Here is a 60,948-nt window from a genome sequence, read left to right as displayed (position 1 = left end):
CCTGAATCTTAATGAACACCCTCCCCTCCATTTCCACACACTGCACCATCAACCCTCAACAGATTCAGACAGAGGAGGGAAGAAGAAAAAAAAAGTCGCCTAGAAATGACTCTTTCCGGAGATTAATCAACGCCAGTGAGACGTGGTTGGTAGCGAACTGTACGCGCTGATGTGGACGATGCTTGGCAAAGAGTATAATTACCACTTCTGCTAATCAAGCAGATAAAACTGCACAAATCTGTTGGCTGTGAATCTCATGCTCTCATCCGTGCATTGACATGATGACACCACATGGTTGCTTATGTCATGCATGTGTACAATAAAATGATCACGGTGCTGTTTTCACCATTTAGCTAAATTGCTTTTTTTTTTTTTGGTGTGTGTGTATTATTTCAGTTGTTGCTCTATTTTTTTTGGTCTGTCTGGACAATGTATTTATTTGATACATTACATGACATCATATATGTTTTGTGTAAGTAGGCCGCTCTATATTAGGAGTGTGTAATAAAATTGAATGTATCTTGATAAATGTAAGTCAATTTAATGATTCAAAACATTTAGTTACGTATATATAAGAATACAAATACAAATTGACATTTAAACAATGAAAAACGTTGTATTTTTTGTATTTATTTTTCTATAGAAAATTCAGGCGTAGCTAATACGTTTTATTTGTATGTATTTGTATTTATTTGTAAAAAAAATTCTATTTAAGTCATGATTAGAGTGCTCAGTGCAGTGGCACCTGGTACATTTCATGTCAGACGATTCTTGTTTTGAACTAGTAGAACCGTGTTTAGAATATCAAACACTTCTAAACGTGCAAAGCAAGCAAAAACGACCCATAAATGCAGACCATTGAAGTGCAACACGTTATCTGCGCGTGCGTGTGCTGTTTAAAGAAGCGCAAATATTTGTTTACGTTTTTTTTTTTTTTTTTGCAGGGCGAATGAGGAAGAGGAGGGAGGGGTGAGGAGAGTGGACGAGTGCGTGGCCGCGAGTCCACGAAGAACTGCTGTCATTGGTTTTCTCAATGAGACATCAGCGCCCTCCCTCCCCAAGAAAAGAAGAGAAGGCGATCGAAGAGAGGCTTCGGCGGGCTAACGTCGCTCCATCCGACTGCTTAACGCCACGCTTTGCTCGGCTCATCCCAACAAGTGGAGGTGAGCCGGGGGTGGAGGCGAGGAACCGGCGGACGTTCTTTTTCCCTTCCCTGGGAGTCGACTTTTTATTTTTGGGCTGTAGGGGTGGGTGGGAAACTTGGAACCGCCGCCAGCATGAGCGACCTGGACGAGGACTTTGCCAAGATCCTTCTGCTCAAGGAGGAGAGGATCCGCGAGCTGGAGAGGCGTCTGCTGGACCGCGAGGACGAGGTGCAAGAGCTCAAGAGGAAGCTGCACAAGTGCCAGTCGGTGCTGCCCAGCGCGCAACTTCTGGGCCCGAGGACCCGGCGCGCGCAGGGCATCTCGGCCGAGCCCCAGACCCACCAGGACGTGTCCAGGCACACCTTCCGCAAATACGCCAAAACCGACTGGTAAGCATTCCTTTAACTTTTTCATGAATGGGGTGAATGGGTTGCTGAGGCGGATGACGCAGACCCTGTAAAAGCTCTCCTAATTGATCAGATCCATCACGCGCGGTCCCCTGGGGGGCGTCCGGAGGAAGTGTGATGCATTATTGGCTTTTAGTAGCCGAAGTGCATGTCTGAGGATATTTAATACTCCATTAGAAGACGACACGGTGCACCGTGCCTGGACCATAAGCTTCCTTCCTGCCGCTTGAGCATTTATTCCGTCTTCCTCATATCCATCTACTAATACAAGAACAAATGTGTCATACTAGTGATATATATATTTTTTTAACTTTTAATGCCACTTTTGACCTCTTATTATAACAGCTATATCTATATTTATGTGATATCCTTCCAATTTTAAATCCATGTACTAGTACACGCTTTGTCGTGACTAGTAAGACAGTTCAGCACACTAGTAAAGTAACTCTTACTAGTACCTTATTTCATCTCGTCGTCCCGCTTTTGCTCTTCACTAATACGACTGTGGAAAGACATTTAGGTTGATCAATATCTTTGATCCAGCTAGTATATGCTCTTTCTTCTCCGCTTCCGAGAAGAATGATTTTTTTTTCCCCCCTAATAGTACCAGTGTCACTTTTTGGCCTACTAGAAGGTCAGAGTATCAGGGTGGTTCTCACTAATAAGACAATTCTGAATTGAGTACACGGACATGAAGGATATGGCATAAGTGCTCAGACAGCATTCCATACTGGCCAGACCACCCTGCCCTCCTTTCATGTCGCCTTACGGCTTGTTTGCCCCCCCATGGGTGACTTGACTTGTCACTTATCAGCTACTAAGCATCAGAAATGGGCTTTAAATAGACCAAGGGCAGGATTTGCAGCCCATTAAATGTTTGGACAAATGTTGAGGTACATCGCCCCAATCCAATCCAGTGTGATATTGTGAATTTCAACTGCCGTTTTAGAAATTAAAATCAGTTTATTAAAAAAAAAGAAAAAAATTGATAAAAGTATGTTTTAAAAATTGCCCATTTTAGGGGGAGGGGGGGCATTGAAAGAAGTTAAAATGTAAAAATATACAAAACACCTAAATCATTTGAGGAAACTTAGTGAGGTCGTTTTAGTATAATTATGCACACAAACAAACATTAACATAAAGAGAATTGTCTAAAACCACATCAGCTCGAGAAAGTCCGCTAGCTTAATGCTAACGCAAGGTGCAAAAAGCCATAGACGGGATAACAAAATTAGCATCAATGTTGCAGTAATTCTAAACCTTTAAACAACTTCTATTTTGACTCAAGCCATTCTTTATCGTCTGCAAAGAATGACTGCGCTTAGTTGCTACGTCTTTGTTTCGTCATTAAATCTCTCTTTGTATGTCTCTACTGCCCCCCGGTGGTCAAGGCACACAAACTGGTAGGAGGAGCACAATGCCCATTGAATTAAACTAATCACGTTACAATTTTTTGGCGGGCTGCATATTAAGCCCATGTATTCAATGAATACCTCAATGAAAAATTAGCATTGTTATCTTTATCAAGGCAGGTGTCCCTAATATTGCGACTGAGCAAAAGCCCGCCTGCTAACTGGCAGACAGTGAGGCTCCAACGTGTCAGATGAATGAATTTCAATCGAGACAAAAGGACGCACGGGGCAGCTCCTCATTTGCAAACTTTAATTGACGCTTGGACTCTCTGAACTCCCTGAAGGCTTTTGCAAAAAATAAGAACATGCTGCTTCCAAACCAGGAGCAAATGTTTTTTTGCGAGGCTCAAAAACATGACATGACGTGTAATCCTATGTCCATATGCCGTGAAGCAGAAACAAGCACCGATGACGTAACATGTTTTCTCACTGCTGGCACCTGTGTTATATACATGTCTGACATTATGCGACCCACCCTCATTCAAAAGCCCCCCCACCGAGCCACGCTTCCCTGATTTCAGCCTCGGAGCGGGCCGTGGCACCAGCCGTCATCGGATTACTGCGCGGTGGAGCGACGGATCCTGTTTCTATTGATCTGCATAGGAAAAGGGCTGAGCTTGGATGGTTAGGGAGGTGAAATTGAAAGCCCAGAGGTGCTTTGAAGGACAGTGAGTGGGCTTTTTTTCATCATGGCCCGGATGTGTGTGTGTGGAGAGGGTAGTGGGGTCACAGTTTGAGTCCATGGGCACCTGCTGACTTCAACTTGGTTTAATCGTTTTCTCGCAATGTCGAGCTCCATTTCAAAGTGTTGTGGTTCATGTAGTCATCATAAGGTGTGTGTGTGGTTGTGTGCGTAATGTGTGTGTTTAAATGGTTTCTAAGGAGAGAAAGTTTCCACACTTGTGTTGCAAATGAATTCATACTCAAGGAAAATTGTACATTCCAGTTGCTCTTGTGCAAATGAGGTCTTTTTTTTTCTTCTTCTCCTTCTCATTTTCGCTCGGATCAAATCCCTCCCGCTTTTTCGCATCTTTTGTGTCTGCTCACACAACCTACTTCCCAAATTGTCCTCCTAAGCCATCACGTGGTGTTTGCATGCCATCTCCTTTTGTTGACGCTGGGCTGAGCCTCCACTTTTTTTTTATTTATTTAAATCCTTTAATCCAACGCTAGAGGGCAGCTGTGCTCTTCATTTAGCCCCGTCTTAATAGATCACCTTGTTTTCGGACACGTTTCGCCCCGCTTTTCCTTTTAGCAAGCAAAACAAAGCAACAGTTTATCCTCCTGGCTGGCATCTTGTCTCCCATTCTCGCCTGTGTAATTGCGTTGTTTTATTTTAAAGCCCTCCAAGTCTCCATCTCGTCTGATTGGCCTTGACAGTTTATTCCTTTCCTAAATTTGCACAGGAGATGACTTTGGAGATGCGCACATGAGGCTCAAGATGAGACCAGGGCATGTTTTGCCGCTGCCTCTTAGCATTGTTGTTGTTTTGAATTGAACATTAATTGGGCCTATACATTGGGACAAGTAACTTTAAAAAAAACTTTCTAGTCAAAATAAAACATTTTCGACATGTGCTTTGGGACATGTGAGACCAAAGTTGACCTTTTTTTGCTACGATTCCTTGACCAGTTAAAATAATTAAATTTCAGGCTTCTGCTTGAAAACAAAAATGGAGCTCTGACGTTGACATTGAAATCATCACTGCACTTATTCACCAAGACAAGCCAGTGCTGCACCGCCGCTCAGGTTCCTGTAGGCGCCCTTCTCTTCATGCGGCTTTCATGTGGTCTGCCTGACGTGCGCCGAGGCGGAGGAGGAGGGCGAGAAAGCAAGGGAGAGAGAGAGAGACAGAGAGAGAAAGAGACGGAGCAAACTTTGCGCGGTTGGGACCAAGCCCAGCATGTCAGCCACGGGAACCAGCGCGCCGAGCACCGCGTGAACGGACTTGGAGTGGTGTTTAAAAAAAAGACAAAAAAGGGACGAGAGGCGCAAGCTGTTGATGCCGGATAAAGTTTGCGCGCGGCGTGGCAGAGCAGAGGAGCGAGGACACCCACGCGAGTGGAAACTTGACGCAGACATGGGCACGCTGCGCGATCTGCAGTACGCGCTCCAGGAGAAGATCGAGGAGCTGCGCCAGCGCGACGCACTCATCGACGAGCTGGAGCTGGAGCTCGACCAGAAGGACGAGCTGATCCAAAGGCTGCAGAACGAACTGGATAAGTACCGCTCCGTCATTAAACCTGCCACGCAGCAGGTCCACAAGCAAAGCGAGCTGCACTCGGAGCAACAGCGCACCAAGAGGCAGGCCATCTCGGCCGAGCCCACCGCCTTCGACATCCACGATCTCAGCCACGTCACGCTGCCTTTCTACCCCAAAAGCCCACAGTAGGTGCCCCCCCACGCCCACCCTCGCCCCACCCCACCCCGCTACCTGTTGTCTGACTTTGCGCTCGAACGTGCTTGGTGCGTCGCGGTGCGTAATGCTGCGGAAGGCGCAGCAGGTGGAGCACCTGTAGGACAAGCATGGTGTTCAAAAATATTTTATTCCAAAGATTTTAATTTAGAGTAACCGTGTTACCTAGCAATTTTATTCCACCTCACTTCTTACCTCGCTATAATGAACACCCTCATATTCGTTTTAGGCTGTCAAAGTAATTAAGGCACATTTCATTGTTGGATGATTGCTTTGTTTGAATAGTTGATGGCTTGCTGAATTAGTTAATTGAGTGCGGTGGTTGTGATGGAATGTCTCCATCCATCTATATTTTTTATATTCCGCTCATACTATTCAGGTGTAAAAGGCACTTTAGGCAAAAGGTTGCCAGTCAATCCAAGGCACATTGAGAAAGACTGACAGCCACTCTCACATTATCAGTGTCACCGAGGGGGAAGTAAACACGTGATTCCTGCTCCAAAGTCAGATAAAAGTACTGAAGAAAATTAATATTTGTAACTACGGAAAAGGTTGGCAAATAAAAACGTGCTAAAAAAAAATGGGGGGGGGGGGAATCCCTCAAAAGAACCCATATATGATGTTTTTTCCTAAAAAAAGAAGAAAAATGGAAAGGTGTATTTTATAAGAAGACAAAGCGCACTTGTTGCATTTTCCCAGAAAGAAGACAAGCTTTGGTTCTTATACTTTGATAAAAAGAGGATAAACCAGAAATGTGGTCCTTTTCTGAAAAAAAGACAAACAACGGATGTTTTTCTTTTCTAAAAAGTTGACAAAAAACGTGTTGCACTTTCCTAAAAAAAAAAGAATTTCTTTCTATTTGTCAGTCTCCATCATGTGTGACGTTGGTGTAAGAACACGGTCCAGCAGGCAAGTTCAAGGGTCATCAAGACAAAATCAAAGCAGGGATCTGACGATGACAGGTCACATCATTGACCACTCTTGTATGCCCAACACGTCTCGTTTGCTAGCACCGGAAGGTTAAAGTTGAAAAAGTGGACAATATAGCGCGGGAGAATTTTCCACACGTTTTTTTTTCGGGGATGGGCTCAAGTGTGCCAAAGTGAGCGCGTTTAAACAAACTGCCAGGACGTAAACGAAGAGTCCTCGCAGCCCACGTGAGTGTTTACGTTAAGATTTGACTAGCTATCCTCCTTTAAGACTCCTTTTATGCTAACTCAAAAGATTTAAATTGTATTTGTGTTGATATATTAGTTGGTTGATTAGTTACATGCTAGCTTGCTAATAATTGCTTGTTAGCAATTGATGGTTTAGCTAGCTGTGTGTTTGAGTTGCTTGCTGGTCCAAGTGTTGATTAAAATTGTCTCAAGGCTTTCTATATAAAGAAGCGGATTAAAACAGGGAGTCTATGTGTTTATTATATATTTGTTTTCAATAGACAGCACGGGAGAGCTGACGCAACCGCTCTTAACCCAGCTAGCGCATTGATAGCACGACGGTCGCTAAGAGACACAGAATCAGAATCCTTACAGGGTTTGGAAAATATATAAATATATATTTTACAAGTGATTACAAATGTAAAATAGATCTGCCAGGCTCGCTAAAATGGAAAGGTATTATCTCTCGTCAGTCAGGTATTTTCATTCATTCATTCATTCATTCATTCATTCATTCGTTCTTTACTGCAGCTCACAGGGAAAAAAAACAAATTACAAAGCATCTGACTGACACTTCAGCACAGAGATGAGAAGAGCACATAAACACTAAGAAGATACGCCAGGCAAAAAAAAAAAAGAAAGAAAATAGCCAAGTTAGCTCTGAGAACGTCATTAAAAGTGAAGTTGCTTATTGTGTGGAGCAGCTAAAAGGTCACCACCGAGTCTGCGTCGGAACGGGTTCCCCCTTTCGTTTATCTTTATGTGCTTCATCTGGCTTTAAACTTTCATAAATAAATGCAAGAGTCTGGACGCGGGCTTAGGATGTGAGATAAGAACAACTCACTCGCATGAAAATTTCATTACAATAATCATTTGTGCACTAAACCTTTTATCGTGTGTGCCTTTACCATTAAGACTCGCTCACTGGGGCTTTTAATGGCGTCCTGATGGCATATTTATCATCATCATCAGATAAATGATTTTTCATCTCTACTTAATTCTAACTTGTTTCGAGGGGAAAATCTGCACTCTGGGCTCTTTGCAAAAGTCGACATTGAGGAGCTTCTCTTGGTAGCTAGCTCTTAAAGGCAAGGAACCATATTTGGTAACTTTAGTGGAAAATGATCGGAGAAGGCAGTAGAAGCATGAGGTTTTAAACTACTAAATAATAAATAAATAACATATATAATATATATATATTTTTAATTTAAGACCAAATATATAGTGATTAAAAATAGTAAAATTCAACTTTTTGGCATTTTCTGCTTCAATTTAATGGACATTGTGCTGCTCATTCAGATGTGCGCACCTTGGCCATAGTAAATGCACACATAGCTGCAGATGGACGGCTTGGAGGGGTTTGTTTTTTTGCATAAAATATGCTTTTAGTCCCAAAGTGGTATTCAATTTATCTCGACCCATGTTTTTTCTCTCCCGAGTGTTATTTTGATAAAAACCACAGCCATTGTTGACGTCCTTTGATAATTCCTGTTGCATTTGGCTAAGTGTTCCTGTTTTCCTTTCATTTGGTTCACACCCACTCCATCTTTGTTACAAGAGAGATCTCCAAAATGCAAACGTCCTCCCCCTTAGAGTAGTGCTTTCTTCTTCGGAGCCACCCCCACTTTTAATAAAATAGCATAGTTTGCCCTTTTAAGGAAAGCCCCACTTGCTCGGCCCTAAACATTGCCATGCAGTCTGATATATCGCCCTCACGAAAAAGAGGGAAGGCTTTTTTTTTTTTTTTATTGCCGTCTGCTCAGTGTCGCCCCAAGAGGCAAAATATATAAACATGAAGAGGCGACAAACTTCTTGAGTCTAACAAGGTTAATGAGGCCCATTTGCAAAAAATAATAGATTTCCAATGTTTTGCCACTTGGTCTTTCCCATTTCGCCTGACATGTTCCCTTTAATAAGCTCGTCAGCGTCAAATCCTTTTCAACGAGTCCCCGTGCCGCGCTGAGAGAAAAAAAAAAGGACACTGTAAAACAAAAATAGAAGCGACACCCGCATCTGCGCAAATCTCTGAGCTTCGGTATCCCTCTCAGGAGTCTTAAACGCCTACCGCAAAGGTATTAGTGGGCATTTAGTGAGTGGGTGGGTGAAGGTGCCGAAAGCTTTGCAGGTGACAATGTGCCAAACATAATAGATTGATACATCTCGCCTCGCAAACATGATGCGGCGAGAACGCACTTGAGATAAGCTCAAGTGAAATGAAATGAGATTACATGAGATGGAACAGAGTTAGAGCCAGTGAGACAGAGAATGAGACAAGATCATCTAACAAAGGGTGACATGAAATCAGATAAGATACGGGCAGAAGATATTGAACCAGGTGAGTTGCGGAAAGACTAAAAAGGTCAGATGAACTCAAAGATAACTTTTGTAACACTGGAAGATCCGAGCCCTGAAAGTTTCGTCAATAACACGAACTATGTCGGAGTTGCTGAGCTTCAATTGGGTCACAAGTAGTGCTTTGCTGCCATCTTGTGGCATTTTGGTGCCAAGAAATGATATTGGAGTGAGTTGAGGAGCTCTATTTAGACAAAAGTAGTGCTTTGGGCTCATTCTAATTAAGGATTTTTGATACCACCTTTTCCCAGACCAATACCAGTATGAGTACACGACTCTTTAATAGTCGACGATACCGATACCAAGTACCGATACCACTAGATAGATAAGTAAAATTTCCCCGCAGAAAAAACAACAATGACAGATAATTTATGATTGAGCATATTCATTTGGCAGATTGATACCAAGAAATGATATTGAACAACTTCTTTTAAACTAACAATTTTATTCCACATTCATCTGCTAAAGTTTAAATCAAGGCAACTTGTCTACAAGTTCTAATTCTTTCTCAGGGCTTTTTGAAATTGGTATTGTGAGAAGGTTTATGACAGAGCGCTGCAGCCATTTTATTTATTTTCTTTTTTTCAGGCCAAGAAAAACACATATCCATTCCTGCTGTTGTATTTAGGCACCTCGGGTGATCCGCAATGCTCAGAGAAATTTGCAAAGGCCAATGAGCACAAAGCAAGTCGGAGGCAGGTCATGAATAAATGTATAAAACGGGTGCTTCTTCTCAGAGGCGGACTACTATTTTTTTTTTTTGTCGTCGTCGAATGAACCTCGATGCATATCATTAACCCGGTGGGTCCTGCAAAGCCGACACGCTCTGTGGAATGAGCGCCTGTGATGACTATTCAGGATGTGGTCAAACTTTTTCTCTTGTTGTTTGGAAAAGATCAAGAGGCTCACGCGTCGCGCTCAAATGAGTCGACGGCATCGAGCGATCGCATTGTGCGCCCAGCTGTATCTTGACAAAGCCGCATTCGACTTAAGCAGAATTAATTGTGACGCGCTTGCAGCATGCTCTCGTTTCTTAGATGCGTCAAGGCCAATTTGGCCTTCAGACTTGCTCCCTTGAATGGAAGCAATTAGCTCTGGTTCAATATGATGCCGTTGAGTGATTTTTAAAATAAAAACATTAAAAACATTTTTTCCTGTATGCTGCATTCAGGAGCCATGCAAGCGAATCGCCTGGAGGATGCTGTTTAGCTTAATGCTAACAAACAATGTCTAACAAATAGCATCGGTAGCACGGTGTTACAAGGCAACAGGTATCTGAACACAAACGGTGGAGCAACATTTATAGACTGACAATGTCAGAAAACACACAGGCGTATTTTATCTTTTATTTTTTTCATTCCATGACTTATTAGCGTCGGCCGCTATTTGAGGAACTACAACATGTTTCTGTTGGAAGAATTCTTTTGCTGGTGGACACCCACCGTCGACATTTGCACCGGCCGACTCTTGCACTTAGTTTGATCCCTTCATGTACCGCCCATGGCATTTCTAAGTCCGATCAAGTGACGTCACCTTCGGCTTCCTCCCCTTTTGTCTCCAAGGTCTAAGGATCTGATCAAAGAGGCCATCCTGGACAACGACTTCATGAAGAACCTGGAGCTGTCGCAGATCCAAGAGATTGTAGACTGCATGTACCCAGTGGAGTATGGAAAGGACAGTTGCATCATCAAGGAGGGCGACGTGGGCTCGCTGGTGTACGTCATGGAAGGTACGACAAGTGCATGGAAATTCAAGTTTTTATTTTATTTTATTTAAATAATAACGTGAGTGACTGTTGCGCTGTCTTGTTTGGATCTATGAAAAGTAATTTCTGCCACAGTCAAATATGATCAAGTGCCCGAATTTATTGGGGCACTTGATCATATTTATCATATTGCTCACAAGTTTGAAGAATGTGTGCGGGAAGCCATCAGAGGTCAATGACGTACTTTGGAGAATGCCGATATTGATCTTTTCATCCCTCCCGCATTTCCTGGAGGTTCGATTTGTCCTGGTGTTGTTTTGAGCAGATCTATTGGAATTTTATTTATTTATTTATTTTTAAATATAAAACTACGTTCCTTGCTTTATTTTCCACATGCCTGTCAGGCAGGTACATTGAATGAGCAGACAACGAGTTTTACGACAACAGCAGGAATGTTAAATGCTGTTTTTGTGAGTCATTGGGGTGAGTTCCGAAACATGACTTGAAAACAGGATTACATTTGAGATATGAATCAGTCCCATCGGATAAAATTAGAACATTTCTTTTTGCCTCACTGAGAACTTCTCTTTTAGCCTTCAGGTGATAGCAGAGCAGCTCAATACGGTTACATGTTTAATTTGCTAACGTTTTATTTGTCAATGCGGTGCAGCATTTGGCCTCCAACTTCGACTTTTTGTTTTTCTGCTCCGTTTTCGCTCTGACTGAGTGATTCCGTTGAGGACACCAAGGACGTTTCTCGCTGATTTTGACCCATTCCAAAAATTAATGTTCCTCACAAATGGAGATGCAATTTAAAAGTAATAAACAAACATTCCAACGGTGTGACGTTCCGCCAAGAAGCGTTGTGACAAATAGCCTGCCCAACACAAATTGCCCTCCTTTTTGTCCTTCATTTGTAAAAAAAAAAAAAAAGTTCCTTTACACGCGATATTTCGATTTTTATCCTGCCGCAGATAGATTTGGAAAGTCACTGATTGACTTCATGGATCCCTTGTGTGTACTTTGTCATCACAACACAAGGATGACATCATTGGCTTATCAGCAACACGCAGACGAGGATGGCAGCCATCGAACGTGTCATCACGCAGATAAAATGCAAAAAAGCACTCACCGCTGATGAGGCGCTCCAAGCAAATCAGGGATTATATCTCGGACTAAATTAACAAACGCATTTGCTTATGGCGAGCTTTGTAATGGCTGAAACAATACGCTTGGAGAGGTTGAGCTGGAAACAAAATCTGGTGTCTATTGAGTTCTTTTTTTTTTTTTTTTCCCTGTAATGAGTGTTGATTGCGGCGACCAGAAGATAAACGTCCTGGAGGTTGTTTTTGTCATTTTTGGGGTCTCCGCTGGGCCAAAGGTGTCACACGAGATGTGATGAATAGCAACACCCACACAATGATGACAAAAAAAAAAAAGACACATCTGCACAAGACTTAATTGTGGAGGGACTTTGTGAATTCAAGCGTATTGGAAATATGTCAACATGGCTGCCATATTGCTTTTTTTTGTTGGATCCTTTGGGTGAGTTTATGTAAATTTACAGTTTTCAATTGCTTATCTTTTAAGTTTATTCACTTTTATTTTATTTATTATTTCTTTTATATTTTTGTTTATATATATATGTATAAAACCTACATAAATGACTTTTTTTTTTTTTACACCTGTACACCTGTCCCAGGCTTCTGCTTCATTTGCATAAAAACCGCCAAACCACAGGCTAGACGCGCTTTTGTTAAAAGGTCCATTTTGTAGCTGCGTGACTTTTCGTTCCACAGCGACTGCTCGGTCGTCCGTCGCACAATGTCAAACGCGGTCAGCTCGGCGTCGTACATCATTGTCGAAACAAATGAAGTGTCGCTCGCTCGCCTCGATGATCGTTAGTGTTTTGCTATGGGGCGGTGAGAGGATGTCTGTCAAACGTGGTGTCGCGAGGCAACCGTGGACAAATTGTGTTTGTCAAGTGGGTAGTATCGTTTCATGAGGCTATACGGGGATTTCATATGAAAAGAAAATCTACCTGCGGTCCGGCCAGAATTTTTTGTTGTTGGTCTATTTATTTACAGTGTAGTCATTTTTGCCTAGCCATTTTTTTGCCAGAGAAAGATGAGTGTTTTATTTTTATCAATAAATATATTTCAGTTGGGAAATTAAATGTTTAGAAGTTGGCCGTGTGCCTGGAGTGTTCTCGCTCTATTTCAAGACATTTTTGGAGGCGCATCCTGATGAAAAATAGAAGTCTCGTTATACCCGTAGCGGCTAACCTTTTGTTGAATTTCCAACTAAATTTTCCAGAGAAAAGGTTGCGCCTTCTCCGTCACAGGCTCCCCCGTTTGCCCCCGGTAGCTAACATGAATCATCGTTGTGAGACATCAGACGAGCCAGAGGGGACGGCGGCGCACCGCTTTGATGAGGCGCGCCATAATGAACTTTTGTTGTATTATTATTCTTTTTTGGATCCTGTATGAAAGAACAACGTGTTTCTATGGAGACGAGGGCCATAAACAGGTGGCTAATGACGATAAGTAATAGAGTACTGTATTGACAACAAAACAGCTTCTCATTAAACGCCATCAAATGCAAGTACGTATCTAAATGGACCCAAAAGCTAAATTACACCGATACTTGCGTACTTTGTTGCGGCTGACTGAGCGAACAGTGAATCGGACGACTTTAATCCAGAGTACTGGGAGAGGAGATTGAGGGATTTGTTTGGATGGCAGAAAAACAGTGCCAAACTGGGCTCGAGCTAAACATTTGCAAAATGAACACGATGGGTTCAATTGCAGCAGCTGGGGGATTTATTTATTTTTTTGCGCAAATGACTCGGAGAGAAGAAAAAAAGGCTCGCGTCGCAAGTTGAAAGTGAGTAAAGGCACAAATTGTAAACACAGACACGTTTGGATAAACCGCTATTAGAACGAGTTACTGTTTATTTAAATGAAGTTTAAATTGTCTCTGTCAAAAAAGTGAAATGATTTTCTTTTTCTTGTAAAAGTTCAGATATTGTTTCAGTTTACGGACACCATAGTTTTGATGCTATTTGAACTCAGTTGCGAACCAAAACAGCAGCACCAAAGTAGGTATTTCGGATGAGCTATGACTATTGTGAACGATCTTAAAATTCCAAATGATGTCATCCCTCCACAATGAACTTCCCGTGTGAAATTTGCAAGTTCCAAAAACTCCAGAATACTTCACTTTGGACAAGCGCTGTAGAAAGCAGATAAACGAAAGAACCGTCACAATTCGAGGTGATTAACATCTTTTCGACCAAGCTAATCCTTTTGTCCCCAGCACAAAGAACTGATATACAACTTGTTTCACTCTTTGCAACTTGCCCTTAAAAAAGTTTCCAAGCCAAAGAGAGAAGTATTTGGATTTATGGAGCAAAAACATTCAATGGACAAAGGTGTCTGCACTCATGCTGTCAATACTGAATGATGCATGTCTGGCTCGCCCTGGTGCACATTTTAGCTATAGAGAGGGGAGTACATTGACAGTTTCTATGCCGGGCTTCCATATTTAAATGATGCTCTGGGATTTTTTTTCTTCGGCTCCTCATCTGTGTTTACCTGCTCAGCACTTGTAGGAAGAGCCGAATTTAACGGCTCTTGATACGGCGACACTCAAGCAGCTGGCCCGCCTTTATGATACGCATCTTTCATTATGTTCAAACAACATCTGGGAACTGGAAAAAACTCCGCCGATACATCTCATCCGTTATAGTTTGTCGCTGGATCATTTCTTTTGGCTTCCTCACCGCATCTTATTGCATCTGTCACCTTGCACTGGAGAGCAGACGTGGGAATTGATCCGGGATGCCTTTAATGACTCCCAATCGTAATGTAAAGCGGTGACGGTTTTGATCCTGTTGTCATTTTGCTAACTCTTGAGATCATTTTGATTGGTCAAGTCTTAAATCATCTTGAAACGGTCACCGGTGGACTTGAGGTGGGGAGCTCCGTAATCTGCTCCAAAACTTCTCGACGCAATCAGGAGACTCGCTAGAGTGTAACTGATTGTCACGCGTGCGAAAAAGACACCATTTGTGAAGCTAATTAGGAGGAGCACCTTTGGTGAGCACGACTACCGCCACTCCGGCGTTATTATCGCTCCGTCCACGTGCCGATGATAAGGATCCCCCTTCCGAATCGTCATCTCTTGGCGTGCTGATAAGCGGTATGAAAATAGCAAATGCTTGTGATTGCAGAAAGACTCAAGTTGCATCACTGTCAGGGTTGCCTGGCAATTTAAGCGAAGAAGACCTTAAAAGTGTTGTCAGTGTTGCCACATTTCTTCTCAAAGCCAAGTAAGACTGACACACTTTGCTTTGACGGCCTCAGGGGGAACGGCGCTTCAACTACTCGGGATTCAAATGGCAAATCCATCGTGATGTCGTGTCCTGATGTTATTTGACACGTCATTTTTGTCATCGCAGTTATAAAAGGCTTATCGGGATTCCATTGTGGAAAAGGGAGGCCTGGAATTGGAATTAAAAACTCACCTGGTTAAAAAAAACAAATCCATTCAGACTGCTGTGCATGTCCGTTTCGATTGCCGCCAGAAGCAGGAGAAAAGGCCGAGTGTAATTAAATCAAAAGTTTATTTAATAAAGCCCACTCAGAATTATACTTCACTTCCAACTCTGCGTGAAGTGATTGTGTTTTGCGTCTCCGCTTGAAAAATTCATGCGCTTTGCTTTAGCAGCGCTGTTTGAAAACACGGCACACCACTCAAGGAATTTGTTGAACACAAAGCTGTTACAGTTGAGGCTGTCAATATCAAATATTTTTGGAATCGATTATCCTAGCCATCGATTAATCAAATAATTGGATTAAAAAATTGCATTAAATCGTATTAAAAAAAAAGCCCCATTTACTATTTACTAATCAATTGTTGTTTATTAAAAATAAACCAGTAGCTGACGATTAACATTTTACGAGAAACTGATTCGATTACTTGCTCGGTCGTTACTTTCCCAAGTAAAAACAGATGTTTGCAAATGTGTTGTTTTGATCAAACACAAGCAGAAAACGAGTCAGCTTTTTTAAATTTCAGCCAATATTTACTGTTGAGAGTCTGATTTTATGGAGTGCAATCCAACAAGACCGTTTTATTGAGCTTGGGCGCAGTGTAACGCAATCTGTTAAGAATTTTAAACGTCTGCTTTTTTTGTGCAATGAAGGGACTGCTTTCCATATTTCCATATTTCATTCTAAGAAATGTCTTTCCCTGGTTTATGTAGCTGACTAAAATTTAATGCCACAAGTCTTGAAGGAATCATTGGGCTTTTAATTCAGTCATTGAAACAATATTTTACACACAAGTAGTAATAGTTAAAGGCTAATATTTGAACGCTAAGCTAGCAGGCCAAAATTGGACGTCAAGAAGTTGCTTTTTCATTCTTGCCCCGTCACGTCCTTGTCACTTGACACCCACACAGACTCTCAAAGGTACTTTGTTTTTTAATTCCAACTTCTGAAACTCTGCGTGGCAGACACATTTCTCTCCATTTCACTCCGCTTCGCATTCTCTCCCCGCGTTGACCTCAATCTGTCCTCTTGTCACTCGCGTCCTCCACTCACTCATCGCCTTGTCTTTCTTTTCGTCCTCCGTCCAGCCATCTCGGCTCATTTCCATCTTACTATCCTCCGTCTTTGTTTGTCCCTCATTTTCTCTCGACAGATAAAGGCCGAGGTGGCCTTTGTGTTAGGCGGGATGGCCATTTTTAGCTCCTGAGAGGCCGACGACGTGAACGACGTAATTAGTAATACCTTTTGAGAGTTCCTCGACTTGAGGGATGATAAATGCTAAGTGAGCTTTGCTTTTTAGCATGCTTAAAAAAGACGTGTAATACATATTTTTTCACAAATTTAAAGTTCCCAGATGTTCTCATAGAATATTTGTGAAATTTCTGGCAGTTGTTTGGAAGTAAGAGTTCTATTAGCCTAGCACTCTATATTAGCGCTAAGCTAGCAAAAATGTGGGTTTTTTTTTTTAGCTATAAAATGTCGAATTCTGTTTTGGGTGTGAATTTTCGTTATCATGACGACTCGTCTCTCGTGGTTACTTGGAACTAGCTTGATCTTTTCCAGTGTAGCTGCCAAGTCATGGGCAAAGAACTCAGTGTGAGGACAGTATTATGGAAATGAGCGTCACTGTGGCGTTAAAATCAAGATTCAGAGCAGCTCGCTCGCAGACGCATTTTCAGAAATAAGCAGCTGACGAAAGATTCACCTGGTTGTTAAATTGTACATCTTATGGCTGGGCAGGCACTCCGTAGATCAACAATTTATGCAGCGGTAATTAAAAAGTTAATTTTCCATAATACGTCTCCTTTAGATAAATAATACGCTGTCCCTTCAGCTGAGCGCTGCCTTCAATTAAGACAAACGCTTACGCTTTTCGAGCTGCAAAACAAACGGAAAATACACATGATAGCTGATGAGAAAATGTTTGCTCGGAGGGATTTTCAATCTGGATAAGTCAAAGGAATCAAGAGTGATTTTTGTTTGATTTTTTTTTTTAACTTGGATTACCTTCAGCAAGCACCATCAGACCCCGCTAAAGTGCAATATATATGTATTTCCATCCCGTTTTTGTGTGTGTGCGTGAGTTTTTAGGTGGGAACGTGTCTGTGTTTATTCTACAGAAACATAACTGTAAATTCTGAAATTAAACCCAGCCTTCTCGGCAATTCGTGGGGGTTAGCGACCGAGCCCAGCGGCGACTAGCAAAACTCCAAATTGAAAAGGTTTATAATTGTCTGTAGATGCCAGAAGATGGCAGCAAACCTTTTAAATGAATAAACGTGACTCAACTTTTCAATCGGTTTGTCTTAAAGAAGCTCCTCCCTCACCTCAACATAGTTCTTTGTTACCAATATGCCTCAAGATAAGGCCGGTAAATAATATTTGTTATTATTTGCACTTAAATGATGTTTTTCGTCTTCTCAGCATAAGAAATTGCGTGTGGGGGGGGGGGGGGGGGGGGGTTAAAAGCGTAATAATGGCTTCTTCCACGAAGGTTTTCTGCACTTTTATTGAATTATTGAGGCAACTGACATCTTTTGTCTTCATCATTTGAGCTCATCTGACACGTGGCCAATACTTTGAGTAATCAAGTCGGCGTCAATACTTGAGTCCTGACACTTACGAGAGCCAACTGGCAGTCTGTGCCACTTGGCCTGCTTTCACCTTTTTGCATCATTCATTGAAGCCGGGGATTTCTCAAAACGACTCCGATCCCATCAAAAATGGCCTCAGCACACAATCTGCAGCTCGCTGTTTGGAGACCCCCCCCACCCCCCTCTCTCTGTTTCCCTTTAAATAATACAGCTGAACACGTGTAGCATCACGACACTTCCCTTCATTAGCTTCACATCGCGGTGACAACGTGTCGGCAAGCTGATTGATTGTCGGGTCAGGAGTGCAAGCAACAACAGCAACAACAAAAAAATCCTGTCATATCCACCAAACGTAATTAGCGGTTAAGAGACGGCCGAGCGGGCACGTACTGTTTCTTTCACGCCGACCGGACTCAATTAGACGACACCAGGATGCAGATGAATAGCGTGCCTAGCGTGCCGCTATCGCGGGCCTCTTTCATTTCCGCAGCCGGCTTTTTCATTGGGGCTAAGCAGCTGCGTCGGCGAAGCTCCAGAATGACATTGAAGGAGCAGGCCGAGCAGTTCCCGCTTTTCACAGTCGCTTTTGCATCGTTCCGGGCTTCTTACGAGAGTTTGATAACGGAGCGTTTCCTGGACAAGGAAACGCTGAAGCTCATTTTTGTCCAATTTGGGCATTTAGTTCAAGGCCATTTAGCTTTACGGCTTCTCTCTTGCTTCTAAAGTTAGCTTTGACAAGAAAACGAGCGAAGTAGGACGTGCATACTAATGAAACAAATTTCGGAGGACTGTAATGGCGCTCGTCAACTGCTAGCGAGGCGTAACAAAGCGCGGCGCTTTTGTTAGCGTCACGAGACATTCAAACAGTTCTGGCTGTAACTCAGAAATATATTGTTGTAAGGATTAAGGGACCACTTTATTCATTTTTTATTTAAATTATAATTAACTTAACTTTTGGCTTGAACAGATCAATTTTAGTCGGGCCTTAATTATGACATCAAATTGAAAATTAATGTAATGGTGTTCTCAGATGTTTTTTGTTCTGTAGGACTTTTGCTGGTGTTGTACTTATTGTCGTCTCCCTCCATGTCTGCATCGTCCTCTTGCCGGTATTCCCTCCACCTACATCAAGCGAGAAGCAACAACTAGCAGCATTCTTTTCATTTCCTCTCAGGAATTCATTAATATCACTATCAATATCTCCACTTTAATGTTTTACCGTTTTTCTTCACTTTAGGCTTCGGTTTGTATCCAACCCATAATCCTCAATACATCGCTTTTTTCATCCGAAGGAATTACACTGTAAAATTTCAAGACGTGTCGTAAATTAGCCTCAAAAGTTTCGCCTCCTTGATAAGAATATGATTTCGCTTGAGCCGGTATTGCTATAAATATCTTCGTGTCTGTCGGTTTGGTTTTAGGAGGATCTGATGGTTCTTTACGGTGTTGCTTCTTGGGTCTGTTTGCTGTTTCTTAAGGCAATCTGTTGCAACATCTTGTTGTCACGGCAACCCCGGACGATAGTTTATCAGTTGACTAGTCAGTGTCTGTGCTGCTTTTACTGTTATTTGTTTTTACTCTGTGGATTTATTCTTTGGGGATAGGGGAAAGTCATTTTCTGATTTTTTTTTTTTTTTTTTTGCTGATATCAATCAACTCCTGTTTCCGTGCCGGTAGGTCAGCATCTATGTTACTCACCCTGTCCTTAGTTTTTGTAAAGCTTCAAAACAAAAAAAATCCGTCCTGTGATTATCTTGAATGGGGATACCCGCTGACTTTAGTGCGTGTGAATAAACAGAAATTTCATCTTTCATCCATCAAAGAAAGCAGATGGCGATTTCCAGCCTCTGTTGAATAGCAGACCAAAAGAGATTGCAATGCCTCGTTTCAGCAAACTGTCACAAAGAAGGCGATTTAGTGTTTCTCTGAGCTCATGAGGGGCATTGTACGTCCTCGTATGTATAGGAGGCCAACGGCAATAGGCCACACCACCCACGGGCCCATTCATCAGCAGGACAAGAACAATGTTCCACTCGCTCAGGATAGCCTTGGCCAATCCACGTGGCGACGGACGACCCAGCCGGATGACGTGTCACTACACTTCATTATCCTCGGTGGGATTTCAATTCCCCAGCATCCTGTTCCTTGACATTCATGACCTCCCCTCATCCCTCGGAGCAAAACACTCGTGAAAGAGGGAGTACATTTTGACCTTTCAATGTGCAACGGCCTCAGTGTGAACGACTCCCGAAAGAATCTGATGTGGTTTTCTCACAGATTATTTCGCCGTTCAACCCTAGAGGAAACGATAAAGGAGCTAAAGTGGGGTGGAAATTAAATTCTGTTAAGATGTGGTAAGAGATCGTGGCAGCTTGTCGTTTCTCACAGCCAATTGTTTCTGGTCATCCGTCTATCCATTTTCTATTGAACTTGTACTATTGCTGAATAAAAAATAATTTTACAAGCCCATGCGGTAACAAAGTAAAGTTGTGTTAAACAAGGACAAACAAATCTAAGTATTCGAATTGAAATAAAAATGACCGTAGAACAAAATATCAAACAACTGATAGAAAGAAAATTATTTTGACCTGCTTAACTCATTCGCTGCCATTGACGGATATAAACGTCAAAGCTACATTTTAACTAGCACGGCAGTGAATGAGTTAATGATAATAAAACAGATTTTTTTTTTTTTTTGTTGAAAACCTTTTAATGCCAACTCTTTTCATCAAAACTCGCCCCGTACAATCAAAAACACCAACGGGCTTCATGTCCTGAAGAACTAATAATAATAATTCCGCTCAGAAAGAGCAAGCAGTCACTCCTCTTGCTTATACTGCTCGATATTTTTAGCACCGCTGAGAGATAAAGTCAACCCAAACGACAGCGGCTCTCTGGAAGGCCTCCAGAATCCCATGTGATCTCGAGGCAGGATCGGTTGGGGTTGGGGCATTTAGTTCCCGAGGTGCGTCCCATTAATGTCCCGCTGTGTGCACTCAAATGATCCTCCAAAGACAAAAGCTCCCCACATCCTCAGGGCGGGGCTAAAAGATGGCAGGCTGAGACACATCCAGCGTGGGAAGAAAAAAAAAAATCATCTAATGACATTTATTATACATGCAGAATTTTCTGCCTGTTTAATTCCGAGGCTCTACATCTTCCATATTTGACTTTGGGCCACACGTCCACAGCTGTGGGGTTACTCGCTCCTCAGATCCGCCGGCCAGTGCGGGCGGCGTGTTTATTTGCCTGTGGTGCCATTTGCATCCGATTTGAATAACTCTTTCCGACCAGAGGTGAGCTGGAAACTTCTGCACCCATCGTTGTCATAAAGCAAGCCTTATGAGATGCTACAAAAAAACAACAACCTGAAATTTGAGCCAAACCTGCTTGCATTTAATGAACTCGTCTTTTGAGAAGAACCGCATTCATCAATTTCAATGCGGCTATTCACTGAAAGCATTCCTGCGAGGTCCAAAACTGGCAAACACGTCTGACTTTAATAATTAATGACATGCTTCATCCACAGGAAATTAATAGTTTTCTGCATGAGGAACCTGAAAATACCTCTCGCGTTTATCCTCGCATAGATCCAAAGTCAAGTCCGTGTTGTCGTTACATCCTTGCTCGCTTGTGTCGTGTCCTTTACAAAAGGTCGTGCAATTACCCGACGACGCCGGCGATTCATTCTCGTTAACGCAAACCGTGACCAATGTTTTCTCTTCATGTGCATTCAACACCCTCCTCAAATGTTTACCTGCAACTAACATGAAAAGCGCTACAATAGCAGCCTTATTAAACGACTTTCCCAGTGAATTGTCAGTCGTAAAGGGAGGACGGGAATTCACCCGCCCGCCTTATTAAGACACAAATCGTTATTCAAGACGTGTCCACAGTGTAAACCGGGGAGAAAACAAAAGGGTGGAAGCTACAATTCACACTAAGGATGACAACATTCAATATTTTTGGAAACAATTCTATCGATTGATCGAAATGACAGAATTTCTGTCGAGACGCTCGAATCAGACGATTTGGGCAATTTGATGATAAAACATTGCTTTTGAAGATTTACTATTAAGATTCATTTATGATCGAAATAGTTGTCGATTAATTTTGACACTAGACACTAAAAAATAGCATAGTGTCGTAAGTGAATTGTCTCAATGGGCCTTCAGTTATTTTGTGCACGCTCGACTCTTCTCTGGCATGTAGAAGGATCTGTAGTTGGTTCACAACCTTGTGGTTGTCATGGCGATGAAAGCCACGTTTGCCATTGGCCCAGCGGTATGTGGGACGCAGTGTACAGTTGCTCACTTGTACAAGACAGAGCCACCCACTTAAAATGGGTTCATTTCAAAAAGATCAGAAAATAATTGTCTCATTTAAAATCTGAAAAGTGCCATCCTTAAAAGCAAAGTGTCCAGGGCACAAAAGCAGCTCAATTATTTTGTGTCTTTTTGGGAGTGTACAAAAAATTGGTTCAAAGTAGCAATGGAATGTTTTTACCGTAATTTTCGGACTATAAGTCACGTTTTTTTTCATAGTTTGGGGTGGGGGGGGGGCGACTTATACTCCGGTGCGACTTATAGTCCGAAAATTACGGTAGTTTTATTTTCGCTCCATTAAAGCATCAAATGGTTTGCTCCTTAGTCAATTTGTTGAAGAAACACAACCGTAGAGTCGAATCTCCGAGAATGCAGACGAATCGGTAGGACGGCGCCAAATCAATCCATGTCAAAAAGCGGCGGCGTTTCAAGCCCGGCGTTTTGATGGCGGCCGTTTGAATCGGCAAGAGCCCGATCACCCGGGCCTTGACCTTGTTCTGCCCCGAGGACGAGTACATCAGTGCCGCTTGCGGGGCGGATAGTAAAACCAATAGGCCTCAAAGCAGCAGGAGCAGCTCAAGTTTGTTGTTTCCCTGCGGACTAATCTTTGAGAGACCCTTTAAACTAATCTTGATGTTTAAAGTCCCAGATCTTGGGAAGCATATCAATCATTTTTCTCCTCTGAGACAAACGCATCAATGTTCTCACACCATCCATCATTTCACCTTGGCACATCAGAGGTCTGATGGATGAAAAATAATGTAAATGTTTTGGATTTTTTTTTTTTTTTCCCCTTTGCTGTGTTATGAGCCGCTTTACTTTTTGGATCCAGAGTCTGAATCTGAAATCCTGGATCCCTTTTAGGTGTGTCGGACCAAGTTTTCCTCAAGAGCAAACCAAAGACTTTTAGCAATAACTAAGCGTTTTTCGTTCTAACAGAGCTTTTGTTTTCCTTGCCCGTTTCCATTAAATTGAAGCGTGAAAGCTGATTTTCCAATTTCTATTCATCACATGACCGACCACTTGGCCATCCCTTTGGGGGGAAACAGTTGAGTCTATCACATGCTTAAAGCTTAATCGATTCTCAAAGGCTGACCTCTTCAAATTAAACCTCTCAATGTTTTTTTTTATTCTTTTCTGTGAAATACCGTCGTGTTCGTTGCGTCGGCTCTCAATACCTCTCGCCCCGAAAGAAATAATGATGTGTGAAGTCATCTATATAATGCTTGACTAAAACGTGCCAAGAGGGAGCCCAAAGCGGATTACGAACCATCGCTTTCATAATTATGGACGTGTGTCGCAAATGTGTCACCGTAGATGTTGCCACGGTTACTTTATAGATTACTTGATATTAAAAGTCAGTTGTTGATTACTTTGTTTTGAAAGTAACTGATTACTAGTTACTTGATTAGTTACTTTGAGCAAAGGCTGACAAGCCAGCTTAACATAAAAATACTTTATTGGGAGTGCAATTTTAACAGTTATGTTTCAGAATAATTTGTATTAGAAAAATAAATAAAGTATACTTTTTTTTTTCCTTTTGGAAATTAAAACAGACTGCTTTTTTGTCATCTAGAGGTTTTTCTCGACGTCTCAACATAAATAGGTTTTGTGTATATAATTTGAAATATATATAAATTTTTATCCCGACCTATCTAAATGTCAATTCTGCCTTGGCGCATACGTGACCTCATCCCAGTTGGTGAAAAGTAACTTTAATCAGACTATTATACGAGTTACCGTTACATTCATGCTGTGAATTACTAATGCTCAAAATGGCAGCCATTATTGAGTCAAGTGTTCACAAAATGAAAAAAAGAAAAGAAAAATCTATCTGACTCTACGTGAGTGTAATAAAAATACATATGATGCCTGTTGTGTTGATGGTTTCAAATTAAAAATCATTCAGTGAATTATAAAAATATTTACAAGAATAGAGCCGAGGGACATTTTCATAGAATCCCGCTGCTGCATGAGCGGAAAAGTGTTATTTTTCTTCTATGACTTGGACACAAGATAGAAGACAAATGTGGGCAATCAAAACAGCAGGGCGCTCGACCAAAATATCATTCAAAGAAGTAACGACTGTCTCTCCCCCTCTCATGTACTGCGCCATGAAATGATCCACACAAATACGTGGAAAATTATTTTCTGCTTCGGGTTTTCTAACAAGAACAAACAATCAAAATCCCGCAAAGCTTCCTCGCAACTCTTTCTTATGAGTTTGCATTTTGTGAATCATTGCAGTCATTTGAAATCCCGCCGCTACGCTGCGTTTCTACAAAAGCGTGCCCTCTTGGTGAGTCCTGTCTGAAGGCAGAGGAAAAATCGTGTGGATCAAGTGTTTCTGCATGAGCTTTTAATGTCGAGGCCCGGCGGTAATTGAAGTATATTACTTTAATGAGCGTTTGGTCGCTGATGACTGTCAAGAGATGAGGTGCTTGAAGAAGAGTACTCAGCGTAAACTCAAGCAAGTGGTAATATTATCTTATTGAGGCTTCTTAGATTTACTTACTAAGCCCACGTCGCAACATAAACCAGTAATTAGCATCAAGCTACAAAATAAACATGATCTTTGACTCCAGTCATTTTCCCAAGTAAAACAAAAATAGTACATAAAAGTTCAAATATGTTAGCTGTGTTCTCTATTTGAAAATATCGAAAAATGTTTCTTCGGGGATTGAAGGCTGGAGAATTTGAAACTAGCTTTTTCCACAGGGACTCCAGTAAAATAAAAGCCAGAGCAGAAGCTAGTAGATTTACCGGCCTTTAAAACAGAACCCAACAAAGAAGGAAAGTCAGGACAGCACACGACCGTGCGTGCTTTCACACCACACTATTCAACAAGAAGATAATGTGAAGAAAAATCTTGTCGGACAAAGATAATTGCTGTCAACGGGGGCAAAGTAGTGAGTGGTGAGTGTGAAACTTCACACCCCTTGCCTGGCATTTTTGCATTGGTTTTCGGTACAGACATTGTTCTGGCTCTGATATCTGACTATCGAGGGTAAGCTAGCATAATGCTAACGCTGTACGGAACGGAAATACCAAAACGTGCTGTGTTGTTTTACAAATATCTTTCCGTAGGATACAGCTCAACTTCTAATATACTTTGAAACTATTACTTCTGACGGTGTCACTCGTCGACTATGAAGCAAGATGGCGTCTGTCGCCTTGATAAAGCTGCCAGTTTTTTAACTTGCTAGTAGCTTAGCGGCAACACCCACTCGAAATTCCACGTCACAAAATAATCTCTTTCAAGCTCACTGAGCCAAAACTTTTCTGGCTGGATGCTCTCAAAAATGAAGTACAAGGCTTCACACGGCGATCGTTCGCACACACACACACACACACACATACACACACAGATATGTACCCAGTCAATTCCATCAGTCCACTCTGTGAGCGTAGCACACCTGGACTGGAGTGTGCAATTCAAAATAGCAATGTGCTTCATGGCCTTTTCTCTCTGTGCGCTTGTTTTGCAGACGGGAAAGTGGAGGTGACAAAGGAGAGCCTAAAGCTGTGCACGATGGGCCCCGGGAAGGTGTTTGGGGAGCTGGCCATTCTCTACAACTGCACCAGGACCGCCACTGTCAAAAGTGAGTCTCCGCAGACACCTGGATGGGAACCAAAACATCCACTGTGCTGCAATGTACAATATGTCCTTGTGCTTTGACAGATAAGGAGGAAAACAATTGTGAGGCAGACAATAGAATTGAAGAAATCCTCCATAGCCTAGATGATCCTTTATAAAGTAGCGGCTTTGAATATAGTGGAGAAGTACAGATGCCTTTACCTGATAAAGCCGGATTTCCACAATTCAGTCAATTTTCTCACCATTGGCACAGTTGGGGTATGAGTCACGGCAAGGTAAATAGACAAACAAAACATATGGAATGGATCTTCAGATAAGAACTAAGTCTCTTTCAAGATGCACAAAAATCTCAGGTACAAGTATCTGTCTTCCAAGGCAAGTTCAGCCTAAATGAGCAAATCTTCAAATACGTTACATATCTAAAATCACTCTTATTAAAACATGCTTTTTAAAGTATTCCTTAACACTAAAATGTTCAGCCAAAACCATTGTTTTGCTTAACCAACGTGTGCTAGCTAAATGCTAACAGATAATATAAAACACAATAGACAGGCTAGCCTAATTAGCATGGGTGTTGTGGTATTAATAAAGCTTCAAATGTCTGTTAGCTTAATGCTAAGACATAATGTGAAACGCTACAACACGTATAGCATAGATGTTACATAACTGAAGTTTGAAAAGTTGGTTAGCTCAATGCTAGCATTTCATGTGAAACAGCAAAAAAGCTTCAAGCACTCGCAAAATATATTCGATGTGCAGTGTAAATTCAGCCAATCTTTTGTGCGGTCACTTGTTGCAAGAAAGGGAATTACTCAGGCTCGCTTCCATCCTCCCTGTCGGTCAATGATGAAATTTGCATTTGACACTCACTCCCTCTGAGTTGTTTGAATGGCAAATTAGAGGCTTACTGTGCTGAGCCCTTGGACAGAGAGATGAAAGCAACAGGGAGTCAGTCAGACATGGAAATTAGTAAAAAAAAAAAGAGTACCACCAGGGCCACGATGTGTATTACGAGAGGAACTGAAGGACTTGTGCAGGGACAGGCTACTGGTGGCCCACAGGGCAAACTCTGAGCGGCTCTTTGTTTCATTGGAAAAAAAAAACATTTTGGGGGGAAATAATATCAATTAGTTTTAAATTGCAATACCACCATTCACCACCATAAATGTAATTGATGTAAAGACAATTACTGTGGAAAATGGATTTCTGGAAGTTTTTCCTGGCTGTATAATAACAATGAGCGCTATGACGCTTGATCCAGCTCTGCGCCACAAGTTTTCCACTTTTTTTTTGGAGCGAAACCCCCTTTTTGGGACCCTCTGCTAGCTCCACAGAATTCATGACGACCAGTCGCTGGTCTGCCAGACGATTCATTTGAATATTTAGCCCAAAAAATTGTGGAGGGAGAGCAGATGGTTGAGAACAAGTATGTTATAACAATGTGTCAGAATGAGGAATTTGTGTTTATGGGCGGCAGGAAACAGGGAAATGGCTGCGGGATAATAAATTCCCCAAAGGTGATATAAGGTCCGCTGGCTTCAACCGCGCACCCAGAATAGACTCGATGACGACACTTTCACGGGTGTGTGATTGCCGCGCTGCCACGGAATGACGGCAGAATTCCTTGATCACTTAATAAATCAACGGCGAGCTCGCGTGTGGGGATCACTTTATAATTGGATCTTGTGGGATTTGATGGCGGCAAAACGAGGGATTTCTTTCCGCTTAGATCATCATTATTAGTCAAACCCTGCCTTAACCCTCCTGTGTAAATATTTTAGCAAATAGATCATGTTTATCTTTCCCTTTGGTCATGTGCAAGACTGTTATGACGTGATTGTATAAGGTACTATAAAGATACTGTATATACAGAACCATTTAAAGTAGTTATTGCCTCTTCTGTGCCATTATCGGACTCTCGGTCAAGTCGTTTTTATGGGTCATATACAAGATCGTAAATAATCGGAAGATGCCCGGTGGGATACGTAAGTCGATGACTACGGATTTTTTAAAAATATTGCTATACTACAGCTTCTTGCCCGTTAGATTTCGCAGAGTGTTTGTAGAGTTCATAATTGTTTTTCATATTATAATATCTCTTCGCTGTCATTGGAAGCAATTAAGCCTCTTGTTCTGGTTGAACTTATTATAGGAACATGATTGTTTTGCTGTTGTGGAATGGTCGGAATAGCAGTTTGCTTGTCTCCATGAAACACAGATATGAAGTAGTTATTCTTGGAAACAGTGACTTCAGTTTTCAAATTAGTTGCGGCTCCCAAGTCCCAAGGCCAAAGAGGGTTTAGCTGAGGTGCGATGGGTCCACTTCATGCGAGCTTCCTGTTGACCCCTTTCTAATCACATGATCCAGTGCGCTGACCAGTCAATCTGATGCTGCTCCTCCCCCTTTTGCTTCCGCTGCCATGGCAACAGGTACCCATATGAGGGTAGTGAGGGTCTTATTCATCCCGTTTCAGTTCCCACAGGGGACACAGCGTCTTTCCTTTTAGCGCCTTTGAGGTTCCAATCGATGGGTCACTGAGGATCTCAGATGAGGTTGCCCTGCTGTTTTAATATAGAAATGTACAAAGGAATTCATTTGGTTTTTATTGGTGTGAATGGACATAACATTTGAGAGGGAGGGGGGCAAGCGGGGATACAGTTACTCAATAAAGCACTTTAATTGGATCTTTGGTTGAATTTTAACTCCCACATACGAGCCTGCTTGCACTCAAAGACAATGAAGAGACGATACGAATCTTTTCTATTAAAGGGTGAAAATCGACTTATTAACGCTGGCGGGCGAGCGCGAAAACAATTTTAGGATTCAAACGTGAGTGAAGCAAAAATAGGGCGGCACAGTGAATGTGTTAGTTAGGATGGAGTCACCTGTGACCCTAACGATGAAAAACAAATATCGGAAAGAAAATTCGTTCGTTCCATTTCCGTCAACAATTTTGAAGTGTCACATAAAAGCTATTACAATGTCCTTAAAGATAGATAGACCAACATTTTATCACATCTGACAAATTCAAAGTCATTTGTCATTTTCTCTTCTAGCTTCCAGGCGTTATTTAAAAACAACAGCCCTCAAAAAGATATTATTCATCTCCCAAACATTATCGCGTTTGTACTCACCATCAGCTTTGTGCCGACAGGCTGTCCACATTAATCACTTTCAACAATGTACGCGCCGCAAGGAATTGATAGAGTTGATATTCACGCGTCTGATCGTACGTCGTACTACGATCAGTTAAAGTGTTTCATATTTCCGCTCAGGCTTTATATTGGATCATTTACACTTGATCATTTGATCGCATATGAATGTATTGCAAGGGATTAGATGCAGGCTCGCGAGGGATTATCTGGAGTTTTACAATTTCTCCCATTTGTATGACGGTTTGGAAAATCATGAGAGCCCCGTGACAAACGGCAGCTGCGGAGACGGAGCGTGCCTGTTGCCATAGCAGCAGTTTTGGCCATCGTTTCCAGAAAGCAAAGAATAAGTATTTAAGAGTTTTTGCTTCCGTTTTTCAATCAAGGCCAGTTGTTGGTCCAAAATAGACATGAATAAACATCACCAATTTTTTTTTCAATTTGTCATGATTAATTCTACAAAATGTAAATGTTCATTCATCAAAACAATATTTGCAATGCTAATTTATGATCATTTAACTCCATCATTTAAAGATACAGTTTTACAAAAAAAAAAACAGTGCCTGATAGTCTTGATTAAAATATCAAATTATAATTATTTACTAGTATAGTCCTGAACAGAAAAATGCCCCTAAATAAAACGTGAAAAAATGGAAAGAGTCCGTATTAGAGCAGTTAATGATGCTGCTTGTTCTCATTTATTTTTTTTTTTAACGAGACATGGCCTTAATAAATGTGTATGTAATCTTTCAAAGCGCAGTTAATGACTTGATTTTTATCAGGTCCACTTGCCAATGAGTCATGCCGCTTTTATATTTGCAACGAATCGTGCCGCAGGAAATTGATCAAAAGGATTGATGACTCCGATAGAGCGTGACCGGACTACTTTTTTAAAAATTGAACAAACATGCTAATGTATACACACTCATCCATATTATGTGATTAGGAAAAAAAAACCCTAAATCAATCAAATATGACAAGAAGCTTTAATCAATGATTCAAATGTGGAAATATGTTATGAAATGAAGTGTTGTATTAGCAAGCTAACGACATACGCGAATTAGCATCTGTCTGTTGGGAGAGGGAATGATTATGAAACACATACAGAAAGAAGATATATTTATTAAAGATAAAACCAAAAACACCTGCAGAATATGGTTCAACCTTTGTTTTGAATTATAATTCCTCGAGGCACATAGCAAGGGAAAGAAATGAGCTTCATTGTTTAGAAGCCAAGGACGAACGTGTTAGCAAAGAAGCTTGCACTAGTTACACTTGAGGATCAAAAAACCATGTAAAAAAAAAAAAAAAAGTCAATTCAGCTCAAGAAACAATGAGCCTCAGTGGAAGGGTTATTGACACGTTCCCCTTATTAGTATGCGGCCGGCTGAAAATGAGTCAGACTTCCACTTTCTAATGATTGTTGACAAATAAGGCTCATTAGCCTACGGACAATTCATGAGACAATCTCGTAGCTAATGAGGTGGAGGTGTTTGGAAATGATATTCTAGCAGATATGCAAATGAACGAGCGAACGACGACAGGGGATGGGAATAACGAGACAGACTGAGCGTAGCTTCGACGAGCTAAAAAGTCCAAAGGGATAGAAATCTTCTGTTTCCCGCTGCTGTCATGGCAACGCCGCTAACGGCCGAGCTACGAGAAATGTGACGGTAATGGTGTCAGGGTAGCCGTCACCCCGCTGTTTGGAGTCACCTTTGCTGTGTGTAACTTGACAAAAGATGCAAGAAACGTTTGGGTCCTCGCTGCGCTTTTGCCGTGCACAATTGTGTGTTTGAGGATGTGTGTGTGTGTTTGGCTGCTACTACATCTCAGTGGGAGCGCAGGTGTTCCGAAGCTAGAGGTTGTCACAAATCTCTGGGTCCTTCCAGAGGTTTGCGCGCTGTCACTGCCTTGCAGCTGTAACCAGAAAAATACGTAAACGAATGAATAAAAGTCAGCCAGCGGGGGTCTTTATATGCAAATGAGTCTTGTCTGACAATTTGGAATTACAAGGTGCTTTATTTTTTTTCCACCATTCAGCAAAGAGTAGGACCACTTGCTACATTCCTTGGCATGGTCAGGGAACAAATTGAACTTAATCACATTTATAACAATTTGTACAAATTCAGTTTACTCTCCCGCCATAGCAACCAAATGCCGACCATGTATTGTGTTGTCTAAAAATAACCGCCAAGTGCCGTCTTAAATACAGAGTGAATAAAAGTGGAGCCTTATTGATCGAGAGCCTTGTGAGGCAACCATTATAACTCGCAATCTGCCTGATTCCATCGACAAATTGACTCCCGACGTATCGATCCATCAACTTAGAAGGGATTTTGTCAGAAAGCTAGTCACTGGAAAGGAATGCGTCACCTTGACGGTCGCAAAGTCCACGAGTGGATTACTGATTCTAATTTCCCTGTGGATAGAAGCCATTAAGGTTGCCAAACTATGAGCCTCAACGACTGTCTTGACGGAAAAATGTGCTACTATACCCTCGAGCGGAGATGCAATGTGTTAATATCTGTCCGATGGGGTTAGCGATAGGCTACGCTTTAACCAAAAGTGGAGGCAAAGCGCTATCGTGTGTTCTAGACCCTTGCGCCGCTGACCTTATTTCTTAAAGTAGTTGATTTGATGACTAATTTCTCTCTAATGACACAGTCGTCGCGTCGAGTAGCGACCCCCTGTAGCGTGAAGAACTCGTGAGAATAATCAATGTTTCTCACACTCGCACACTTCTGCACTGATTATCCTGCCTTTTGGCAGAAAAGGAGCTCCTGACTTGACTGACAACAAATATTTTAATATAATGACTCACACTTTCCTGGGTGGAAAAAAAAAAAAAAATGTCTGACAAGTTGACACTACATTCACCCAGCAGGATGTTATCTTCAAATATCATTGTTCACATCTAGCTGGCAATGTACCATAGAAAATATCACACGGTGGTTCTCACAAAATCCAGATAAATCATATCGGGGTAATGGATGACGAGAAAAACAAACTGGCATTGCCTTCACCAGTGAGCTAAAATTAGCATCAGGCGCTGATAAATAGCAAACAAACGTAATTTCCTTCCATTTGACTTTTTGCAGCTTGGCACACACACACACTTGCAGACTTATCAGGTTATTCAAACACATTTCCGCTACGCCTAATTGTTTTGGCTTGATTGTCTGTAATGACTGGGCCAACAAACAATTAAAATTTATCTCATAAAGCAACCACAGAGCAATTTAAAGCGAACGGGTCATTTGTTGTTGCCCCAAGGGATGCCCTCCTGTTTCAGTAGTCTGTGTTCAAAACAAAAGGGTCATATTAATAATATAATCATATTGCAAAATGTTGTGTATCACTTCAAAAAAAAATCCTCTTTATTTGTTGTCTACACTTAAAGCAGTCGATGGAAATTTGAGACGCAGCTTTTGACGAATGGAAAAGAAGGACAACGATCGAGCTAACAATCTGGCTAACTAGCTCGCTAACATGCTAACTAACTCAGTACAGGGAATTCCTGAGCACCTACAAATTTGAGATATGTTGCTGTCGTAGGAATGTAACTTAACCAAGGACTCGCTTTAACGTATGTTGCGTAATTCTTCCTTAATTCTACTAGCTAGCTAGAAGCTCCAAGCTAGCTATTTGTCTATCACGTTATGTGGAAAAGCATAACATGCAGAATTCTCTTTGTCAGAGTTTGAAGCAATCCTTCTAATTTAACGACTTATGTGGCTCTTTACGATCCGAGGTTCGTCTGCCATTTTTCCTCACTACGGAACAGTGATTGCCCCGTGATGACGGCACAATTCCCGAAGGCCTTTTGGCCTCCTCATTCATCATTGATCATTATAAAAACATGGAGCAGTTGTGAAGATCCCTCTTCTGATGACACCCACAAGTGTGACTGTCTGTTTTGAATTCTAATGATGGAGGCGGTTGGACATTGCTCGAGAGAGATCCATCCATCCAGGAATAGAAATACCTTACATAACGTCATCCCTCTCTGTTCGCCGCCGGAATATACAAGCCTTCTGTACTCTAAACATAGCACGGATGATGGCAGGTGGGCTGACGCACGGCGGAATATTGCTCTGGCAGCTGGTGCTCCGACTTTTAGTGTTCCGGAGAAGAACATTGGCATCTGGGGCTTGCCGCTGATTAAAACAAATAGTTGACTGTGTTGCAATTTACGGAGATGTGAAAGCTGTCAAAAAGTGTTACGCTTTGGCGCAAGAGTTTTTGAAAATGTGCTCTAATTACAGAACCTTTGTTGGTCAGAATAACAAATTGCAAACAAAACGAAAATGTCTCGTATCACAACCGATATTGAACATCAAATTTGATGTTCTTCTTTTCGGCTCAGTAACTACGCAAACGTGAGCTGCGAGGTGGAGCGAATCAACAGGCAGGGAATTCCTGAAGTATTTACCTGCAGCTCTGTGACCAAACGCGGCGTCTAACGACCCGTCGTACTTTCTCACGCTCCGTTTCCATCAACCCGACCTAATTTGATGCTTTTAATGACTTTAGGGGAATGAAGGCTCCTCTGTTCCAGCGAGCTGCCATGACACCCGCTGTACTCCTTCCGTACTTTGCTTGTGTGGGGGAAGTTGCAAAAAAAAAAAGCACGTCGCATTTTGATGAGCAGGAACAATTCAAACGCCCTCTCTGATTATAATAATACACCCGAGTGAGATCTCTCACTCATTACTTTGGAGATCCAGCTCCTTGCTAAACATCGGCAAGTGCTGAAATCAGCACCTGAATAGCATCTGAATTAGCAATACGACGCTTTTGATTATGATTATTTCACACATTTCCTTTTGCGCATCACAAGGTTTTGATGATGAGTGTGAGAAAGGGAAAAGTCTGCCAGGATTCTATCAGTCTCATCATCTGATGTCTCATTTTTTATTTTTTTTGTTGCCACTTTATTTCTGTGACTTTACAGGCTCCCATTCACATGCAGCTTTCATTTTAGCTTAGTGTAAACAAAGTCTATGCCAAAGTTAGTTAATTTTAGTTTTAAGAATGTCTATTCATGGTCCTAAAAAAAAAATGTTCTTCTGTGGATCTTATCATCTCTGAAAATATATTTAGAGTTTTCGCTGCATGGATTTTTTTTTTTTTCAACCCAAGCTTTCATCTGGTCATTCCGAATAGGCTGTGGCAGTTTAAAAAAAAAAAGATGATTGGAATTCAGAAGTAATTCTACAATTATCCCATACCAAGCACCTCAATTTGGTCTGTTGTTGACAAATTGTTGAAAATTGGCCAAATTGTTTGTGGAAACACTTTTTGTGAAAGCCTTTCTGTCATGGCTGACGTAAATGCACAGTGGGGAGCTTTTATTTGTATTGTTGCCACAACGATGCGGACAAATGTCTTGTTTTTAAACTCAGCGCTCTGCTTGTGACTAATCTGTATTTAAGCACGTTGACTCTAAGCCTGCCGAGTTTTGGGATAGGATTTCCTGCGGCGAAAACGCACTTCAGCAAAATCATTTTCGACCTTGTGCAAATGCGCTGAGCACGAGCTAAAAAAAAAAAAAAAACTCTCAATACAACAACAGAACGTAAAGCGCCATGACTGAGTGCAATGAAAATAAGCTTTATCATTTAGTGTCACAATTCAATAGGCAACAAAGTGGATTATAAGACAAACACATGTTCTATTTGCATAATGCCCGGAGGCTGAAATCCACTTACGCTGACTTGTAACAAGGGCAAACAAATAAATGTCTGCCTTGTTTTGTGTTGCGTAACATTAGACACACCTCCCCAATTTAATGAGATCGATACTATTGTGTGAGTGTGAGGTGTGGTCAACAGCAGCGGTAAGTGTACAGACAAGACGGTACACTAAAATGATTCTTTTAGTGCTTGATGTCAACGAATTATGTCAAAATAAGTTGAAGTACATTGTTTATACCAAAGTAGAGCTTTGCTGCCAGCATGTGGCACCTTGGCGCCAAGGAAGAATGTTGAGGTGAGATGACGAACTTCATTTCATTACTGCCCTAAGTCTCTTGTGTCATAAAATGTGTTTCCGTCGTCATGGTGTGACTCTCCAAAAATTCATTAATCCTCCTGCCACCCCTCCCCACCCCCAAATTCCTCCAAACCTTTCATTACCACCCCTCCCACTCAGCCCCGGGAAGTTAATTGGCAACCCGTGAGCATTACAACATTCATCAGCGTCGGTGGTTGCAGATAACTAGTTCCCCCGGTCTCAGTACAATTTAGAGGAGCCTTCAGAGTAACACGCTTAGCGACCGCGTAGCGCTGCGGGCTGGCCGCACGTCTTATTTCCCAGCGCCATTTCTGTCGGTTCCACCTCAAAATGTTTCTTTGGGCCTATGACATCCAACCTCCCAGTCATGTGACCAGCAATTAAAAAAAAAATATATATATATATATATATATATATATATATATATATATATATATATATATATATATATGAGAAAGACACCTTCTGATATTGAGTCTGATAGAAATGATGTCAGGCTATGTAATGAGGCCACCTCCCCTGCTGATGGTTTCTATTTCTAAAGTTGTCTGCAGAGGACAGAATACATGAGAAAGCTCATTCATTTTGAATGTACACTTAGTCTAAGATCAAAATAATTTATACACTGGCTGAATTTTGTGAGTGAGAGTTATTTTTATTTGTATAAAAATAGTATAGGGTTATGGTCATCCTAATTCTGACAAAATACAAAGACAGCAAGGTGTTATGAAACACACAGCTAAAATCCTCTTCCACTAAAGTAGAATACAGAGTCATTATTATTCAAAATAACGATTCCCACGTTATCTGGGACTAATGAGGCAAGTAAAGCCATTCGATAAAAACGAGAGGGTGGTCAGATCCACTGTACGCAGATGACTCAGCCACAATGAAATGTAGAGCGAGTATTGGGGCCCGCCGAGGACGATGAAACACGCTTTTAATGGGGGAACTTTAACGACGCGTCGGCACTCTCATGAAGCCAACCAGTCTGCTCTGGTCTGCACATAAACAAAACATCCGCACGACTTGGTGACAGAATAGGGCCACGGCAAGCGATAAAAAAGTATATTGTATATTGGTTCTGTGCAGGTAAACATACAAAAACACCATGTCATATATTTTTTGGAATTGGATTTTCAGATTTATTTGATATCTCATGAGTATAAATTGGACACAACATTTTCCCTTTGTGTGCCTTGAGATAGGAGTGACCCGACTTGCAAGTTTTTCAAAATACCAGCAGATTACTCGTATGTTTGAAACAACCATTATCTTAATGCTATCAAGCAAAATAAAATGCTGTTGATAGGCTAACCAGCAAAAAGTGTGGAGCAGCGTGTGCATATTCTTTATCCTCAACAAAGAACGCTTACTATTACTACTGCTTAGAGGCGTCTCCATACTGCCCCCAGGTGGGCAAGTGGCGCACACCAAAAGGAGCAGTACAATGTTCACTGGATTAAACCAAACATGTGACACAAACTGTTTAATTTATTTGCATACTGTTTGTCATTACTGGTTTATTTTAAATCAATTGCTATTTTTCTTATTTGAACCACTCCAGATGTAAACAGCCAGTTCAAACAGCTGCAGGCAGTAAATGGGAATGGAGCACTTACAGTAAGACCTGCAGAGTGTATCTCGCCTTAATGCTGGTGAGATGTGACGGCCATAGCTAGAAGCTGTAATCAGCAGAAATAGTCATTTTAAAGCCAAAAAGCCTGTCTGGTTATATAGCATACAGCTACATCAATGTGAATCAGGCAAGCCTTCGGGCAAGCACAAATTGAATTCTGCGGCAGCCAAATATGAGTTTTTTTGCCGGCTCAAGCATGTTGTGCATCCTTTTTTTTTTTTTTTGGTCGTTATAATTTGCAAACCAAATTTATTGTATTTTTCCTTTGTTGTTTTATTCAGTGAACATTCACGTTGGGCTTAACCTAGACTGTGCCAGAATTTTTTTTATTTTTTTATTTCAGCATCCAAAGCCTTTTTCATTTTGAGCATGAAATGCCGCTAGCTCCCTATCTTGGCTGTCTAGCTTAGCTGTCTAGTTTAGCTGTCTAGCAAGCTAACTAACTAATTAACTTAAACATCCCTAGTCCTCCCGTTTTTGATAAGCCGATTTATCAAAATATTTTTAGAATTTGACCTAAAATATAGTTTTAAACTCTCTGTCCTTACTGTTTTTTTTTATTTTTTTATTTCTAACATATGCAACTACTCTCTCTTTTTCCATTTAGAAAAAAAATGTAGTCTGATTCTGGCAGCAAATCAACTTCAATTTCCACGGCTCAAGACGAAATCTTCGCTTTTTGCCTGATCTGCATAGACAACATTTGAAGCCGCCAACGCGTGGGCCGCTACTGTATTTTATTTTGTATGCAGGAGGATTCTTAAAGCAATGCCTTCGTGTGTACTCTCATTTCCAGCGCTGACAAACGTGAAGCTGTGGGCGATCGATCGACAATGTTTCCAGACCATCATGATGCGGACGGGTCTCATCAAGCATACGGAGTATATGGAGTTTTTGAAAAGGTAAAGAAACTGAGAATGTGGTATTTGCCTCTTGGTAGATTTTGTAGTTATTTTTCACCCCCCAAAAAAAGTGCAATTTGGCCACTTTTCGCTCTTTTCCACACGATCGCTTCCACTGCACCAAAGCGCATGAATCACAGCGATAGAAATCGGAAGTTGTCACTTTTTTGACAGAGTTATTTCATGGCAGGCAGATAAATGCGGCAAGACGTGATCCGAGCCTCCCGCTAAAGTAATGTTCGGCCCAGGTGGAGAAATGTCAAAACAATTTGAGCAAAATTTGCCTCACAGCACAACAGAGTTTTGGTGCAGTTCAAAATTGCATAAGAGAAAAGATTCCAATTGCATTAATGTTACCGACAAAGCCAGACGTCGCCGCCTCGCGAGATAGCGATCACCTTCCTCTCTGTGATTGTATTATTTAATAGTCGCCGTGTAGCCAGACGCTCATATCCAGGATCCTCGAAAAGGTCAAAGTCGTATCACGAGCCGCATGATCATTAGCGCAACTTGATTTTCGCCCGTCATGGTTGACTTATATATTATGATTTGGACCACCAGCTGTTGAGTAATCAAATATGACTTCAAAGATCACGACCTCTAGTGACTTACAGTCACTTTTTGGACATGCAAAGTTTGAGGTGTCCCTTGTTCAGGTAGAAACTTGGCTGGAGACTTCCATCAATGTTGGCAACGTCACATTTTAAATCCATAAACAAAACATCCCACTTCCCTATTTAAGAGTCCCTGTCAGGTTTGGCGGTCATGTTTATGCCACCAGTGAGGCCAAAGGGTCCAAATAAAAGCTCAGTACCAACTAGAAAAATACTTGACTTGCTTCTGGCCCCTGTCAACCCACCCGACGCCGCTGCTTCGGATCACTACATGCTTGCCTCACCTCCATTGAGGAAGCTTGGAGCGGTATAAAGATCAGCAGTGATGAGATGATTGAGATTACTATAATACAACATAGAAAATGGGCCGGGCGGTGGAACGGAGCGAGACCGCACGGCGAGATAAGCTCTTTGTTTGCCGACGTGCGTTCCCTTTGGTTCCCGATAAGTATCGGGTCACTTTTATTTAGGGGGCTCGATAACAGCCGTGTGACATTCAATGGAGCTCTTGAAGAACAAAAAGTGGCTAAAATTAGAGTCTCTATGAAGCACGTTCGACCTCCACGTTATTGCCTGCTGTGTAATTGGAGCCTTTGCTCAGTTCGGGCTTAAATATCAATACGCACATGCGATAGCATAGCATAGGCCGGCACCTATAGCATCTTTAATGAGCACTGTATGGATGACATCAAAGAGCACGGTTCTCAATGCTTGTTCTTGGTCTTGCAGCGTGCCCACCTTCCACAGCTTGCAGGAGGACATTCTGAGCAAGCTCGCCGACGTCCTTGAGGAGGTAAGGGCTCTCGATCACAAGACGGGTGTGCAAGAGTACACTTGTGCATCTCTAGACGTTCAATGAAGAGACGTCGAGATGTTTTCTTGAGCGCCTTTAATGCTGACAATATAAAGAGTGAAGGGGGGGAACATTCTCAAAAGAAAATGTTTTGAAAAACCAAGGACGAGCAACATCGTTTGGCGGAAGATTGAGTAAAATCAGTTTGACCTAGCATATCAACCAGGATTTCCCTTTCTGGGCTCAAAATAACTAACTTCCGGCGCCACATCATCCCCGCTAAGTTGTACTAGCCTGTAGCCTCATCCTAGCTAGCACTAAGCTAGCTTGTCTCTCGGGTACGGCTAGCGCCAACGTTCACATCTTTTGTCTGTTGCTAGCACAGCACGAGAGGCCGCCATTAACATGGTGTCATCTCGATCTTCCTGTCACATTTATTTACAGAGACTACGCCACTTATGAGACCATTAAACTACCTAATGGAAGGCTTTCACACGTGCCTGAGCAGAAATGAATCAGTTTGTCTAATGTTATGCATAAATGCGCGCTGATTTGAATGTTTCCCCATCAGCGGAACAAAAATCAACATTTCCGCTTGTTTTTTCCTGTCGGGTTTCAATTAATAGAAGTCACAGAATGTCGTCTTTATTTCTCGGCAAAACACATGGCCGCTCCCGCATTTGTTGGAGTTGAATTGATCTCAAAGCCGCTATCGTGAATACAAATGGACGGCGGTATAAGGTTAAGCGACAAAGATAAAGAAGCTGAAGAATATGTTGTGCTTGGAAAGATGATAAAGAGACGCTTTTTCGTAGCGGTCAGCTTGTTACAAAATCCATTTGACAAATCCCTTTTCATGCACTACTAACAAGACATAAAAACATCTCATTGTTTTACGTGCCTTATTTCAGCCTCGTTAACTGCCCAGTTCGCGCCAAGGGAGACAAAAACGACGGCACGTACTGGAAAGTTTCTCTCGTCTTTTTTTTGTCAGACCCATTACGAAGACGGCGAGTACATCATCAGACAGGGGGCCAGAGGAGACACCTTCTTCATCATCAGTAAAGGAAAGGTGAGCACATGCGGAGAAACCATATATTTGTGAATTTCCCACTTCCGACGCTATCGCCGAGGCTTTTAGCACCACGCTGTCTTGTTGTTTTCCCTCGGCCCTCCATCTCGTGACTCCTTCCTTATCACCATTATGTTCTCGTCAATAAGAACACTCGCACAATGACACAAGAAAGGCCCAGAGTGCAATAAAATGAGATAGTGGCGATGAAGAAATGTTCTGTCTGTTGTTTTTACTCACACACACACACACTTGACCTTTTACCACATGGCTATTTCCCCTAATTTCCGCTCCGAAGAGAAAACATAGCAGTGAACTTTCTGTGATTATATCCTACATCCCGCCACACAGACATAGTTATTTTGAGAACCCTCAACAAAGATTTACGGTATTGATTTTGGAAAATATCCGAGCCCAAATAAATGACATGTTACTTGAAATCCCGCCTGGTTTCTCTGGCCAGGTTAATGTGACCAGGGAGGACTCACCCAACGGAGAGCCTGTGTACCTGCGCAGCCTGGGCAAGGGCGACTGGTTCGGTGAAAAGGCGCTGCAAGGGTACGTTGATGCCTCACGACGCTGCCCCTTCTCATTTCCATCCTCGCTCTGCTTCAATTTCTATCACTGTCAGATGCTTTCCCTCCAAATTCTGTGTGTTTATCCTCTCTAATTTGCTATCCATCTTCCGCCTGTCTCTTATGGTAACCTTGTTCGGGTTATTTTCTTGGTTGCCAGTTGCTCCCTCCGTTTGACGGCGCGAATGTTTTCAAATGTGACACGTGCTTGGTAATGGTCGAAATGCATGGTTGCAGATACTTTTTTTAAGTAGACTATACTTTAAAAAAAAGTGTCCCTGGATCCAGATTATTTCATTTTTGTGCAACCACCTGATGGGTTCCCATGTAGGGAACATATAATGAATCTTCATCAGTGTTTTCTGAAGAATTCTTTGGGTTTGTAAATTTAGTATTTGTTTTTTGGGCAGTCCTTGAAATATTCTTGTCCCCCCACCACCACAGATAAAATATATCCTTGCTCCATTAGCGTGTATAAGACCATTTGTAAGTACAGCTAAGACATCTTTGCCATCTAGTGGTGAATAGTAATATTACAACTTAAAACAACAATCTATTCCTGCATTTATATCTGTTTTTCTTTTGTCCGGGTATCACCATCTTCATCTTCACGTATTGTTCATCAGCAAGAACTGGTGAGAAAAAGATATCAGTACATCTGCGGAGAGCTAATTCGAGCACGCGCACACACGCGCAGCAAACAGCCAGACTGCGTCTACTCTAAAGCCTCAAGTCTTCCACGGCCACTGCAGACACACTGAGTCATATCAGAAACACTTTTGTATTGAAGAACACTTAAGAACAATAAATAAAATATGTGGTCTGGCGCAGATGGGCCCTGAAAGCGCTTTTTACTCTGCCGTCGAGCTTGTTTGCCTTGATGAGGAACTGGAGTTGGATGTAAGCAGGCGGCTGTAAAAAGAGGATGTTGCCATCTTCTGGTCAGTCGTGTCACTGCTAAAACAAAACCAACTCATGAGCAGGAAATAATCACTTTGAAGACTGAGAACGTAGTTTTTGAGAGGATGAAACACACTAAGAAAAGGTCAGTATTTTATCGACTATTCTTCTTCAGACTACGATTCAACGCTGTATTTCCCCATGTTAACCCCTCGACTGCTTGCTCGCATATGGAGACAGCCGGTGTGGTGCAGATGGCCTGATTTTGGCCATATGTTACTGACTAATGACGCAATGAAAGATTACGTGGGCAACATGAGTGACAAGGATAGGTCGGATCTTGGTCCAAATTGAAATCTGACCCAGAGCCCGACAGCTTGTTAATGGATCTGGCATCTGTGCTACTATTCAAAAAAGATATGATGTGCGAAAGTCTTGAGCTACCACTGTCTTTTGTCTTTTTTTTACAGTTAGTCTTCCATTTTGATTTGAAGCAGCCATTTTAGTGAGTCACTTTGTAGGTCAAACTTCAATGACAAACTTGTCCAATTTTTTTATTTTATTACGGTTCACCACGAGAGTACCGAAACACAATGAGCAGATTTACATTTGAAATGTTTTCCCAGAATGCAATTTCAAAGATCATCTCACCGTTTGTTTATTCACGCAACTTCATCCGCACGCCACAATGAGGATGCTGTTATTATTATCTTTTATTAACGTCCCTTTTGTCCGCCGCGCCGTCTTGTGCCGGCCGAGCTTTGATGACTGCGTCTCGTCCAAATGTAAATGACGGCCGATGGCGGCCATCTTGCAAGGCAGGCTTTTGATCAGAGGGCTTGCAGAATATCCGCTTCCCCCCTTCGGCTCTAATTAGAAAGTTAACTACGTGTATGAAAGCCAACAGAACCCCCCCCCTCAAAGGTTTCTCTTGTCTTTCTGCCGTCCTTTCATCCGCAAGGAGAACGTGTTTACAAATCAAAGCGAGTTCTCCTGCTAATGGAGACGGCATGTATGCGATTTTAAGCTGCACAGTGATTAGGTTACATGATTTTTTTTTGAAAGGTCTTACATGTAGAATGGCAGGAATGCCTTATGGATGTCCTCTGACTGTTTGGATGTCGCTAACAACATGTCAAGAGGTGTGAACTTCTTGAGATAAGGTGATTATCCTTCGACAGCCTGTGCAAGGATCACCTTGACCTCTGGCGGTGCTGTTGTGTATTTTTTGTGAAGCGTGACTAAAATGCACAACACCCCTTAACAGAGTCAAACTAGTAAAAACAACCTGTTACGTCATTGCGCTTCTTCACCTTAGCAGTGACAGAAGAAAAATCCGAAATCATTCTGAGTGCGATAACACAAGCATGAACAGCAGCAGCTTGTCAGCGTTACCCGTGGGCCCGTACTTTATTTTCAGAATAGAGGCTGAAGGAATTGAGGGATGAAGCGGGGTTAGCTCCGTCAAGCATTTCAAGCCAGCTCAGGCTTTAGCGGCAAATTCTCAACATGTGAAATACCCTCGTAAGCACCTGTCGGTCGGAGTTGTCACATGCGTCTCCGACTTTTGACATCAGGGAGAAATAAAAAGAGCGCTGGAATCAATTCAGTCCATTCTGAGGCTTTCATTGCCGTGTCCTTGTCGTGGTTTCCTTGCTCTCTGTCTTTTGGTACCACTCAACAGTTGCTTTCAATTTTACTGTTAAATCAACAGGATGCAATAAATGTTAAATGGAATGTACTTTTACCCCAAAGCGCTTTTCAAAGCTTCACATAGCTAGCTAGCTAGCTCACCATCTGGCTATTGAACTAGGCAGCTACGGATCTTGCTAGCTAGCTAGCTTGCGAGATGGATAGATGAATGCTTTTCTTCTGCTTCCATTGTGTTTTCCCATCCTGCAAAAGGTCCTTAACCGTCTCGGTATTTGGCAGTGGAGTGGAGTACAAATCACTTGTTACATTCTCATGTTGCCATTTGGCATCGAGCGAGGCTGCGTGCTCGTCTATTTTTATAGCCCTTTTTCCCAGGACACCAGATCGCTGTCAAATTACCAGGTTAATTCCCGCCCCCTTCGACAGTAATCAACACTGCCGGCAACTCCAAAAGAACATTCTTCTCCGCTTTTAGCGTCTGAGCTGGTATATACTGTATGTACGACCCCACGGCATGGTTGTTCTGGGCTAATTAAAAAGCACCTCTTCTATTTTCATTGGCTTAGTGGCTGATTTAAGTGCGCAAATGACGCTTGTCGACGCAATGGCATATTATGATTGGTGCAGGGCGACAGGTGTGGCGAGATGCGACGAACCCAAGAGGTCGCTTAGGCCGCATTCATATTTATGTGACCATTATTTTAATACATGCATCACCTGGCCTTGTTGTGCGTGGTCGTCATGGCGAGTAAGTGACACGCACACAGAGTACTTGCTTGCTCGGGAGCTTATGAACTCATGTAACAGATTGTGGATTGTGACTGTCGCTCATCAGCGTCGAAAAATAAAAATGATGCTCAGCACATGGATTGAAATGATATCATGAAAGAGTTGAATCCAAAATTATTTTGGGGATTTTAAATGCAGCCGTTTTAGATTTTTGTATTTTGATTAGCACTGGTGATGATCATGATCATACCGTTTTTTTCCGTGTATAGTGCGCAAAATTTTACTAATTTATTGTCCTAAAATCTGGGGTGCGCATTATACATGGGTACAAAAAAAAAAAAAAAAAAATTTTTTTTTTTTAATTTTTTTTTTTTTTTTTTTTAAGTCCCAATGATCGTCACACACGCAGGGAGGCAATGGGTCCCATTTTTATAGTCTTTGGTATGGTCTTAACTAGGCTGGATGTAATTTTTTTTGTTGGCGTTGATTTCTCCGACTGCCCGTAAACGCACCACCGCGCTTCGTGCGCGCACGGGACAGCAAACGAGCAGGTGATCGAGCAAGCGTCTGATACGAGAGCATTGCGGTCGCATGGAGCGTGTTTGAAGTGAACAGCAGAGAAGAAAGGCAAAGTGTTGTGAAATAAAATGCACAGAACGGATGCGCAAGACACGTCAGCTATATAAAGAGCGAGAGTTGTTTTCTTCCTATTAGTTTCAATTCACAGTTTAATTAGCAGTTTCAATCAGCAAATAACAAAATGCGTATTACAGGTAATATTTTATTTCACAACACTTTGCCTTGTTCCTTTGGTCTCTGCTGTTCATCCTAAAACACAAAGGCGCTCTTTAAGCAATGCGACAGTGAGCGCCCGGCGCGCTGCGGTTGCGCGACCGCACCAAATTAAGCTCCCTGCGCAGTGCGCACTGAGGTCCACTTAAATTTTAGAAAGTACATCAGGACTTTAAAAATATCTTCTAAATTTCAGCGACGGCTCTGTCACACTAATCGACCAGCCCGGTGCAGTTGGGCGGTCGGCGGCGCGCTACGGTTGAGCGTTCTCTCGCACGCTTTCTCTCTCGCTCTCTCTCGCTCTCGCACACACGCAAACCGGATATCATACGGAGGCCGCCATTACAGATGCGCAGAACGGATGAGCAAGACACGTCAGCTATATAAAGAGCGAGAGTTCAGTTCTCTACCTAAATCCGTATTACAGGTAATATTTTATTTCACAACACTTTGCCTTGTTCCTTTCTTCTCTGCTGTTCACTTCAAACACGCTCCATGCGCACGGAGCGCGGTGGTGCGTTTATGGGCAGTCGGAGAAATCAACGCCAACAAAAAAAATTACATCCAGCCTAGTTAAGACCATACCAAAGACTATAAAAATGGGACCCATTGCCTCCCTGCGTGTGTGACGATCATTGGGACTTAAAAAAAAAAAAAAAAAAAAAATTAAAATTTTTTTTAAAAAAAATTCATAAAAATTGGGTGCGTATTATACATGGGTACAAGCTTTTTTCCAGCATCAGCATGCCATTTTTAGGGGTGCGTACTATACATGGGGGCGCACTATACACGGAAAAAAACGGTAATTTAAAATTTGGATAATATAGTTAATCATTTATGATGGTGTTTTTTTTTTTTTTTAAATACAGTTTTAGTCTTTGAAATTAAAATCTGACCTCTTCAATTGTCTGCCAAGCACAAGACAGCTTTCTTGTTGTGTCCTTGTCTGGCACGTATGTGGCATGAATTAAAAATGAGCCCGCTCCCCTTGTAGAGGGGGAAACACTTTTCTTTTTCTTCTCAGTTTCTTTGTGAAGTAGACCGACAACTTGCACTAGTCGTGCCAAATCGCAGCTGGTGCCTTACAAGAATTTTGATGAAAGTGAAATGAGTTCAATTTTTGTTATTATCAAAAACTCAACTGGAGTCTTCTTCCTTCCTCCTTTCACCTATCAAAACTCACCAGCTGTGACCTTTATTCGGAGCGTATGGGAACACGGACGGGGGCAAGGAGGCGTCGGTGCGGCAGGAGGGGGAGGTGGAGGGAGTTGAAGTGGACCATCATTGAAATAGGCTGTCATAAATTGAGCGGAGGCACAGTGAGTGATGGACCGCACGCACTGGAGCGGAGCCGAGCCCCCTTCAAGTGTCCAAATCATCTCCTGACGGGATGTCAGCCCGAGAGTTAGCTTATCTTTTTTTGCAGCGCATTTTAGTTCGTGTTTTAGCCGAGGACTTGACCGGCGTCGGAGCTCGTTAAATGGATTCTTGGAACACGGACTCGGAGGATTCGTGTGACTGGAGCAACTCGTCGGATGAAGAGTGTCAATCTGATGATGGCTTGGACTTCAAATATGATAATGTGTAATGCCTGATATTTACAGATGATGCGTCATGTGACTCACATCCACTTTGGGATGACATCTGATGAGCCATTTAAGTGGAAAGTTCTTACATGGGCTGTTGTGGCTAATTGTTTTTTTTTTTTTTTCTCTCTTCAAAATAGGGAGGACATCAGGACCGCAAATGTTATTGCAGCAGAAGCGGTCACCTGTCTCGTCATTGATCGAGAGTGAGTATCGATCAGCTATTGACAACAGATGCCGGCTTCCACCATGCTAAAAGTTGTGTTCCTGGAAACAAGTGATGGGACCGCGCAGCTAGCTAGCATGGAGGCCTCAAGCGTGTGAAAATATATGACCGTATTTTTTCAACCTTAAGGTACACTTGCATTTTTTTAATGATTCTCCTGAAACACATCCGTCTCATTTTCTCTAACCTGGCTTCCCGCCATCTTTTTTTTGTGCCTGTCTCATTTGCATGTAAATGTTTTCCCAAGACGCTCGAGAAAAGAACCGCTTTGCTTTGACGAGCCGTGCCGAGAGTGTAGGAATTCAGAACGCGGCACTAAGCGAACAGTCGGGCTGGGCTGTTTGTTGTTTTGACTGCCGGGGAGCAAAAGCGTGTTCCTCATGTTTGTTGACCCTGAATGAAGCCGAAAATCTGAGGGAACACTTTATCCGTGAAGTGTTAAGTCTTAGTAAACAACATTTTATATTTGTATTGCACGCAAGTCACAGCTTTGTTGTCAAGTTTTACGGTAATAGCAACACTCCATTTTTTGTTGGTTTCGATTAGCTCTGTCTTCACCGAGCGACTCCCCCATGAATATTTTATGATAACTGGCAGCGATTGTTATGACAGTCTGGTCCGCAATAATCACACGCACAAACTGTGCTCTTCTTTTATTGCAGTTCATTTAAGCACCTGATTGGAGGCTTGGAGGACGTATCCAGCAAAGGCCATGAGGATGTTGATGCCAAAGCCAAGTAAGATACTTTCCATATGCAAACATAAAGGCATTCTTAGCCATCGGGCACGGAGTAATTTCAACAAATGTAGCCTGTTTGGTTAAAAATCGCATTTAAAAATAAAAGTCTAATTGCTGAATGTGGACTAAAGGAGTGCTGACATAGAAGGTTCAAGGGTGAAACTGAGCACAAACCGGGCATGTGGTGCGTTAAGCTTGGCCAGGGGCGTTAATGGCCTGTTTGTAAAAAATAAAAAGTGCTCGCAGAGATAGACTCTGCACCCTTAGGTCTGCCGCATAACAGCAGATGGTTGAAAAAAAGAAAGAAAAATGAAGCGGCGACCTGCGACTTGGTGTTGCCGTCGCCATGGAAACAAGAGAATAGCAATACAGGAGTCATGAGGCACCTTCAGCTATGAGTTGGGAAAATGTGCGAGAAGCTGCCTTTACAAAGATAACGCTCGGGTTTTGATTAATACTGACATGGAGGTATGAATATGTATCGCCACATATTCTGAGGCGCAGCAAACTGTATTTGCCACCTTTTATGGCACCAGAATATGAATCGACAGTTACAAATGAACACAAAGTCTAGCGACCCACCCAAATGCAGCAGTTACTTTTTTCCAATTGTATTATTTTCCATTTGAAAATTGTCAATATGAATTCAGTTAAAATTCCAAACTTCTTCCCCGAAGTCCCCTCAGCGCCGTTTTTAGCCGGAGTTTGCATCAGCTTTTTGCTGGAAGTCCCCACCCACCCAGTCTATCAAAGCTGCGTGGTGAGGAAAGCCTGACTCAGCATCCTGCTGCGATGGTAGCCCCCAAACCCCCAATTGGTTGCGTTGTTGTAAAGATGCAGCTGCTCCCCGCTGTTACCGGCGCTTTCCTTCAAAGAATAGAGATGTTAGTTTTGATCAAGCCGCCCGTTCAGTCAGCGGGAGTCTGCGATTACCTCAAATAGAAAGCCGCATTATTTTGTTGTTATGCTGCATGTTGTTTTTTTAGTTCTTATTTTGAAATGTGCAATGTCGTATTTAGATGTTTTGTGTATCTTTGCTCTTACGTGCACTGGGTGGGGGGGGTCAAAGTTCAGAATGAACCCAAAACGCATTCTAACTTTTACAGGTGAACTTCATTTGACCTTTTCCAAATTTTGGATTGCAAATGTCTGACGACTCAAAAAGCAGATTACTGTGCACAAAGTTTATTTGGCCTACTCAGGGCGATTGTATTATTCTTATGACCTCATCCCGCCCTCCACACTTTTATCACCCACAAGGGTGCCACTCTATCTGTCGAAAATCATTTTGCCATACAGCACTTTAAAAAAAAAAAGAAAGAAAAAAAGCTGTATAACATTACCATGTACCATTCTACCTGCAAATGTGCGATTGTTGACTGCCAAGGGCTAATTTAAAAAAAAAAAAAAAAGAAAGAAAGAAAAAATACACCTTGAATTGAGATTTTGTGCTAGGCTGAATACTGACCATGCAGTAACAGAGCAATGTCGCCACCTGCTGGTCACATGCGGAAACACTTCTGATATTTGACGTTCGTCTTGGCCTTGAAACTTTAGCACATGTCGTGTCTGTTTACTATTAGTGTAATTGGGTATGCCATCAATCATTTTGGCACTTTGTAATGACACAGAAATGGGCTCTTTTTGAATGATGAGTTTTTCCGGGCTACCCTCCAGATAAAGAAGATTTAAAAAGAAAAGAGGAACCCACGCGTGAATGATCCCTTAAATTCGTTACCGGGTCTACGCGGATAAATAAACAAAGCTTGCCTAGGTTACCCCACTGTTTGTAAGAAACACTGAGCTCCGATACCTGTTGGCACAAATTTGGCAAACATTTTTGCTTTGAGCTGTTGCAAAAACGGGTCATGTTCCGAGCGACCCGCAAGAAGACCGAGAAGTACTAAACCCGCTGATCCGGATCCTGATCTGATGAAACTCGATCTGGATTAAACAATAACCCGAAAACACGGGCCGCGTGCGGGGATCAGGGATGGACACGTGGAAACAATTTCTCCATGGGGTCACGCTTAGCGCCAGATGTCCAGCGTTCTTGTCTGAGAACACTTGAGTCTCGTTTTGTGTATTCATGCACTCCGCATCCTTGAGGACATAAATGATAGATTACAGCGAGGTAATCCGCTGAGATTTGCAAACAAATGAAGTCAAAGTTGAAGGTGGATTATCTCGGCTTTCACCTTTCGTTTCATGTCTAATCTCGTTTCTTGTCATGCCCCCGCCGCTTCCCTCCCTTCCCTCCCTTCCTTATTCAAACGAAGGTATGAAGCCGAGAATGCTTTTTTCTTCAATCTCAATCTGGCCGATTTCAACATCATCGACACTCTTGGGGTTGGCGGCTTTGGTCGTGTGGAGCTGGTAAGAAGGGGAAGGTGAATGACGCCAATGCGGTCGGCTGGCTGCGCATGCTAATGCTCTCTGTTTTCTCTCTTGCCCCATCTCGTAAGGTTCAGCTCAAGAGCGACGAGAACAAAACTTTTGCTATGAAGATCCTCAAGAAGCGGCACATCGTCGACACCAGACAGCAAGAGCACATTCGCTCCGAGAAACTCATCATGCAGGAGGCCCACTCGGATTTTATTGTTCGGTATAATGCGATTTGCCTTTCAAGGCAATTAGTATTTGAATGTCACTCTTGTAACCGACAGCCATTTTTTCTTTACTGTTGTGTTTTCAGACTCTACAGAACGTTCAAGGACAGCAAGTACCTCTACATGCTGATGGAAGCCTGCTTAGGAGGAGAATTGTGGACCATTCTTCGAGACCGGTATGCTTTTTTTTACTACTAAATTATGTTTTGTCACGTGATTGGCGATCCTCACAGAGCAGTTGAGTTCATGTTTACTAACTAAACATTAAACAAAGAGAATCACATATTTAAAACTACTACATAACTTTGCCATTATGCCCGCTAGCTTAATGCTAACACACGATTTGTATAACAGTCTTATGATTCTATGAGCAACAGATATTTGAACACAAATGGTGAAGCAACACATGCAGACAGACAATATCATACCACCTACAGGCATACATTATTATTTATACAAATTAACTTTATATCATAAGGCGCCGGTTATAAGTAAATCTGTTGCTTTGCTCTTCCCAGAGGTTCTTTTGAAGACTCGACCACCAGGTTTTACACAGGCTGCGTGGTGGAGGCCTTCGCCTACCTACATTCCAAAGGCATCATCTACAGAGACCTCAAACCTGAGAACCTTATATTGGATCACAGGGGTTACGCCAAACTGGTAGGAGCTCCTCTTGACTACCAAGGCCCAGATGTCCGTCCCATGAATTTAAGTGTCTTGTCACTAGGTGGACTTTGGTTTTGCCAAGAAAATTGGCTTCGGGAAGAAAACGTGGACTTTCTGCGGGACGCCTGAATACGTAGCGCCGGAGATCATCCTAAACAAAGGCCACGACATCTCCGCCGATTACTGGTCACTGGGAATCCTCATGTTCGAGCTCCTGACCGGCAGGTACCAAATTGTTGAGACGTGTCCCATCTTCAAAGAAGCCAAATCTCGTCTTCTCTAATGTTACGCATCCGGCTGTATTCCCAGCCCGCCGTTCTCCGGCCCCGATCCGATGAAGACCTACAACATCATCCTGAGAGGCATCGACATGATCGAATTCCCAAAGAAAATCACCAAAAATGCTGCCAACTTAATCAAAAAGCTATGCAGGTGAGCGTTTTGTTATATTTGACTTGATCTAAGTAGCGTGCCAACTAAGACGTTGTCTTCGCAGGGATAATCCTTCTGAACGACTGGGAAACTTGAAAAATGGTGTCAAAGACATCCAAAAGCACAAGTAAGCAGATGTTCATACTGTGGCTAATGCTAACAGTAGCTTACGATGACACCAAATATGTTTTTGCTTGTAGGTGGTTTGAGGGCTTTAACTGGGAGGGCTTGAAGAAGGGGACTCTGATACCACCCATCATCCCCAACGTAAGTTCTTTCAGCGCTATGGTTATATATTAGTGCTGTCGTATAACATCTCGGTCTCCCTCGTCAGGTCACATCAGCGGTTGACACGAGTAATTTCGACAGCTTCCCGGAAGACAACGAGGACCCGCCGCCTGACGACAATTCGGGTTGGGATGTTGATTTCTGAAGTTCTCCTTCAAGCAGCCCCCCCTAGTGGAACCAAAAGAAACTCTTCTTTTGTTGGTGTGGAGGCCATGCAGTGGTCGTGGCTAACTGGTATAAAGATCACACAAATCAGATATGGAGAAGAAGTAGATTTAACGGATGGCAAGCGGTCACCGATATGCCTTTATTTCACTGTGGCCCCGGATCAAGCATTTATAGTGGGACAGCTGTAGCACACGTTCGGTGTTGTCTTACACTCGGCTCGAAGGCGGAGAAAGTGCAGGGATACACACGTGCGCGAGCGCACAAAAAACATAGCCGCTGACCGAGCCCACGTCCCCCCATGTGATGGGCCGGTGTACGTTTTTGTTTATTTTTTAGGATAAATAAGCGCGTGGAAATGTGAAATGCTGTGTTCCGATCATCGCTTTTCCCGTCGTACAACAAGTGCTCTCGACTAAGCTGAATGTCACCGATTGCCGCATTACATAGCATTGAACATTTTCAAGGAGACGTATTATGCAAGTTTTTTTTTTCTGCCTCGATTCTAAAGAGTTCTGAGGTGTCTTAAAAAGGACACAGCACACTTGATTGACAATTGCTCTGTTTTGGGTTAAAGGTGAATGGATTTCGATAGCAGGGTTAAGGCATTTCGACAAAGCTAAGGCTACTCAGTGTTGCCGCCTGAACGCCACCCACAACAAATCCAGCGACTATTTGTCGCGTTATTGGAGATTTATGGGGACTCTGAGACTCCAGAGCTTAAGTCCACCCCTTCATGTCCAGACTGAATAAATAGTGCTTGCACAAAATCATGTCTGGCTAATTCAACTAAATTTCATTTTCTATTTTGAAAAGGGACAGTGTGCATTAATTAACATTTTTGAGTTAGCTTAAGTTATCTTAAGACCATTTCATTTGTGGGAGCAGCACTTCATCTCCAAGGCACCAAATTAGACTTTGTCAATTAGCATAGTAGATCCTATATACCTTAACCCCGCCCCCTTTTCCATGTCAACAACTTTGCGATAAGTGTACTCTGGTTTTCAAGCAAACTCAGCTAGCATTTTTAGCTAATGCTACTCTCTTCTGTGCTAACACCAACTTCCATAATATGTCCCTTTTAAGATACATTGTGAACACAAAAAAGTACAAAGAAATGTGTGCAGTCTAAGAAAGGAGACTCTCCAAGTGCCCTGTTTCAGATGTCAACCAACACGCAGCTGTATAGTTTTATTTCCATGTGTCATCAATTATGCACTCTTAACGCTTTTATTTTCCGGCTCCCCCGTTTGACAAATCCTGAGCTATTGTTTGGACCTCCATTGCGCCTGTACAGCTCTAACTGTGAACACGCTGTCAATGTCTTTGGTGCTGTACTTGATTCATGGCCACAAAAAAGAGACGGTGACATGACAGTACTGTTTGGTTCGATTGTTTTGTTTTTCGGATTGTTGGGGTTTTTTTTTGTACAGTAATTCCTCTCCTTTCCTGTGCTTGGTTTTCGTTCCTATTTGATATTTTGTATTTTCTCCCATGGCATCTGCACAATGTTCAAATGGTTTTGAAGGCATCACCTTGTCACCTCTCACGCACCGACAGTCAAGAGCATTAAGTGTAAGTGCCTTAAATCAACGGCATACAAATCATCGTCACAAGGCCTTTTTGATGCTGCATGAACACAACTGAAAAGCGCACCCGATCGTAAAGATCATTTCTTGACGTACAGGAATTTAAAAAAAATATCCATCACATACGACTTGCAATGACATGCTTTTCACGTCACTATGAAATCTCACGTATCCTGAAAGCAGGAATGACTTGCAGTTGTAAACTTTTGTTTTCATATGTCATACAGTTCATAACAACCATGTTGAAGGAAGAAGACTGAAAAAGGCAAGTAGTTAAGATGAATGTGAAGGTAGGGTTTTGTTTTTCAGCCCTCGTGCTCACTTGTCAATGCTTTTGCAGATCCCGCATTAAAATGATAAAGAGGAATAAAAAAGCTGTGCCATTTGATACTAAAATAAATGATAGGCGTGTTTATTTATTAGTAGTCATTTTAAAATATATATATACACCGAATTCAATGTTTTTTAATGCAGGTTTATCAGAAACATTGAAAAGTGAGTGGATTCATATTTGGACCATCATCATTATTGCCAGATATTTGCCTTGTGTTGTTTTTGTTTTGTTTCGTTGTTGTAAACTAATTTTGCAAAGTGCCACGTGTATGATTATTTTAAATTATAGACTTAAAAAAAATTATCCATCTCTGTTTTTTTATTTAAACACACGTTCCCGGACCAAATGGCAGTAATTTCATTTATTTCTGTGATGGTGACAATTTGTTGGGTGGCCACATGAGGGCGCTGCAGTCAAATGACAGCCTTTTCCTACCACGAAACTCCTTCACCAAAAAAGCCTCCAATGCGCCGGCTAATGAATGAGAATATCCGTAAGCGTGACCCTGACAAGGTCTTCCGAGCTTTAAACACCACCTCCATGATCCAAAACGAGTCACTAGTTTGGACTCGTACTGTGTATGAGTCATATGTCATATTTCTCGATTTAAGCTTATTATTCGCTTGAATTGTATAGTTTTGGTGGAGGTGACAACAGGTTCACACGTCATTGGAGATGAAAGGGCAGGGATGGTGCTTCAAAGGGGCTTCGTCCAAAAAAAACGTGCAGCTAAAAGCTTCACTTCAAAAGCCTTACTGCAATTAAACTCCACCAAAGTGTTTTCGTGAAGCTTTGTCAAGAACTCATTTAGATCTCATCTTCATGTTTATCGTTCACGTCAAAGACCGTACCAACATGGCGTCGTGTTACGCGTATTGACACACAAAACACACGAAGAAGAAGCTCAAGGTAAGTAAACAGGCAGGCTCGTAGATTTCCCGTCAAATACATATTTCAGAAGCTTTTAGGACAGCTAGGACAAAGATTCAGCAAGGGGGGCGAGTGGTGTCCTTTCATCTCCAAAGTGCCAGTCAAGCCTGAAAGGACTCGCCACGGAAGTCTATTAATTCGGTCAACTCTTCACACCCCTTAATGGTCTTCTTGCATATCCTACACATTCATGTCCGCCCCTTGGTGTCATCGCAGGGGGGACAATTGCCCCCCCTTCCGCAAATAAGGGGATCAAATGAAGAGTTAATCGGCGTCAGAAGTCGCTTGAATGTCAAAGAACATGACGGAATTAGCTTCTACAAAGAAACAAAACATTTGTTTTTCTCGACATAGAATGAAATAAAATGCAAAGTCTTTAAATCAGAGATGTAAATAGATATTTCTGTGAATTCAGCAGATTTTTTTTCCTGAAACATCACAGCTATGATTTACAATACATGTTCATTTTTGTGGTATGCGAGACGTTTATAGGGCTTGATAAATGAAAATATGTCAAAAAGCTGACGCGGAAATAAGAAATTGCTTTTTAGGCACACCAAAAGCCATCTCTGATTAAAATGTGCTATTTACCATTGTTGTTTGAAGGACAAGCAAAAACAAATAGGTGGAAATGAATGCATTTGTAACCTTGTGACAGAACGTACACCTTAGCGATGCTTATTTGTTCATATCAATTCAAAGGAAAAGGAAGAATGTGGAAAAGATGATATTGGTATTTTTATTGATCTTGATTCTACTAAAATCATGAATACATAATTGAATTGAGATCTATGTTTTAATTGAAGTAGATATTTAAATAACATTTCGAAATCTAACTTTTGTGGTTGATGGTAAAATGTGAAAAAGATTGAAAAATCTCCCAGCCTATCTATCTATTGATCTATCAATCTATCTAAACACATCTGTCTGATCATTTTATGATCTAGTTTCGACATGTGGTTTGGTTTCTGCGATCACATTTAAAGTGGCCCACAAATCCAAATAGCCTAAACTTGACTCCAGAAGATTTCTAATGACGTTTGCATGGCAAGCTCCTTGTTGACTTGGATGTCTGCTTCTGGAGACTTTCAAAAGTCCTCATCTTCTCTTAAGCCTTATTTGCGCACTGACCTCTCAACGCATCAGACAGACTTAACAGGTCGTTATCATTAGCCAAACACGGAGTCTCAACAGATGAGCGTTTTCCGTGCAACTCTTTGAAATTCCACCCTTCGTCTTTGTTGTGCACTGCGAGGGGGCGGGAAGACGAGCAGGTCCGCGTGTATAAAAGCATCAAGCTGCCACTTGTGGCGACACTGGAGACGTGCCTACACGCGAGATACAGACGCTCCTCTGGAAAACTTTCTTAGAGGGAAATTCCTTGGCGCATTTATTGGACATCCATATTTTGCTCTCACGAACAAACCTTTAAAAAAAAAAAACGGATCCAGTCATGTTGATGCGATGCGCCGCGCGTTGCGTCCTACCGGTTTGGCTCTCGCTGCTTGGATACGTTTACGCGGGGCCGATCGTCCTCAACTCCAACGCAATTAAGAACTTCGTAACTGTCAGCCCCAGTCCGCGCACCTCATCGCCTGGGAGCGTGAGTCACAAATTTCCCGTGGACGCCTTGCAGGTAGGCTGCCTTTCCTTTTGCGTGACAGAATTCGAGCGCGTAAACGTTCCATTGCGTAAAGGTTAGCGTGCGCAATGCTCGTACTTTAACGGCTCCCCCTTTGCCTCCCTAGCAGTCAGGTGTTTGCACGGACGACGACGACTGCGGCGAGGAGGACTTCTGCAATGACGCCCGGAGTGTGTGTCTGCCGTGCCGCAAGAACCGGAAGCGTTGCGCACGGGACTCCATGTGTTGCTCCGGGACCCGCTGCAGCAACGGTAAGCACCCACCCCAAAAAAGAAAAAAGAAAGAAAGTCTCTCAACGTCTCCCTTCTTGTAAACTGATTTTCTCTTGTCCTCTCCAGGTGTTTGCCAGACGAATGACATTGATGGACCAGGCTGGCATTTACACAACGACACCAAGGAGCACCATGCCACGAAGCCCCTCACTATCCTTGAAGCTCATACAGTAAAAGGTAACTATATTTAAAAAAAAAAAAACCTGCTATCTCTTTTGGTCCGTGGTTGGGTTCTTCAAATGGCAATAGATCCAATGGATGGGCTTGTTTTATTTTTTGTTACACTGTTCACTGAAAGTGTCACCTTGTATTTGCTTTAAAAAAAAAAAAAAAGTGCTACGTTGTTTCCTGCCAACTTGCTATATGTCAATTAGTTGCTGATGTTTTTTCAAAACTTCAGCAAAGCTCACCTGTTTGCTCTAGTTGTGCTCAGGTTAGCAAAGATATAAGCAGTGCTTTGCCACCATCTTCCAACAGCTACAAGGCAATTTTAAGCCTTGTTTGAGGCTTGTGGATTTTTTTGCTAGCCCTGTGGATCCCTCAGTTCATAAACTTGTCGACATTATTTTGGAGCCTCTGTAATTTTTGGAGAAAAAAAAATCCTCACCTATTTGCAGTTTGGGGGCTCAGGCCAGATAATGAGCAAAACACCGATGCTTTAGTAGCATCAACTCTGTGTATAGAAACATTTGACACATTTGCGTCAAGGATGTTTTTGCACACTCACTAAAAATTGTTTTTGTCTCTGCTATTGTTGTGCACAAGCCAATATTCACTGATTGTTTTTGAAGTTATTGCTTTGGTATCTTGGTGGCAAGGAACTTCTATATCAGTCTTCATTTAGACTAGTTAGTCCTTTACCACCATCTTGTGGCCTGTCTGGGATTTTAGATGGGTTTCAATTGTCCTTTGTCACCCAAATTGTTATTTTTTTTAAAAAAAAAAACTTGTATTTGCTCATTTTGTCGTGCCAAAGCCTTGTCTAATATAAAAGTATTGCTTTGGCGCTGTCATGTGGCTCCTACAGGAAATTCTAAATTCTTGGCTTTTCTTCCCATTATCATCTGACATATTTGGTTCTCCTTCCAAGGTCAGGAAGGGGACACGTGCCTGCGCTCGGCCGACTGCTCGGAGGGCCTGTGCTGCGCCCGCCACTTCTGGTCTCGCATCTGCAAGCCGGTGCTGAGCGAGGGCCAGGTGTGCACGCGCCACCGCCGCAAGGGCACCCACGGCCTGGAGCTCTTCCAACGCTGCGACTGCGGCGACGGCCTGGCGTGCAGGCCCGAGAGAGGCGAGCAGCAGCAGCAACAACAGCAGCAGCAGCACGCCGTCAGCAGGACGTCGGCACGGAACCTACACACCTGTCAGAGACGCTGACGTGCGCACTCACATACACCCACGCACATACACACACAGGTCACAGACACTGATACACGCACACACACGCATATGCCATCACCCAAGACTTTCTTTCCTGCCAACGCTGCTGACAGCGAGACAGCGCCAGGAAGTAAAGATGCGCTTCCTGAGAAAAGTGATATACCCGCACAGATGATGGACTTGCCTGTGAATGGATGAGAGGGGATGTAGAAAGGAAGGGGAGGAGGGGGTCCAGATCAATTGTCCATGGCGGTTAATGGCAGAGCTGTTTTTTTTGTTTCTGTTTTTATGGAACTTGAAGCCTCGGTTATTGCAGTAAATTACTGTATTGTGAATGACGGCTGGGGAACCTACGTACCAGAGAATTTAAGTGCAGCAAACATTTAAAACACAATTAATATATATAATAAAAGCGTGAATGTTTGTCACAAGGGGATAAGTATTCAGACTCAACTGAAATCATACCACAAATTAGAATCTGAGATGGCTTTTCATGTCCCGAAGTGTAATTTTGAAGATGAAATATACACATTTTTTTTGTTTAGCATGGATTTTACCATGCGTGGTAATTTATAACTATGATGTTTCACAAAAAAATCATCCACCTGTTGCTGACCCTAACCTTTAATTCATAAGTATTATATTGTGATGTGCTAGAGATAAAAAATGAGGCCAGACCCGAAAATATTTACATGCATCTCTGATTAATACAATTTCACGCCTGCCTCGAATCACATTTGAACTTATTAAAACAGACATTTCCAAATATTCCTTAGCACCTGTTTTCACTCGTACTGCCTATCAAAAAACATCACTTGGTGGAAAAAAGATACCCAGATCAAATTTCTTTGTCATTCCTAGTTAAATTTTACCCTAACACTGACACCAAACAAAAGCGGATTAAGCAACAAACCACAACTTAGCTTAATGCTAACATATCATATAAAACGCCATAGACAGGTTCATGAAATTAGCATCGGTTTTCCCAAAAAGGTTCCTCAGCCTGGTTGTAAATAGTACTCTTGAGCTCAACACCAGTATTATAACAACACGGTGCCGCATGCATTGTAAATGTGTTACATATTGTTTTGTAAGAAAACGGTATCTATATTGAGAGTGTGAATGTTTTATTAAACACTACTCTTAATAACCTCACTTGTCGCTGACCTATTTATTGACATAGTTTGAGGCGCCAACATTTTTTCAGCGGTGGTGGCCAGAGGAGGAGGCGGCTGGGGGGGGGGGGGGGGGGTGAACAATTACCAGTGCTGTTGTTTAACACGTCGCGCCATTTCTCACAAATCAGCGGGTTGAGAGCAAGCGCATGGTTGGAATACTTTGGCCGTGCGCGCCACACCAGCTCATTACCCACAAATGACTAAGATATGCACACACAGAAAAGAAAAAAAACTTTTAATGAGGCATTACTGGATCAGCCCCCAGCCAGCGTGCCACATCCTGCTATGGAGGAGGGCATGTCATTAGATGAACATTAAAAACAAGACAGGGTGCTGACATATCAAATGGTAAGAGCAGAGCGGTAATAACAAAGTATCGGCCGAGTCTTGGTGAGAGCAACTCTTTGCTGTCACCGGCTAGTTTGTAATTAGGAGTTCCCTGAAAGAAAGATCCAACAAATTGTGATTTTTTTTTTTTGTTCGCCTCAGTGCAGATCGACTGTGACGTTACTACGGCTGTTGGTTTACTTCCTCGTTAGAGGAGGCGTTTGCTACCCGGAGCGGGAGGTTGCTTTTTTGGAGCAGGCATTACATTATGAGTGAACTTGAACATGAGTGATTCTAAAGATCAGTTCACTTAAAAGAACTGGAATGCACATCACTAGCGAATAGCACTATTGATTTAAATAAAGGGCTTTTAAAAAATGGCAAGACTGTGATTCATTTTAGGTTTTCATTTCATTATGATTTCAATGTTTTTCTTAGTTATCTATTGTAATTATAAATCTACTGTTCTATCATCCAAGTCAGAGGCCTGAACACAAATTCTACTCCTGTTAGCTTCTAAACAGCTTCTAAAGTGATGGGAGCAGCATCTCGTGTACTTATCCATCTCCACTTGAGTGTCTCCAAAAAGACCTCATGAACATGTTCCGTGCAAGTTACGCCGTCTGATGCAGATGAGCACTTGTTTACCCCATAATTTCTACTTCAACCAGTAGGTGTCGGTAATGCCCACTGAAGCTGGTGCCACCTCGCCGTAAAAAAAAAAACGAAGAAGGAAATGACGTAACTTCCCGTTCACGAACGAGTCGTGAATTGCATTTCCCGCTCCCCAACTGAACGGATCAGTGAGCGAACGAGTCAGTGAGTGAGTGATTTGCATTTCCAGTTCATCGCGAGAACGCATCGGTGAGGGAACGAATCCTGACTTTCCCGTTCGCGAACGAGTCAATGGGTCAACTACCTTCCTTCCCGTGCATCAACGGATCAGTCAGTGAACGTGTTGCGTCTCCCTCCTGGCGTGAATTATTTAAGCCAGAATGTCGATTTGCCAAGGAAAGAACTACTCACTGAAACACCACCTCTTTTATGCACGTTTTCTCCAAGCTAACGGCTAACTTTATTGCTAACTCTCATCCACGTTTTGTTATTTAGTTATGAAAAACCCATTTTTATCAAGTTTAGTTGATAAAAATCAAGTCCTGTATGCAACTTGGGACTTAATATCTCTTTAAGGGTGTGTGTGTGTGCCCATTTATCGAGAAGCAGGCAGGCAGACACACACACGCAAGAGACACCCTCCTTTTGAAACAATTTCTGCTGAGTAATTAAAAGTAATGGGGAGCATTGTCAGCACTACAATAGACTCTGCAGCCCTGGGCCAAGTGTGTGTGTGTATGTGTGTGTGTGTGTCATTACACTAACCTCAGACTAGCACAGGCCACAGGCATGCAGCCCAAGCCAAGAAAGCCATGTGTGTGTGTGTGATGCTGCATTTAGCGGGAGAGTCAACAGTAAAAAGAACAACAAGCAGCACAAATCATGTGCCCACTGGTAGTTATTACACATTTACACACGGTCCAATTGCGGGGAGAGTGAGTGCAGCGAACCCCCACGTTGACCAAGGTGTCATACCACAGGCATGACTCAGCGTTACGACACACACGCTGTTGTTTTGCTACAGCCGATTGGTAGCATTGATGTCGGTTCCTTCGATCTGCCTTATCGCAAGATGTAGCTTTCAGCGTTCCTGTCGTTGGTCAGGCACAGGCAACTTAATTCATCAGGTGAATGTGAGTATGAATGCTTTGTTGTTTCCTGTGCCCAAAGCCTTAATGGGGACAAGCACGATAGAAAATGCACGGCTGGATAATTCAAACAGCTACTAAATGCGATAAAAACCACAATAGTAGCCATTCCCACGATGATCCTATTTAAAACCTGTCAGCCGTCCCTAATCATGCGTTTTATTTGCTTGCGATGATTAAGACCTGTCTGCTTGATGCACTGCGCTAACACTTAATTGGCCAATAAAAAGTCTTCGGCCCTTCTGCTCGCTCCGCAACCTACAATATTCTCCGTTGTTGTTGCGAGTGATCCAGGCAAACGTCTTGGTGGATAGA

The 60,948-nt window shown here is 42.3% G+C and overlaps 2 protein-coding genes across 6 annotated transcripts; both read left to right on the top strand.

The window, feature by feature from the left end:
- Window positions 1–999: 999 nt before the first annotated feature.
- LOC133158188 (cGMP-dependent protein kinase 1) lies at window positions 1,000–53,444 on the top strand. 4 transcript variants are annotated; one of them, XM_061285194.1, is made up of 18 exons: window positions 1,000–1,534; window positions 10,452–10,618; window positions 25,558–25,671; window positions 37,274–37,379; window positions 38,723–38,786; window positions 39,781–39,858; window positions 40,322–40,416; window positions 46,234–46,299; window positions 46,982–47,056; window positions 49,338–49,434; window positions 49,524–49,663; window positions 49,754–49,843; window positions 50,186–50,327; window positions 50,395–50,558; window positions 50,643–50,765; window positions 50,830–50,892; window positions 50,966–51,032; window positions 51,100–53,444. In XM_061285194.1, the coding sequence occupies exons 1-18, from the start codon at window positions 1,278–1,280 to the stop codon at window positions 51,196–51,198; spliced, it is 2,007 nt and encodes a 668-aa protein (XP_061141178.1). In that variant the 5' UTR covers window positions 1,000–1,277; the 3' UTR covers window positions 51,199–53,444. The 4 variants fall into 4 exon arrangements, with proteins under 4 accessions (XP_061141178.1, XP_061141176.1, XP_061141177.1 ...); XM_061285193.1 differs by lacking the exon at window positions 1,000–1,534 and adding an exon at window positions 4,831–5,352; XM_061285192.1 differs by lacking the exon at window positions 1,000–1,534 and adding an exon at window positions 4,827–5,352 and having other exon boundaries at window positions 49,524–49,843.
- A 1,924-nt stretch (window positions 53,445–55,368) lies between these two features.
- On the top strand, window positions 55,369–58,517 carry LOC133158643 (dickkopf-related protein 1-like). 2 transcript variants are annotated; one of them, XM_061285960.1, is made up of 4 exons: window positions 55,369–55,707; window positions 55,823–55,964; window positions 56,052–56,162; window positions 57,076–58,517. In XM_061285960.1, exons 1-4 carry the CDS (start codon window positions 55,525–55,527, stop codon window positions 57,360–57,362), a joined length of 723 nt encoding a protein of 240 aa, XP_061141944.1. In that variant the 5' UTR covers window positions 55,369–55,524; the 3' UTR covers window positions 57,363–58,517. The 2 variants fall into 2 exon arrangements, with proteins under 2 accessions (XP_061141944.1, XP_061141943.1); XM_061285959.1 differs by having other exon boundaries at window positions 55,820–55,964.
- The last annotated feature ends 2,431 nt before the right edge of the window (window positions 58,518–60,948 follow it).

Source organism: Syngnathus typhle, linkage group LG8 (genome assembly GCF_033458585.1).
Source record: "Syngnathus typhle isolate RoL2023-S1 ecotype Sweden linkage group LG8, RoL_Styp_1.0, whole genome shotgun sequence".
Classification (NCBI taxonomy): domain Eukaryota; kingdom Metazoa; phylum Chordata; class Actinopteri; order Syngnathiformes; family Syngnathidae; genus Syngnathus; species Syngnathus typhle.
The sequence above is the reverse complement of the archived record's forward strand: the minus strand, read 5'-3'. Positions and strand labels throughout refer to the sequence as shown.

Excerpts from the sequence above, each read along its gene's own strand:
- LOC133158188 (XM_061285192.1), top strand. The coding sequence starts at position 4,967 with ATGCCGGATAAAGTTTGCGCGCGGCGTGGCAGAGCAGAGGAGCGAGGA. Across the intron at positions 5,353-10,451 it reads TTCTACCCCAAAAGCCCACA|GTCTAAGGATCTGATCAAAG; the intron begins GTAGGTGCCCCC and ends TTTGTCTCCAAG. Across the intron at positions 50,766-50,829 it reads TTAATCAAAAAGCTATGCAG|GGATAATCCTTCTGAACGAC; the intron begins GTGAGCGTTTTG and ends TTGTCTTCGCAG.
- LOC133158643 (XM_061285959.1), top strand. The coding sequence starts at position 55,525 with ATGTTGATGCGATGCGCCGCGCGTTGCGTCCTACCGGTTTGGCTCTCG. Across the intron at positions 55,708-55,819 it reads TTCCCGTGGACGCCTTGCAG|CAGTCAGGTGTTTGCACGGA; the intron begins GTAGGCTGCCTT and ends TTGCCTCCCTAG. Across the intron at positions 56,163-57,075 it reads TGAAGCTCATACAGTAAAAG|GTCAGGAAGGGGACACGTGC; the intron begins GTAACTATATTT and ends TCTCCTTCCAAG.